At 48.9% G+C, this 72,089-nt stretch overlaps 2 protein-coding genes and 1 long non-coding RNA gene across 3 annotated transcripts; 2 read left to right on the forward strand and 1 right to left on the reverse strand.

The window, feature by feature from the left end:
* Positions 1 to 33,235: 33,235 nt before the first annotated feature.
* LOC144892578 (uncharacterized) lies at positions 33,236 to 36,958 on the reverse strand. Its single transcript, XM_078779734.1, has 6 exons — positions 36,851 to 36,958; positions 35,752 to 35,895; positions 35,223 to 35,323; positions 34,432 to 34,927; positions 33,717 to 34,132; positions 33,236 to 33,383 (listed from the first exon to the last, which is right to left on the reverse strand). Exons 1-5 carry the CDS (start codon positions 36,956 to 36,958, stop codon positions 33,758 to 33,760), a joined length of 1,224 nt encoding a protein of 407 aa, XP_078635860.1. The 3' UTR covers positions 33,236 to 33,383; positions 33,717 to 33,757.
* Positions 36,959 to 37,900: 942 nt separating this feature from the next.
* Positions 37,901 to 43,710, forward strand: LOC144889826 (uncharacterized). The gene is made up of 3 exons (XR_013622094.1): positions 37,901 to 37,988; positions 43,248 to 43,473; positions 43,654 to 43,710. It is a non-coding gene; the product is annotated as an uncharacterized LOC144889826 (long non-coding RNA).
* A 294-nt stretch (positions 43,711 to 44,004) lies between these two features.
* LOC144892579 (uncharacterized) lies at positions 44,005 to 53,845 on the forward strand. Its single transcript, XM_078779746.1, has 6 exons — positions 44,005 to 44,130; positions 44,459 to 44,527; positions 44,667 to 44,735; positions 45,083 to 45,157; positions 45,364 to 49,633; positions 49,868 to 53,845. The coding sequence occupies exons 1-6, from the start codon at positions 44,059 to 44,061 to the stop codon at positions 52,915 to 52,917; spliced, it is 7,605 nt and encodes a 2,534-aa protein (XP_078635872.1). The 5' UTR covers positions 44,005 to 44,058; the 3' UTR covers positions 52,918 to 53,845.
* The last annotated feature ends 18,244 nt before the right edge of the window (positions 53,846 to 72,089 follow it).

Genomic DNA, 72,089 nt, shown 5'->3' on the forward strand with positions numbered 1-72,089 from the left:
CGAGGGGGCGGGCTTTTGCTTCTGGGTGACTTCGTCACGATAACGTGATTATTTCTCCGCCCTTTACAACCAGAAGACACGACATTGACAACGTAGTATGAAATGTGTGTGTGTGGGCCCAGGAAAGGGCCTGAAATCACTCCTGGGGGGAGTCCTAATGGGGGCGACAGGCCCCGGGGGTGGGTGGCACAAAACACACTCGACGCGTGCCCACGTGTGCCCGTGCGTGTGGAAAACAGGGTGGGTGCCCACCGCACCGACGCGCGTCACAAAAAATCGAACCTAGGGCTTGGTCCTTGTGAGGGACGCTAAAGACGATTGTGCTTGGCTTGTGCTTGTGCTGTGTGTGTGCTGAAAATGGAAACGTTAAAAACGTAGTTAGATTTAGTGAACCCGAAATGCTGTTTTGTTATTTAAAAAAAATAAATTATCCACTCCACACGAAAGGCTAAAGTGCTTTTTAAAAGACCTATGGTATACGGTGTGGTATCGTGCGATACACCGTGGATGGAACGTCGTTACGTGTGCGTATACGTGCTTCCATTCCACAAAACGAACTTGCGACGGGTACGTATTTATGGATGCGGCGTACGATGCGATAAACAATAAAATGCCCCTGCCGGTGTTACGTGGTGTGGCGCGGTGTGTGTTGGTCCCTTCCTCGTTACACGTTATTTATGGCATGACGTACTTGCTGGTTTTTGTGCGGGATCACAAAAATCGATGTGCTTCCGTCGCGTACGTATGGACGTGTCGCTGAAAAACATTTCTTTTTTTTAAACTTGGAATCTCAAAAACGTTCGTTTCGACCGTCGATGATGGTAGGGACTCGACCTCGTGGTCACCGAGGGTGTCGTCAGCTTATCGTATTAGGGGACGAAAACACGTGGGGGCTCGAGGCCGCGCGTTCGCCGACGCCCGGACCGACGGTCCGTGCTCTTCTGCGCCGAGCCGGGGCGAGCGCGGGTCTCGTGGGGTGCGGCGCCGGAGAGGTCCGCCGGTGCGTGCTCGTGGTGCGAGGCGTGGTGCGGCGCGTGGTCGCCCCGCCGAAAACACGCGCGCCTTTGCTTTTCCCTGTGCCTGCCTTTACGCCCTCCGGTGAAACCTCCGGGCCGTAAAGGCAGGAGCGTGGCTTCGGACGGAGACCCGAAAGTGGAAAAGTCGGTTTTTTTTTCGAAGGGTTCGCTACGATATGATGTTTCGCTCACGAGGTTCAGACGTACGTGGCGGCGGCCGTCTTGGGTTTTGACGTGGCGACCCGATTTACGACGGCGTTCTTCCTTATGCCGAGATACACCCACGCACCGAATTAGAAGTCGGTACTTTGCTTATTTTTCCAGATATTCCGCTCACGAGGTTCAGACGTATATATGGTGGCGGCCATCTTGGAGTTGACGTGGCGACCCGATTTTCAACTGCGTTCTTCCTTATGCCTAGATACACCCACGCACCGGATTAGAAGTTGGTTCTTTGCTTATCTTTCGAGATATTCCGCTCACGAGGTTCAGACGTAGATAATGTGGCGGCCATCTTGGATTTTGACGTGGCGACCCAATTTACGATAACCTTCTTCCTTATGCCTCGGTACACCCACGCACCGAATTAGAAGTTGGTGCTTTGCCTATTTTTCAAGATATTCCGCTCACAATGTTCAGACGTATATATGGTGGCGGCCATCTTGGATTTGACGTGGCGACCCAATTTTCGACAGCGTTCTTCCTTATGCCTAGGTACACCCACGCACGTAATTAGAAGTTGGTGCTTTGCCTATTTTTCTAGATATTCCACTCACAATGTTCAGACATATATATGGTGGCGGCCATCTTGAATTTTGACGTGGCGACCCAATTTTCAATAGCATTCTTCCTTGTGCCTAGATACACGCACACACCAAATTAGAAGTTTCTACTTCGCTTATTTCTCAAGATATGCAGGTTGCAAGGTCAGACATATATATGGTGGCGGCCATCTTGGATTTTGACGTGGCGACCCAATTTTCGACAGCTTTCTTCCGTGTGCCTAGATACACCCACACACCAAGTTAGAAGTTTCTACTTCGCTTATTTCTCAAGATATGCAGGTTGCAAGGTCAGACATATATATGGTGGCGGCCATCTTGGATTTTGACGTGGCGACCCAATTTTCGAAGGCTTTCTTCCTTGTGCCTAGATACACGCACACACCAAGTTAGAAGATTCTACTTCGCTTATTTTTCAAGATATGCAGGTTGCAAGGTTCAGACATACATGTTGGCGGCCATCTTGGATTTTGCCGTGGCGACCCAATTTTCAATAGCTGGCGCATGCGCAGATGGGCTGCACTGCGATGCCACTGAAAAGCGGCTGAGAAAACCGCGCATGCGCAGATCGCGGACATGATTCATTTCGAATTTCCATCTTTATTTAATTTCCGAAAAGACGTCTGCATTCGACAATCGCGCGATGACGTCACGACGTAAATGAATTTCTTCATATAACTTCAGATCCGCTGGATGGATTTTGACGAAATAAACGGCATCGTGTAGGGCATTTAAATGCGCAAATTTCGAGACCACTTGTGACCATGACAGCCATTTCCTTCTCGCACAGCACCAAACATTCTTGTGCGTCAATCCCGTCAACCCTGCGCATGCGCAGGTGGTGCGACAGTCGTTTGCCGAAGCACTTGAACATTTAACGCTGAAAAATCGCGCATGCGCAAATGGTAGCGCTGGAGCGCAAGGTCACGTGTGCACGCGTACGTAATATGTGGATGGATATTTGCGCATGCGCAAATGGTCGCGCTGGAGCGCAAGGTCACGTGTGCACGCTTACGTAACTTACGTACGCGCTTTGATGGGCGGGGCGAACGGTGTTCACGAATGGTAAAATGCGGAAGCGCTGGAAGCGTATGCGAAGCTGTCGCACGATCTCCTGTCATGGTCCACAAGATTATCACAGAGAGGTGCAGCTTCCAGCGTTTCGAGATATGATCCAGACCTAACTTTTGAGACCGGTCCCAGCGTTCTAGGCCCCGTGGTTGGTTCAGACGGACCCGACAATGGACGTGTTGGATTTTACCGCGAGCCGATTCGAACGCCGACGTGCCGGCGAACAAAACCGGTCATATCTTTTGAACGCGTGGCTCGATTTTTACAAAATAAACTTTTTCTTGAAGGGCTGAACCGTGCGCTCAAAACGATACCGAGTTTGACCCTGAGAGAGCCGTTTTGCGCCGGCAAAGGCGCCTTGTGTGACGTGAGGACCATGTCGTGCTGCATAGATTATCATAAATGATCATATCATTACCGCCGGCGCGATCCGTGACGTCACGGCTCACTTAATTGCAATTATCTCCGCTATTCCTTGGCCGAATCGAACCGACAAACAAGTATGTTGTATAATATTCGGATGCGCACGTTTCAAGCCCGGTTTGAGCTTCCGCAGTTACGTGGTTCTCGAGATAGCCGTTTGGGCGCCCAAACCCTTAGTGTTTTCCTCTGTGAGTTCTATGAGCGGTTTCGGGCCTGGACTATGTTGGTGAAGATGCGAGGGGGCGGGCTTTTGCTTCTGGGTGACTTCGTCACGTTTCGTGATTATTTCTCCGCCCTTTACAACCAGAAAAAAACACGACCAACATTGACATGGAATATTGTGCTGTGTTTCGGCCCAGGAAAGGGCCTGAAATCACTCCTGGGGGGAGTCCTAATGGGGGCGACAGGCCCCGGGGGTGGGTGGCACAAAACACACTCGACGCGTGCCCACGTGTGCCCGTGCGTGTGGAAAACAGGGTGGGTGCCCACCGCACCGACGCGCGTCACAAATAATCGAACCTAGGGCTTGGTCCTTGTGAGGGACGCTAAAGACGATTGTGCTTGGCTTGTGCTTGTGCTGTGGGTGTGCTGAAAATGGAAACGTTAAAAAACGTAGTTAGATTTAGTGAACCCGAAATGCTGTTTTGTTATTTAAAAAAAAAAATTATCCACTCCACACGAAAGGCTAAAGTGCTTTTAAAAAGACCTATGGTATACGGTGTGGTATCGTGCGATACACCGTGGATGGAACGTCGTTACGTGTGCGTATACGTGCTTCCATTCCACAAAACGAACTTGCGACGGGTACGTATTTATGGATGCGGCGTACGATGCGATAAACAATAAAATGCCCCTGCCGGTGTTACGTGGTGTGGCACGGTGTGTGTTGGTCCCTTCCTCGTTATACGTTATTTATGGCATGACGTACGTGCTGGTTTTTGTGCGGGATCACAAAAATCGATGTGCTTCCGTCGCGTACGTATGGACGTGTCGCTGAAAAACATTTCTTTTTTTTAAACTTGGAATCTCAAAAACGTTCCTTTCGACCGTCGATGATGGTAGGGACTCGACCTCGTGGTCACCGAGGGTGTCGTCAGCTTATCGTCTTAGGGGACGAAAACACGTGGGGGCTCGAGGCCGCGCGTTCGCCGACGCCCGGACCGACGGTCCGTGCTCTTCTGCGCCGAGCCGGGGCGAGCGCGGGTCTCGTGGGGCGCGGCGCCGGAGAGGTCCGCCGGTGCGTGCTCGTGGTGCGAGGCGTGGTGCGGCGCGTGGTCGCCCCGCCGAAAACACGCGCGCCTTTGCTTTTCCCTGTGCCTGCCTTTACGCCCTCCGGTGAAACCTCCGGGCCGTAAAGGCAGGAGCGTGGCTTCGGACGGAGACCCGAAAGTGGAAAAGTCGGTTTTTTTTTCGAAGGGTTCGCTACGATATGATGTTTCGCTCACGAGGTTCAGACGTACGTGGCGGCGGCCGTCTTGGGTTTTGACGTGGCGACCCGATTTACGACGGCGTTCTTCCTTATGCCGAGATACACCCACGCACCGAATTAGAAGTCGGTACCTTGCTTATCTTTCGAGATATTCCGCTCACGAGGTTCAGACGTATATATGGTGGCGGCCATCTTGGAGTTGACGTGGCGACCCGATTTTCAACTGCGTTCTTCCTTATGCCTAGATACACCCACGCACCGGATTAGAAGTTGGTTCTTTGCTTATTTTTCCAGATATTCCGCTCACGAGGTTCAGACGTAGATATGGTGGCGGCCATCTTGGATTTTGACGTGGCGACCCAATTTACGACAACCTTCTTCCTTATGCCTCGGTACACCCACGCACCGAATTAGAAGTTGGTGCTTTGCCTATTTTTCAAGATATTCCGCTCACAATGTTCAGACGTATATATGGTGGCGGCCATCTTGGATTTGACGTGGCGACCCAATTTTCAACAGCGTTCTTCCTTATGCCTAGATACACCCACGCACCAAATTAGAAGTTGGTTCTTTGCTTATTTTTCAAGATATTCTGCTCATGAGGTTCAGACATATATATGGTGGCGGCCATCTTGGATTTTGACGTGGCGACCCAATTTACGATAGCCTTCTTCCTTATGCCTCGGTACACCCACGCACCAAATTAGAAGTTGGTGCTTTGCCTATTTTTCAAGATATTCCACTCACAATGTTCAGACATATATATGGTGGCGGCCATCTTGGATTTCGACGTGTAGACCCAATTTTCGACAGCGTTCTTCCTTGTGCCTCGATACACGGACACACCAAATTAGAAGTTTCTACTTCGCTTATTTTTCAAGATATGCAGGTTGCAAGGTTCAGACATACATGTTGGCGGCCATCTTGGATTTTGACGTGGCGACCCAATTTTCAATAGCTGGCGCATGCGCAGATGGGCTGCACTGCGATGCCACTGAAAAGCGGCTGAGAAAACCGCGCATGCGCAGATCGCGGACATGATTCATTTCGAATTTCCATCTTTATTTAATTTCCGAAAAGACGTCTGCATTCGACAATCGCGCGATGACGTCACGACGTAAATGAATTTCTTCATATAACTTCAGATCCGCTGGATAGATTTTGACGAAATAAACGGCATCGTGTAGGGCATTTAAATGCGCAAATTTCGAGACCACTTGTGACCATGACAGCCATTTCCTTCTCGCACAGCACCAAACATTCTACTACGTCAATCCCGTCAGCCCTGCGCATGCGCAGGTGGTGCGACAGTCGTTTGCCGAAGCACTTGAACATTTAACGCTGAAAAAATCGCGCATGCGCAAATGGTAGCGCTGGAGCGCAAGGTCACGTGTGCACGCGTACGTAATATGTGGATGGATATTTGCGCATGCGCAAATGGTCGCGCTGGAGCGCAAGGTCACGTGTGCACGCTTACGTAACTTACGTACGCGCTTTGATGGGCGGGGCGAACGGTGTTCACGAATGGTAAAATGCGGAAGCGCTGGTAGCGTATGCGAAGCTGTCGCACGATCTCCTGTCATGGTCCACAAGATTATCACAGAGAGGTGCAGCTTCCAGCGTTTCGAGATATGATCCAGACCTAACTTTTGAGACCGGTCCCAGCTTTCTAGGCCCCGTGGTTGGTTCAGACGGACCCGACGAAGGACGTGTTGGATTTTACCGCGAGCCGATTCGAGCACCGACGTGCCGGCGAACAAAACCGGTCATATCTTTTGAACGCGTGGCTCGATTTTTACAAAATAAACTTTTTCTTGAAGGGCTGAACCGTGCGCTCAAAACGATACCGAGTTTGACCCTGAGAGAGCCGTTTTGCGCCGGCAAAGGCGCCTTGCGTGACGTGAGGACCATGTCGTGCTGCATAGATTACCATATCATTACCGCCGGCGCGATCCGTGACGTCACGGCTCACTTAATTGCAATTATCTCTGCTATTCCTTGGCCGAATCGAACCGGGAAACAAGTATGTTGTATAATATTCGGATGCGCACGTTTCAAGCCCGGTTTGAGCTTCCGCAGTTACGTGGTTCTCGAGATAGCCGTTTGGGCGCCCAAACCCTTAGTGTTTTCCTCTGTGAGTTCTATGAGCGGTTTCGGGCCTGGACTATGTTGGTGAAGATGCGAGGGGGCGGGATTTTGCTTCTGGGTGACTTCGTCACGATTCGTGATTATTTCTCCGCCCTTTACAACCAGAAGACACGACACGAGTAACATACGGAATGTTGTGGTGTGTGTGGGCCCAGGAAAGGGCCTGAAATCACTCCTGGGGGGAGTCCTAATGGGGGCGACAGGCCCCGGGGGTGGGTGGCACAAACAAAAGACACTCGACGCGTGCCCACGTGTGCCCGTGGGTGTGGAAAACTGGGTGGGTGCCCACCGCACCGACGCGCGTCACAAAAAATCGAACGTAGGGCTTGGTCCTTGTGAGGGACGCTAAAGACGATTGTGCTTGGCTTGTGCTTGTGCTGTGGGTGTGCTGAAAATGGAAACGTTAAAATACGTAGTTAGATTTAGTGAACCCGAAATGCTGTTTTGTTATTTAAAAAAAATAAATTATCCACTCCACACGAAAGGCTAAAGTGCTTTTTAAAAGACCTATGGTATACGGTGTGGTATCGTGCGATACACCGTGGATGGAACGTCGTTACGTGTGCGTATACGTGCTTCGATTCCACAAAACGAACTTGCGACGGGTACGTATTTATGGATGCGGCGTACGATGCGATAAACAATAAAATGCCCCTGCCGGTGTTACGTGGTGTGGCGCGGTGTGTGTTGGTCCCTTCCTCGTTATACGTTATTTATGGCATGACGTATGTGCTGGTTTTTGTGCGGGATCACAAAAATCGATGTGCTTCCGTCGCGTACGTATGGACGCGTCGCTGAAAAACATTTCTTTTTTTTAAACTTGGAATCTCAAAAACATTCGTTTCGACCGTCGATGATGGTAGGGACTCGACCTCGTGGTCACTGAGGGTGTCGTCGGCTTATCGTGTTAGGGGACGAAAACACGTGGGGGCTCGAGGCCGCGCGTTCGCCGACGCCCGGACCGACGGTCCGTGCTCTTCTGCGCCGAGCCGGGGCGAGCGCGGGTCTCGTGGGGCGCGGCGCCGGAGAGGTCCGCCGGTGCGTGCTCGTGGTGCGAGGCGTAGTGCGGCGCGTGGTCGCCCCGCCGAAAACACGCGCGCCTTTGCTTTTCCCTGTGCCTGCCTTTACGCCCTCCGGTGAAACCTCCGGGCCGTAAAGGCAGGAGCCTGGCTTCGGACGGAGACCCGAAAGTGGAAAAGTCGGTTTTTTTTTCGAAGGGTTCGCTACGATATGATGTTTCGCTCACGAGGTTCAGACGTACGTGGCGGCGGCCGTCTTGGGTTTTGACGTGGCGACCCGATTTACGACGGCGTTCTTCCTTATGCCGAGATACACCCACGCACCGAATTAGAAGTCGGTACTTTGCTTATCTTTCGAGATATTCCGCTCACGAGGTTCAGACGTATATATGGTGGCGGCCATCTTGGAGTTGACGTGGCGACCCGATTTTCAACTGCGTTCTTCCTTATGCCTAGATACACCCACGCACCGGATTAGAAGTCGGTTCTTTGCTTATTTTTCGAGATATTCCGCTCACGAGGTTCAGACGTAGATAATGTGGCGGCCATCTTGGATTTTGACGTGGCGACCCAATTTACGATAACCTTCTTCCTTATGCCTCGGTACACCCACGCACCGAATTAGAAGTTGGTGCTTTGCCTATTTTTCAAGATATTCCGCTCACAATGTTCAGACGTATATATGGTGGCGGCCATCTTGGATTTGACGTGGCGACCCAATTTTCGACAGCGTTCTTCCTTATTCCTAGGTACACCCACGCACCTAATTAGAAGTTGGTGCTTTGCCTATTTTTCAAGATATTCCACTCACAATGTTCAGACATATATATGGTGGCGGCCATCTTGGATTTTGACGTGGCGACCCAATTTTCAATAGCATTCTTCCTTGTGCCTAGATACACGCACACACCAAATTAGAAGTTTCTACTTCGCTTATTTCTCAAGATATGCAGGTTGCAAGGTCAGACATATATATGGTGGCGGCCATCTTGGATTTTGACGTGGCGACCCAATTTTCGACAGCTTTCTTCCGTGTCCCTAGATACACCCACACACCAAGTTAGAAGTTTCTACTTCGCTTATATCTCAAGATATGCAGGTTGCAAGGTCAGACATTTCTATGGTGGCGGCCATCTTGGATTTTGACGTGGCGACCCAATTTTCGAAGGCTTTCTTCCTTGTGCCTAGATACACGCACACACCAAGTTAGAAGTTTCTACTTCGCTTATTTTTCAAGGTATGCAGGTTGCAAGGTTCAGACATACATGTTGGCGGCCATCTTGGATTTTGCCGTGGCGACCCAATTTTCAATAGCTGGCGCATGCGCAGATGGGCTGCACTGCGATGCCACTGAAAAGCGGCTGAGAAAACCGCGCATGCGCAGATCGCGGACATGATTCATTTCGAATTTCCATCTTTATTTAATTTCCGAAAAGACGTCTGCATTCGACAATCGCGCGATGACGTCACGACGTAAATGAATTTCTTCATATAACTTCAGATCCGCTGGATGGATTTTGACGAAATAAACGGCATCGTGTAGGGCATTTAAATGCGCAAATTTCGAGACCACTTGTGACCATGACAGCCATTTCCTTCTCGCACAGCACCAAACATTCTTGTGCGTCAATCCCGTCAACCCTGCGCATGCGCAGGTGGTGCGACAGTCGTTTGCCGAAGCACTTGAACATTTAACGCTGAAAAATCGCGCATGCGCAAATGGTAGCGCTGGAGCGCAAGGTCACGTGTGCACGCGTACGTAATATGTGGATGGATATTTGCGCATGCGCAAATGGTCGCGCTGGAGCGCAAGGTCACGTGTGCACGCTTACGTAACTTACGTACGCGCTTTGATGGGCGGGGCGAACGGTGTTCACGAATGGTAAAATGCGGAAGCGCTGGAAGCGTATGCGAAGCTGTCGCACGATCTCCTGTCATGGTCCACAAGATTATCACAGAGAGGTGCAGCTTCCAGCGTTTCGAGATATGATCCAGACCTAACTTTTGAGACCGGTCCCAGCGTTCTAGGCCCCGTGGTTGGTTCAGACGGACCCGACAATGGACGTGTTGGATTTTACCGCGAGCCGATTCGAACGCCGACGTGCCGGCGAACAAAACCGGTCATATCTTTTGAACGCGTGGCTCGATTTTTACAAAATAAACTTTTTCTTGAAGGGCTGAACCGTGCGCTCAAAACGATACCGAGTTTGACCCTGAGAGAGCCGTTTTGCGCCGGCAAAGGCGCCTTGTGTGACGTGAGGACCATGTCGTGCTGCATAGATTATCATAAATGATCATATCATTACCGCCGGCGCGATCCGTGACGTCACGGCTCACTTAATTGCAATTATCTCCGCTATTCCTTGGCCGAATCGAACCGACAAACAAGTATGTTGTATAATATTCGGATGCGCACGTTTCAAGCCCGGTTTGAGCTTCCGCAGTTACGTGGTTCTCGAGATAGCCGTTTGGGCGCCCAAACCCTTAGTGTTTTCCTCTGTGAGTTCTATGAGCGGTTTCGGGCCTGGACTATGTTGGTGAAGATGCGAGGGGGCGGGCTTTTGCTTCTGGGTGACTTCGTCACGTTTCGTGATTATTTCTCCGCCCTTTACAACCAGAAAAAAACACGACCAACATTGACATGGAATATTGTGCTGTGTTTCGGCCCAGGAAAGGGCCTGAAATCACTCCTGGGGGGAGTCCTAATGGGGGCGACAGGCCCCGGGGGTGGGTGGCACAAAACACACTCGACGCGTGCCCACGTGTGCCCGTGCGTGTGGAAAATATCGGGTGGGTGCCCACCGCACCGACGCGCGTCACAAAAAATCGAACGCATGGCAAGGTCCTTTTGAGGGACGCTAAAGACGATTGTGCTTGGCTTGTGCTTGTGCTGTGTGTGTGCTGAAAATGGAAACGTTAAAAAACGTAGTTAGATTTAGTGAACCCGAAATGCTGTTTTGTTATTTTTAAAAAAATAATTATCCACTCCACACGAAAGGCTAAAGTGCTTTTAAAAAGACCTATGGTATACGGTGTGGTATCGTGCGATAGACCGTGGATGGAACGTCGTTACGTGTGCGTATACGTGCTTCCATTCCACAAAACGAACTTGCGACGGGTACGTATTTATGGATGCGGCGTACGATGCGATAAACAATAAAATGCCCCTGCCGGTGTTACGTGGTGTGGCGCGGTGTGTGTTGGTCCCTTCCTCGTTATACGTTATTTGTGGCATGACGTACGTGCTGGTTTTTGTGCGGGATCACAAAAATCGATGTGCTTCCGTCGCGTATGTATGGATGTGTCGCTGAAAAACATTTCTTTTTTTTAAACTTGGAATCTCAAAAACATTCGTTTCGACCGTCGATGATGGTAGGGACTCGACCTCGTGGTCACCGACGGTGTCGTCAGCTTATCGTATTAGGGGACGAAAACACGTGGGGGCTCGAGGCCGCGCGTTCGCCGACGCCCGGACCGACGGTCCGTGCTCTTCTGCGCCGAGCCGGGGCGAGCGCGGGTCTCGTGGGGCGCGGCGCCGGAGAGGTCCGCCGGTGCGTGCTCGTGGTGCGAGGCGTGGTGCGGCGTGTGGTCGCCCCGCCGAAAACACGCGCGCCTTTGCTTTTCCCTGTGCCTGCCTTTACGCCCTCCGGTGAAACCTCCGGGCCGTAAAGGCAGGAGCGTGGCTTCGGACGGAGACCCGAAAGTGGAAAAGTCGGTTTTTTTTTCGAAGGGTTCGCCACGATATGATCTTCCGCTCACGAGGTTCTGACGTACGTGGCGGCGGCCGTCTTGGGTTTTGACGTGGCGACCCGATTTACGACGGCGTTCTTCCTTATGCCGAGATACACCCACGCTCCGAATTAGAAGTCGGTACTTTGCTTATTTTTCCAGATATTCCGCTCACGAGGTTCAGACGTATATATGGTGGCGGCCATCTTGGAGTTGACGTGGCGACCCGATTTTCAACGGCGTTCTTCCTTATGCCGAGATACACCCACGCACCGGATTAGAAGTCGGTACTTTGCTTATTTTTCGAGATATTCCGCTCACGAGGTTCAGACGTATATATGGTGGCGGCCATCTTGGATTTGACGTGGCGACCCAATTTACGATAACCTTCTTCCTTATGCCTCGGTACACCCACGCACCGAATTAGAAGTTGGTGCTTTGCCTATTTTTCAAGATATTCCGCTCACAATGTTCAGACGTATATATGGTGGCGGCCATCTTGGATTTGACGTGGCGACCCAATTTTCGACAGCGTTCTTCCTTATGCCTAGGTACACCCACGCACCTAATTAGAAGTTGGTGCTTTGCCTATTTTTCAAGATATTCCACTCACAATGTTCAGACATATATATGGTGGCGGCCATCTTGGATTTTGACGTGGCGACCCAATTTTCAATAGCGTTCTTCCTTGTGCCTAGATACACGCACACACCAAATTAGAAGTTTCTACTTCGCTTATTTCTCAAGATATGCAGGTTGCAAGGTCAGACATATATATGGTGGCGGCCATCTTGGATTTTGACGTGGCGACCCAATTTTCGACAGCTTTCTTCCGTGTGCCTAGGTACACCCACACACCAAGTTAGCAGTTTCTACTTCGCTTATTTCTCAAGATATGCAGGTTGCAAGGTCAGACATATATATGGTGGCGGCCATCTTGGATTTTGACGTGGCGACCCAATTTTCAATAGCGTTCTTCCTTGTGCCTAGATACACGCACACACCAAATTAGAAGTTTCTACTTCGCTTATTTCTCAAGATATGCAGGTTGCAAGGTCAGACATATATATGGTGGCGGCCATCTTGGATTTTGCCGTGGCGACCCAATTTTCAATAGCTGGCGCATGCGCAGATGGGCTGCACTGCGATGCCACTGAAAAGCGGCTGAGAAAACCGCGCATGCGCAGATCGCGGACATGATTCATTTCGAATTTCCATCTTTATTTAATTTCCGAAAAGACGTCTGCATTCGACAATCGCGCGATGACGTCACGACGTAAATGAATTTCTTCATCTAACTTCAGATCCGCTGGATGGATTTTGACGAAATAAACGGCATCGTGTAGGGCATTTAAATGCGCAAATTTCGAGACCACTTGTGACCATGACAGCCATTTCCTTCTCGCACAGCACCAAACATTCTAATACGTCAATCCCGTCAACCCTGCGCATGCGCAGGTGGTGCGACAGTCGTTTGCCGAAGCACTTGGACATTTAACGCTGAAAAAATCGCGCATGCGCAAATGGTAGCGCTGGAGCGCAAGGTCACTGTGCACGCGTACGTAATATGTGGATGGATATTTGCGCATGCGCAAATGGTCGCGCTGGAGCGCAAGGTCACGTGTGCACGCTTACGTAACTTACGTACGCGCTTTGATGGGCGGGGCGTACGGTGTTAACGAAATGCTAAAATGCGGAAGCGCTGGAAGCGTATGCGAAGCTGTCGCACGATCTCCTGTCATGGTCCACAAGATTATCACAGAGAGGTGCAGCTTCCAGCGTTTCGAGATATGATCCAGACCTAACTTTTGAGACCGGTCCCAGCGTTCTAGGCCCCGTGGTTGGTTCAGACGGACCCGACGAAGGACGTGTTGGATTTTACCGCGAGCCGATTCTAGCGCCGACGTGCCGGCGAACAAAACCGGTCATATCTTTTGAACGCGTGGCTCGATTTTTACAAAATAAACTTTTTCTTGAAGGGCTGAACCGTGCGCTCAAAACGATAGTAATGGCGACCGGGAAATGTTTTGTTTTGCGCCGCAAAGGCGTCTTGTGTGACGTGAGGACCATGTCGTGCTGCATAGATTATCATATCATTACCGCCGGCGCGATCCGTGACGTCACGGCTCACTTAATTGCAATTATCTGTGCTATTCCTTGGCCGAATCGAACCGACAAAGAGTTATGTTGTATAATATTCGGATGCGCACGTTTCAAGCCCGGTTTGAGCTTCCGCAGTTACGTGGTTCTCGAGATAGCCGTTTCACCGCCCAAACTCTATAGTGTTTTCCTCTGTAAGTTCTATGAGCGGTTTCGGGCCTGGACTATGTTGGTGAAGATGCGAGGGGGCGGGCTTTTGCTTCTGGGTGACTTCGTCACGATAACGTGATTATTTCTCCGCCCTTTACAACCAGAAGACACGACACGAGTAACATACGGAATGTTGTGGTGTGTGTGGGCCCAGGAAAGGGCCTGAAATCACTCCTGGGGGGAGTCCTAATGGGGGCGACAGGCCCCGGGGGTGGGTGGCACAAACAAAAGACACTCGACGCGTGCCCACGTGTGCCCGTGGGTGTGGAAAACTGGGTGGGTGCCCACCGCACCGACGCGCGTCACAAAAAATCGAACGTAGGGCTTGGTCCTTGTGAGGGACGCTAAAGACGATTGTGCTTGGCTTGTGCTTGTGCTGTGGGTGTGCTGAAAATGGAAACGTTAAAATACGTAGTTAGATTTAGTGAACCCGAAATGCTGTTTTGTTATTTAAAAAAAATAAATTATCCACTCCACACGAAAGGCTAAAGTGCTTTTTAAAAGACCTATGGTATACGGTGTGGTATCGTGCGATACACCGTGGATGGAACGTCGTTACGTGTGCGTATACGTGCTTCGATTCCACAAAACGAACTTGCGACGGGTACGTATTTATGGATGCGGCGTACGATGCGATAAACAATAAAATGCCCCTGCCGGTGTTACGTGGTGTGGCGCGGTGTGTGTTGGTCCCTTCCTCGTTATACGTTATTTATGGCATGACGTATGTGCTGGTTTTTGTGCGGGATCACAAAAATCGATGTGCTTCCGTCGCGTACGTATGGACGCGTCGCTGAAAAACATTTCTTTTTTTTAAACTTGGAATCTCAAAAACATTCGTTTCGACCGTCGATGATGGTAGGGACTCGACCTCGTGGTCACTGAGGGTGTCGTCGGCTTATCGTGTTAGGGGACGAAAACACGTGGGGGCTCGAGGCCGCGCGTTCGCCGACGCCCGGACCGACGGTCCGTGCTCTTCTGCGCCGAGCCGGGGCGAGCGCGGGTCTCGTGGGGCGCGGCGCCGGAGAGGTCCGCCGGTGCGTGCTCGTGGTGCGAGGCGTAGTGCGGCGCGTGGTCGCCCCGCCGAAAACACGCGCGCCTTTGCTTTTCCCTGTGCCTGCCTTTACGCCCTCCGGTGAAACCTCCGGGCCGTAAAGGCAGGAGCCTGGCTTCGGACGGAGACCCGAAAGTGGAAAAGTCGGTTTTTTTTTCGAAGGGTTCGCTACGATATGATGTTTCGCTCACGAGGTTCAGACGTACGTGGCGGCGGCCGTCTTGGGTTTTGACGTGGCGACCCGATTTACGACGGCGTTCTTCCTTATGCCGAGATACACCCACGCACCGAATTAGAAGTCGGTACTTTGCTTATCTTTCGAGATATTCCGCTCACGAGGTTCAGACGTATATATGGTGGCGGCCATCTTGGAGTTGACGTGGCGACCCGATTTTCAACTGCGTTCTTCCTTATGCCTAGATACACCCACGCACCGGATTAGAAGTCGGTTCTTTGCTTATTTTTCGAGATATTCCGCTCACGAGGTTCAGACGTAGATAATGTGGCGGCCATCTTGGATTTTGACGTGGCGACCCAATTTACGATAACCTTCTTCCTTATGCCTCGGTACACCCACGCACCGAATTAGAAGTTGGTGCTTTGCCTATTTTTCAAGATATTCCGCTCACAATGTTCAGACGTATATATGGTGGCGGCCATCTTGGATTTGACGTGGCGACCCAATTTTCGACAGCGTTCTTCCTTATTCCTAGGTACACCCACGCACCTAATTAGAAGTTGGTGCTTTGCCTATTTTTCAAGATATTCCACTCACAATGTTCAGACATATATATGGTGGCGGCCATCTTGGATTTTGACGTGGCGACCCAATTTTCAATAGCATTCTTCCTTGTGCCTAGATACACGCACACACCAAATTAGAAGTTTCTACTTCGCTTATTTCTCAAGATATGCAGGTTGCAAGGTCAGACATATATATGGTGGCGGCCATCTTGGATTTTGACGTGGCGACCCAATTTTCGACAGCTTTCTTCCGTGTCCCTAGATACACCCACACACCAAGTTAGAAGTTTCTACTTCGCTTATATCTCAAGATATGCAGGTTGCAAGGTCAGACATTTCTATGGTGGCGGCCATCTTGGATTTTGACGTGGCGACCCAATTTTCGAAGGCTTTCTTCCTTGTGCCTAGATACACGCACACACCAAGTTAGAAGTTTCTACTTCGCTTATTTTTCAAGGTATGCAGGTTGCAAGGTTCAGACATACATGTTGGCGGCCATCTTGGATTTTGCCGTGGCGACCCAATTTTCAATAGCTGGCGCATGCGCAGATGGGCTGCACTGCGATGCCACTGAAAAGCGGCTGAGAAAACCGCGCATGCGCAGATCGCGGACATGATTCATTTCGAATTTCCATCTTTATTTAATTTCCGAAAAGACGTCTGCATTCGACAATCGCGCGATGACGTCACGACGTAAATGAATTTCTTCATATAACTTCAGATCCGCTGGATGGATTTTGACGAAATAAACGGCATCGTGTAGGGCATTTAAATGCGCAAATTTCGAGACCACTTGTGACCATGACAGCCATTTCCTTCTCGCACAGCACCAAACATTCTTGTGCGTCAATCCCGTCAACCCTGCGCATGCGCAGGTGGTGCGACAGTCGTTTGCCGAAGCACTTGAACATTTAACGCTGAAAAATCGCGCATGCGCAAATGGTAGCGCTGGAGCGCAAGGTCACGTGTGCACGCGTACGTAATATGTGGATGGATATTTGCGCATGCGCAAATGGTCGCGCTGGAGCGCAAGGTCACGTGTGCACGCTTACGTAACTTACGTACGCGCTTTGATGGGCGGGGCGAACGGTGTTCACGAATGGTAAAATGCGGAAGCGCTGGAAGCGTATGCGAAGCTGTCGCACGATCTCCTGTCATGGTCCACAAGATTATCACAGAGAGGTGCAGCTTCCAGCGTTTCGAGATATGATCCAGACCTAACTTTTGAGACCGGTCCCAGCGTTCTAGGCCCCGTGGTTGGTTCAGACGGACCCGACAATGGACGTGTTGGATTTTACCGCGAGCCGATTCGAACGCCGACGTGCCGGCGAACAAAACCGGTCATATCTTTTGAACGCGTGGCTCGATTTTTACAAAATAAACTTTTTCTTGAAGGGCTGAACCGTGCGCTCAAAACGATACCGAGTTTGACCCTGAGAGAGCCGTTTTGCGCCGGCAAAGGCGCCTTGTGTGACGTGAGGACCATGTCGTGCTGCATAGATTATCATAAATGATCATATCATTACCGCCGGCGCGATCCGTGACGTCACGGCTCACTTAATTGCAATTATCTCCGCTATTCCTTGGCCGAATCGAACCGACAAACAAGTATGTTGTATAATATTCGGATGCGCACGTTTCAAGCCCGGTTTGAGCTTCCGCAGTTACGTGGTTCTCGAGATAGCCGTTTGGGCGCCCAAACCCTTAGTGTTTTCCTCTGTGAGTTCTATGAGCGGTTTCGGGCCTGGACTATGTTGGTGAAGATGCGAGGGGGCGGGCTTTTGCTTCTGGGTGACTTCGTCACGTTTCGTGATTATTTCTCCGCCCTTTACAACCAGAAGACACGACACGAGTAACATACGGAATGTTGTGGTGTGTGTGGGCCCAGGAAAGGGCCTGAAATCACTCCTGGGGGGAGTCCTAATGGGGGCGACAGGCCCCGGGGGTGGGTGGCACAAACAAAAGACACTCGACGCGTGCCCACGTGTGCCCGTGGGTGTGGAAAACTGGGTGGGTGCCCACCGCACCGACGCGCGTCACAAAAAATCGAACGTAGGGCTTGGTCCTTGTGAGGGACGCTAAAGACGATTGTGCTTGGCTTGTGCTTGTGCTGTGGGTGTGCTGAAAATGGAAACGTTAAAATACGTAGTTAGATTTAGTGAACCCGAAATGCTGTTTTGTTATTTAAAAAAAATAAATTATCCACTCCACACGAAAGGCTAAAGTGCTTTTTAAAAGACCTATGGTATACGGTGTGGTATCGTGCGATACACCGTGGATGGAACGTCGTTACGTGTGCGTATACGTGCTTCGATTCCACAAAACGAACTTGCGACGGGTACGTATTTATGGATGCGGCGTACGATGCGATAAACAATAAAATGCCCCTGCCGGTGTTACGTGGTGTGGCGCGGTGTGTGTTGGTCCCTTCCTCGTTATACGTTATTTATGGCATGACGTATGTGCTGGTTTTTGTGCGGGATCACAAAAATCGATGTGCTTCCGTCGCGTACGTATGGACGCGTCGCTGAAAAACATTTCTTTTTTTTAAACTTGGAATCTCAAAAACATTCGTTTCGACCGTCGATGATGGTAGGGACTCGACCTCGTGGTCACTGAGGGTGTCGTCGGCTTATCGTGTTAGGGGACGAAAACACGTGGGGGCTCGAGGCCGCGCGTTCGCCGACGCCCGGACCGACGGTCCGTGCTCTTCTGCGCCGAGCCGGGGCGAGCGCGGGTCTCGTGGGGCGCGGCGCCGGAGAGGTCCGCCGGTGCGTGCTCGTGGTGCGAGGCGTAGTGCGGCGCGTGGTCGCCCCGCCGAAAACACGCGCGCCTTTGCTTTTCCCTGTGCCTGCCTTTACGCCCTCCGGTGAAACCTCCGGGCCGTAAAGGCAGGAGCCTGGCTTCGGACGGAGACCCGAAAGTGGAAAAGTCGGTTTTTTTTTCGAAGGGTTCGCTACGATATGATGTTTCGCTCACGAGGTTCAGACGTACGTGGCGGCGGCCGTCTTGGGTTTTGACGTGGCGACCCGATTTACGACGGCGTTCTTCCTTATGCCGAGATACACCCACGCACCGAATTAGAAGTCGGTACTTTGCTTATCTTTCGAGATATTCCGCTCACGAGGTTCAGACGTATATATGGTGGCGGCCATCTTGGAGTTGACGTGGCGACCCGATTTTCAACTGCGTTCTTCCTTATGCCTAGATACACCCACGCACCGGATTAGAAGTCGGTTCTTTGCTTATTTTTCGAGATATTCCGCTCACGAGGTTCAGACGTAGATAATGTGGCGGCCATCTTGGATTTTGACGTGGCGACCCAATTTACGATAACCTTCTTCCTTATGCCTCGGTACACCCACGCACCGAATTAGAAGTTGGTGCTTTGCCTATTTTTCAAGATATTCCGCTCACAATGTTCAGACGTATATATGGTGGCGGCCATCTTGGATTTGACGTGGCGACCCAATTTTCGACAGCGTTCTTCCTTATTCCTAGGTACACCCACGCACCTAATTAGAAGTTGGTGCTTTGCCTATTTTTCAAGATATTCCACTCACAATGTTCAGACATATATATGGTGGCGGCCATCTTGGATTTTGACGTGGCGACCCAATTTTCAATAGCATTCTTCCTTGTGCCTAGATACACGCACACACCAAATTAGAAGTTTCTACTTCGCTTATTTCTCAAGATATGCAGGTTGCAAGGTCAGACATATATATGGTGGCGGCCATCTTGGATTTTGACGTGGCGACCCAATTTTCGACAGCTTTCTTCCGTGTCCCTAGATACACCCACACACCAAGTTAGAAGTTTCTACTTCGCTTATATCTCAAGATATGCAGGTTGCAAGGTCAGACATTTCTATGGTGGCGGCCATCTTGGATTTTGACGTGGCGACCCAATTTTCGAAGGCTTTCTTCCTTGTGCCTAGATACACGCACACACCAAGTTAGAAGTTTCTACTTCGCTTATTTTTCAAGGTATGCAGGTTGCAAGGTTCAGACATACATGTTGGCGGCCATCTTGGATTTTGCCGTGGCGACCCAATTTTCAATAGCTGGCGCATGCGCAGATGGGCTGCACTGCGATGCCACTGAAAAGCGGCTGAGAAAACCGCGCATGCGCAGATCGCGGACATGATTCATTTCGAATTTCCATCTTTATTTAATTTCCGAAAAGACGTCTGCATTCGACAATCGCGCGATGACGTCACGACGTAAATGAATTTCTTCATATAACTTCAGATCCGCTGGATGGATTTTGACGAAATAAACGGCATCGTGTAGGGCATTTAAATGCGCAAATTTCGAGACCACTTGTGACCATGACAGCCATTTCCTTCTCGCACAGCACCAAACATTCTTGTGCGTCAATCCCGTCAACCCTGCGCATGCGCAGGTGGTGCGACAGTCGTTTGCCGAAGCACTTGAACATTTAACGCTGAAAAATCGCGCATGCGCAAATGGTAGCGCTGGAGCGCAAGGTCACGTGTGCACGCGTACGTAATATGTGGATGGATATTTGCGCATGCGCAAATGGTCGCGCTGGAGCGCAAGGTCACGTGTGCACGCTTACGTAACTTACGTACGCGCTTTGATGGGCGGGGCGAACGGTGTTCACGAATGGTAAAATGCGGAAGCGCTGGAAGCGTATGCGAAGCTGTCGCACGATCTCCTGTCATGGTCCACAAGATTATCACAGAGAGGTGCAGCTTCCAGCGTTTCGAGATATGATCCAGACCTAACTTTTGAGACCGGTCCCAGCGTTCTAGGCCCCGTGGTTGGTTCAGACGGACCCGACAATGGACGTGTTGGATTTTACCGCGAGCCGATTCGAACGCCGACGTGCCGGCGAACAAAACCGGTCATATCTTTTGAACGCGTGGCTCGATTTTTACAAAATAAACTTTTTCTTGAAGGGCTGAACCGTGCGCTCAAAACGATACCGAGTTTGACCCTGAGAGAGCCGTTTTGCGCCGGCAAAGGCGCCTTGTGTGACGTGAGGACCATGTCGTGCTGCATAGATTATCATAAATGATCATATCATTACCGCCGGCGCGATCCGTGACGTCACGGCTCACTTAATTGCAATTATCTCCGCTATTCCTTGGCCGAATCGAACCGACAAACAAGTATGTTGTATAATATTCGGATGCGCACGTTTCAAGCCCGGTTTGAGCTTCCGCAGTTACGTGGTTCTCGAGATAGCCGTTTGGGCGCCCAAACCCTTAGTGTTTTCCTCTGTGAGTTCTATGAGCGGTTTCGGGCCTGGACTATGTTGGTGAAGATGCGAGGGGGCGGGCTTTTGCTTCTGGGTGACTTCGTCACGTTTCGTGATTATTTCTCCGCCCTTTACAACCAGAAGACACGACATTGACAACGTAGTATGAAATGTGTGTGTGTGGGCCCAGGAAAGGGCCTGAAATCACTCCTGGGGGGAGTCCTAATGGGGGCGACAGGCCCCGGGGGTGGGTGGCACAAAACACACTCGACGCGTGCCCACGTGTGCCCGTGCGTGTGGAAAACAGGGTGGGTGCCCACCGCACCGACGCGCGTCACAAAAAATCGAACCTAGGGCTTGGTCCTTGTGAGGGACGCTAAAGACGATTGTGCTTGGCTTGTGCTTGTGCTGTGTGTGTGCTGAAAATGGAAACGTTAAAAACGTAGTTAGATTTAGTGAACCCGAAATGCTGTTTTGTTATTTAAAAAAAATAAATTATCCACTCCACACGAAAGGCTAAAGTGCTTTTTAAAAGACCTATGGTATACGGTGTGGTATCGTGCGATACACCGTGGATGGAACGTCGTTACGTGTGCGTATACGTGCTTCCATTCCACAAAACGAACTTGCGACGGGTACGTATTTATGGATGCGGCGTACGATGCGATAAACAATAAAATGCCCCTGCCGGTGTTACGTGGTGTGGCGCGGTGTGTGTTGGTCCCTTCCTCGTTACACGTTATTTATGGCATGACGTACTTGCTGGTTTTTGTGCGGGATCACAAAAATCGATGTGCTTCCGTCGCGTACGTATGGACGTGTCGCTGAAAAACATTTCTTTTTTTTAAACTTGGAATCTCAAAAACGTTCGTTTCGACCGTCGATGATGGTAGGGACTCGACCTCGTGGTCACCGAGGGTGTCGTCAGCTTATCGTATTAGGGGACGAAAACACGTGGGGGCTCGAGGCCGCGCGTTCGCCGACGCCCGGACCGACGGTCCGTGCTCTTCTGCGCCGAGCCGGGGCGAGCGCGGGTCTCGTGGGGTGCGGCGCCGGAGAGGTCCGCCGGTGCGTGCTCGTGGTGCGAGGCGTGGTGCGGCGCGTGGTCGCCCCGCCGAAAACACGCGCGCCTTTGCTTTTCCCTGTGCCTGCCTTTACGCCCTCCGGTGAAACCTCCGGGCCGTAAAGGCAGGAGCGTGGCTTCGGACGGAGACCCGAAAGTGGAAAAGTCGGTTTTTTTTTCGAAGGGTTCGCTACGATATGATGTTTCGCTCACGAGGTTCAGACGTACGTGGCGGCGGCCGTCTTGGGTTTTGACGTGGCGACCCGATTTACGACGGCGTTCTTCCTTATGCCGAGATACACCCACGCACCGAATTAGAAGTCGGTACTTTGCTTATTTTTCCAGATATTCCGCTCACGAGGTTCAGACGTATATATGGTGGCGGCCATCTTGGAGTTGACGTGGCGACCCGATTTTCAACTGCGTTCTTCCTTATGCCTAGATACACCCACGCACCGGATTAGAAGTTGGTTCTTTGCTTATCTTTCGAGATATTCCGCTCACGAGGTTCAGACGTAGATAATGTGGCGGCCATCTTGGATTTTGACGTGGCGACCCAATTTACGATAACCTTCTTCCTTATGCCTCGGTACACCCACGCACCGAATTAGAAGTTGGTGCTTTGCCTATTTTTCAAGATATTCCGCTCACAATGTTCAGACGTATATATGGTGGCGGCCATCTTGGATTTGACGTGGCGACCCAATTTTCGACAGCGTTCTTCCTTATGCCTAGGTACACCCACGCACGTAATTAGAAGTTGGTGCTTTGCCTATTTTTCTAGATATTCCACTCACAATGTTCAGACATATATATGGTGGCGGCCATCTTGAATTTTGACGTGGCGACCCAATTTTCAATAGCATTCTTCCTTGTGCCTAGATACACGCACACACCAAATTAGAAGTTTCTACTTCGCTTATTTCTCAAGATATGCAGGTTGCAAGGTCAGACATATATATGGTGGCGGCCATCTTGGATTTTGACGTGGCGACCCAATTTTCGACAGCTTTCTTCCGTGTGCCTAGATACACCCACACACCAAGTTAGAAGTTTCTACTTCGCTTATTTCTCAAGATATGCAGGTTGCAAGGTCAGACATATATATGGTGGCGGCCATCTTGGATTTTGACGTGGCGACCCAATTTTCGAAGGCTTTCTTCCTTGTGCCTAGATACACGCACACACCAAGTTAGAAGATTCTACTTCGCTTATTTTTCAAGATATGCAGGTTGCAAGGTTCAGACATACATGTTGGCGGCCATCTTGGATTTTGCCGTGGCGACCCAATTTTCAATAGCTGGCGCATGCGCAGATGGGCTGCACTGCGATGCCACTGAAAAGCGGCTGAGAAAACCGCGCATGCGCAGATCGCGGACATGATTCATTTCGAATTTCCATCTTTATTTAATTTCCGAAAAGACGTCTGCATTCGACAATCGCGCGATGACGTCACGACGTAAATGAATTTCTTCATATAACTTCAGATCCGCTGGATGGATTTTGACGAAATAAACGGCATCGTGTAGGGCATTTAAATGCGCAAATTTCGAGACCACTTGTGACCATGACAGCCATTTCCTTCTCGCACAGCACCAAACATTCTTGTGCGTCAATCCCGTCAACCCTGCGCATGCGCAGGTGGTGCGACAGTCGTTTGCCGAAGCACTTGAACATTTAACGCTGAAAAATCGCGCATGCGCAAATGGTAGCGCTGGAGCGCAAGGTCACGTGTGCACGCGTACGTAATATGTGGATGGATATTTGCGCATGCGCAAATGGTCGCGCTGGAGCGCAAGGTCACGTGTGCACGCTTACGTAACTTACGTACGCGCTTTGATGGGCGGGGCGAACGGTGTTCACGAATGGTAAAATGCGGAAGCGCTGGAAGCGTATGCGAAGCTGTCGCACGATCTCCTGTCATGGTCCACAAGATTATCACAGAGAGGTGCAGCTTCCAGCGTTTCGAGATATGATCCAGACCTAACTTTTGAGACCGGTCCCAGCGTTCTAGGCCCCGTGGTTGGTTCAGACGGACCCGACAATGGACGTGTTGGATTTTACCGCGAGCCGATTCGAACGCCGACGTGCCGGCGAACAAAACCGGTCATATCTTTTGAACGCGTGGCTCGATTTTTACAAAATAAACTTTTTCTTGAAGGGCTGAACCGTGCGCTCAAAACGATACCGAGTTTGACCCTGAGAGAGCCGTTTTGCGCCGGCAAAGGCGCCTTGTGTGACGTGAGGACCATGTCGTGCTGCATAGATTATCATAAATGATCATATCATTACCGCCGGCGCGATCCGTGACGTCACGGCTCACTTAATTGCAATTATCTCCGCTATTCCTTGGCCGAATCGAACCGACAAACAAGTATGTTGTATAATATTCGGATGCGCACGTTTCAAGCCCGGTTTGAGCTTCCGCAGTTACGTGGTTCTCGAGATAGCCGTTTGGGCGCCCAAACCCTTAGTGTTTTCCTCTGTGAGTTCTATGAGCGGTTTCGGGCCTGGACTATGTTGGTGAAGATGCGAGGGGGCGGGCTTTTGCTTCTGGGTGACTTCGTCACGTTTCGTGATTATTTCTCCGCCCTTTACAACCAGAAGACACGACACGAGTAACATACGGAATGTTGTGGTGTGTGTGGGCCCAGGAAAGGGCCTGAAATCACTCCTGGGGGGAGTCCTAATGGGGGCGACAGGCCCCGGGGGTGGGTGGCACAAACAAAACACACTCGACGCGTGCCCACGTGTGCCCGTGCGTGTGGAAAACCGGGTGGGTGCCCACCGCACCGACGCGCGTCACAAAAAATCGAACGCATGGCAAGGTCCTTTTGAGGGACGTTAAAGACGATTGTGCTTGGCTTGTGCTTGTGCTGTGTGTGTGCTGAAAATGGAAACGTTAAAAAACGTAGTTAGATTTAGTGAACCCGAAATGCTGTTTTGTTATTTAAAAAAAATAAATTATCCACTCCACACGAAAGGCTAAAGTGCTTTTTAAAAGACCTATGGTATACGGTGTGGTATCGTGCGATAGACCGTGGATGGAACGTCGTTACGTGTGCGTATACGTGCTTCCATTCCACAAAACGAACTTGCGACGGGTACGTATTTATGGATGCGGCGTACGATGCGATAAACAATAAAATGCCCCTGCCGGTGTTACGTGGTGTGGCGCGGTGTGTGTTGGTCCCTTCCTCGTTATACGTTATTTATGGCATGACGTACGTGCTGGTTTTTGTGCGGGATCACAAAAATCGATGTGCTTCCGTCGCGTATGTATGGACGCGTCGCTGAAAAACATTTCTTTTTTTTAAACTTGGAATCTCAAAAACATTCGTTTCGACCGTCGATGATGGTAGGGACTCGACCTCGTGGTCACCGAGGGTGTCGTCAGCTTATCGTGTTAGGGGACTAAAACACGTGGGGGCTCGAGGCCGCGCGTTCGCCGACGCCCGGACCGACGGTCCGTGCTCTTCTGCGCCGAGCCGGGGCGGGCGCGGGTCTCGTGGGGCGCGGCGTCGGAGAGGTCCGCCGGTGCGTGCTCGTGGTGCGAGGCGTGGTGCGGCGCGTGGTCGCCCCGCCGAAAACACGCGCGCCTTTGCTTTTCCCTGTGCCTGCCTTTACGCCCTCCGGTGAAACCTCCGGGCCGTAAAGGCAGGAGCGTGGCTTCGGACGGAGACCCGAAAGTGGAAAAGTCGGTTTTTTTTTCGAAGGGTTCGCCACGATATGATCTTCCGCTCACGAGGTTCTGACGTACGTGGCGGCGGCCGTCTTGGGTTTTGACGTGGCGACCCGATTTACGACGGCGTTCTTCCTTATGCCGAGATACACCCACGCTCCGAATTAGAAGTCGGTACTTTGCTTATTTTTCCAGATATTCCGCTCACGAGGTTCAGACGTATATATGGTGGCGGCCATCTTGGAGTTGACGTGGCGACCCGATTTTCAACGGCGTTCTTCCTTATGCCGAGATACACCCACGCACCAGATTAGAAGTCGGTACTTTGCTTATTTTTCGAGATATTCCGCTCACGAGGTTCAGACGTATATATGGTGGCGGCCATCTTGGATTTGACGTGGCGACCCAATTTACGATAACCTTCTTCCTTATGCCGAGATACACCCACGCACCGAATTAGAAGTCGGTGCTTTGCCTATTTTTCAAGATATTCCGCTCACGAGGTTCAGACGTATATATGGTGGCGGCCATCTTGGATTTGACGTGGCGACCCAATTTTCGACAGCGTTCTTCCTTATGCCTAGGTACACCCACGCACCTAATTAGAAGTTGGTGCTTTGCCTATTTTTCAAGATATTCCACTCACAATGTTCAGACCTATATATGGTGGCGGCCATCTTGGATTTTGACGTGGCGACCCAATTTTCAATAGCTTTCTTCCTTGTGCCTAGATACACGCACACACCAAATTAGAAGTTTCTACTTCGCTTATTTCTCAAGATATGCAGGTTGCAAGGTCAGACATATATATGGTGGCGGCCATCTTGGATTTTGACGTGGCGACCCAATTTTCGACAGCTTTCTTCCGTGTGCCTAGATACACCCACACACCAAGTTAGAAGTTTCTACTTCGCTTATTTCTCAAGATATGCAGGTTGCAAGGTCAGACATATATATGGTGGCGGCCATCTTGGATTTTGACGTGGCGACCCAATTTTCGAAGGCTTTCTTCCTTGTGCCTAGATACACGCACACACCAAGTTAGAAGTTTCTACTTCGCTTATTTTTCAAGATATGCAGGTTGCAAGGTTCAGACATACATGTTGGCGGCCATCTTGGAGTTTGCCGTGGCGACCCAATTTTCAATAGCTGGCGCATGCGCAGATGGGCTGCACTGCGATGCCACTGAAAAGCGGCTGAGAAAACCGCGCATGCGCAGATCGCGGACATGATTCATTTCGAATTTCCATCTTTATTTAATTTCCGAAAAGACGTCTGCATTCGACAATCGCGTGATGACGTCACGACGTAAATGAATTTCTTCATATAACTTCAGATCCGCTGGATGGATTTTGACGAAATAAACGGCATCGTGTAGGGCATTTAAATGCGCAAATTTCGAGACCACTTGTGACCATGACAGCCATTTCCTTGTCGCACAGCACCAAACATTCTTGTGCGTCAATCCCGTCAACCCTGCGCATGCGCAGGTGGTGCGACAGTCGTTTGCCGAAGCACTTGAACATTTAACGCTGAAAAATCGCGCATGCGCAAATGGTAGCGCTGGAGCGCAAGGTCACGTGTGCACGCGTACGTAATATGTGGATGGATATTTGCGCATGCGCAAATGGTCGCGCTGGAGCGCAAGGTCACGTGTGCACGCTTACGTAACTTACGTACGCGCTTTGATGGGCGGGGCGAACGGTGTTCACGAATGGTAAAATGCGGAAGCGCTGGAAGCGTATGCGAAGCTGTCGCACGATCTCCTGTCATGGTCCACAAGATTATCACAGAGAGGTGCAGCTTCCAGCGTTTCGAGATATGACCCAGACCTAACTTTTGAGACCGGTCCCAGCGTTCTAGGCGCGGTGGTTGTCTCAGACGGACCCGACGAAGGACGTGTTGGATTTTACCGCGAGCCGATTCTAGCGCCGACGTGCCGGCGAACAAAACCGGTCATATCTTTTGAACGCGTGGCTCGATTTTTACAAAATAAACTTTTTCTTGAAGGGCTGAACCGTGCGCTCAAAACGATACCGAGTTTGACCCTGAGAGAGCCGTTTTGCGCCGGCAAAGGCGCCTTGCGTGACGTGAGGACCATGTCGTGCTGCATAAATTATCATATCATTACCGCCGGCGCGATCCGTGACGTCACGGCTCACTTAATTGCAATTATCTCCGCTATTCCTTGGCCGAATCGAACCGGGAAACAAGTATGTTGTATAATATTCGGATGCGCACGTTTCAAGCCCGGTTTGAGCTTCCGCAGTTACGTGGTTCTCGAGATAGCCGTTTCCGTGCACAAACTCTATAGTGTTTTCCTCTGTAAGTTCTATGAGCGGTTTCGGGCCTGGACTATGTTGGTGAAGATGCGAGGGGGCGGGCTTTTGCTTCTGGGTGACTTCGTCACGATAACGTGATTGTTTCTCCGCCCTTTACAACCAGAAGACACGACAACATTGACATGTGGATGAAATGTGTGTGTGTGTGGGCCCAGGAAAGGGCCTGAAATCACTCCTGGGGGGAGTCCTAATGGGGGCGACAGGCCCCGGGGGTGGGTGTCACAAAAGACACTCGACGCGTGCCCACGTGTGCCCGTGGGTGTGGAAAACAGGGTGGGTGCCCACCGCACCGACGCGCGTGACAAAAAATCGAACGCATGGCAAGGTCCTTTTGAGGGACGCTAAAGACGATTGTGCTTGGCTTGTGCTTGTGCTGTGGGTGTGCTGAAAATGGAAACGTTAAAAAACGTAGTTAGATTTAGTGAACCCGAAATGCTGTTTTGTTATTTAAAAAAAATAAATTATACACTCCACACGAAAGGCTAATGTGCTTTTTAAAAGACCTATGGTATACGGTGTGGTATCGTGCGATACACCGTGGATGGAACGTCGTTACGTGTGCGTATACGTGCTTCCATTCCACAAAACGAACTTGCGACGGGTACGTATTTATGGATGCGGCGTACGATGCGATAAACAATAAAATGCCCCTGCCGGTGTTACGTGGTGTGGCACGGTGTGTGTTGGTCCCTTCCTCGTTACACGTTATTTATGGCATGACGTACTTGCTGGTTTTCATGCGGGATCACAAAAATCGATGTGCTTCCGTCGCGTATGTATGGACGTGTCGCTGAAAAACATTTCTTTTTTTTAAACTTGGAATCTCAAAAACGTTCCTTTCGACCGTCGATGATGGTAGGGACTCGACCTCGTGGTCACCGAGGGTGTCGTCAGCTTATCGTATTAGGGGACGAAAACACGTGGGGGCTCGAGGCCGCGCGTTCGCCGACGCCCGGACCGACGGTCCGTGCTCTTCTGCGCCGAGCCGGGGCGAGCGCGGGTCTCGTGGGGTGCGGCGTCGGAGAGGTCCGCCGGTGCGTGCTCGTGGTGCGAGGCGTGGTGCGGCGCGTGGTCGCCCCGCCGAAAACACGCGCGCCTTTGCTTTTCCCTGTGCCTGCCTTTACGCCCTCCGGTGAAACCTCCGGGCCGTAAAGGCAGGAGCGTGGCTTCGGACGGAGACCCGAAAGTGGAAAAGTCGGTTTTTTTTCGAAGGGTTCGCCACGATATGATCTTCCGCTCACGAGGTTCTGACGTACGTGGCGGCGGCCGTCTTGGGTTTTGACGTGGCGACCCGATTTACGACGGCGTTCTTCCTTATGCCGAGATACACCCACGCTCCGAATTAGAAGTCGGTACTTTGCTTATTTTTCCAGATATTCCGCTCACGAGGTTCAGACGTATATATGGTGGCGGCCATCTTGGAGTTGACGTGGCGACCCGATTTTCAACGGCGTTCTTCCTTATGCCGAGATACACCCACGCACCGGATTAGAAGTCGGTACTTTGCTTATTTTTCGAGATATTCCGCTCACGAGGTTCAGACGTATATATGGTCGCGGCCATCTTGGATTTGACGTGGCGACCCAATTTACGATAGCCTTCTTCCTTATGCCTCGGTACACCCACGCACCGAATTAGAAGTTGGTGCTTTGCCTATTTTTCAAGATATTCCGCTCACAATGTTCAGACGTATATATGGTGGCGGCCATCTTGGATTTGACGTGGCGACCCAATTTTCGACAGCGTTCTTCCTTATGCCTAGGTACACCCACGCACCTAATTAGAAGTTGGTGCTTTGCCTATTTTTCAAGATATTCCACTCACCATGTTCAGACATATATATGGTGGCGGCCATCTTGGATTTTGACGTGGCGACCCAATTTTCAATAGCGTTCTTCCTTGTGCCTAGATACACGCACACACCAAATTAGAAGTTTCTACTTCGCTTATTTCTCAAGATATGCAGGTTGCAAGGTCAGACATATATATGGTGGCGGCCATCTTGGATTTTGACGTGGCGACCCAATTTTCGACAGCTTTCTTCCGTGTGCCTAGATACACCCACACACCAAGTTAGAAGTTTCTACTTCGCTTATTTCTCAAGATATGCAGGTTGCAAGGTCAGACATATATATGGTGGCGGCCATCTTGGATTTTGACGTGGCGACCCAATTTTCGATGGCTTTCTTCCTTGTGCCTAGATACACGCACACACCAAGTTAGAAGTTTCTACTTCGCTTATTTTTCAAGATATGCAGGTTGCAAGGTTCAGACATACATGTTGGCGGCCATCTTGGAGTTTGCCGTGGCGACCCAATTTTCAATAGCTGGCGCATGCGCAGATGGGCTGCACTGCGATGCCACTGAAAAGCGGCTGAGAAAACCGCGCATGCGCAGATCGCGGACATGATTCATTTCGAATTTCCATCTTTATTTAATTTCCGAAAAGACGTCTGCATTCGACAATCGCGCGATGACGTCACGACGTAAATGAATTTCTTCATATAACTTCAGATCCGCTGGATGGATTTTGACGAAATAAACGGCATCGTGTAGGGCATTTAAATGCGCAAATTTCGAGACCACTTGTGACCATGACAGCCATTTCCTTCTCGCACAGCACCAAACGTTCTAATACGTCAATCCCGTCAACCCTGCGCATGCGCAGGTGGTGCGACAGTCGTTTGCCGAAGCACTTGAACATTTAACGCTGAAAAAATCGCGCATGCGCAAATGGTAGCGCTGGAGCGCAAGGTCACGTGTGCGCGCGTACGTAATATGTGGATGGATATTTGCGCATGCGCAAATGGTCGCGCTGGAGCGCAAGGTCACGTGTGCACGCTTACGTAACTTACGTACGCGCTTTGATGGGCGGGGCGTACGGTGTTAACGAAATGCTAAAATGCGGAAGCGCTGGAAGCGTATGCGAAGCTGTCGCACGATCTCCTGTCATGGTCCACAAGATTATCACAGAGAGGTGCAGCTTCCAGCGTTTCGAGATATGATCCAGACCTAACTTTTGAGACCGGTCCCAGCGTTCTAGGCCCCGTGGTTGGTTCAGACGGACCCGACGAAGGACGTGTTGGATTTTACCGCGAGCCGATTCGAACGCCGACGTGCCGGCGAACAAAACCGGTCATATCTTTTGAACGCGTGGCTCGATTTTTACAAAATAAACTTTTTCTTGAAGGGCTGAACCGTGCGCTCAAAACGATAGTAATGGCGACCGGGAAATGTTTTGTTTTGCGCCGCAAAGGCGTCTTGTGTGACGTGAGGACCATGTCGTGCTGCATAAATTATCATATCATTACCGCCGGCGCGATCCGTGACGTCACGGCTCACTTAATTGCAATTATCTCCGCTATTCCTTGGCCGAATCGAACCGGGAAACAAGTATGTTGTATAATATTCGGATGCGCACGTTTCAAGCCCGGTTTGAGCTTCCGCAGTTACGTGGTTCTCGAGATAGCCGTTTCCGTGCACAAACTCTATAGTGTTTTCCTCTGTAAGTTCTATGAGCGGTTTCGGGCCTGGACTATGTTGGTGAAGATGCGAGGGGGCGGGCTTTTGCTTCTGGGTGACTTCGTCACGATAACGTGATTGTTTCTCCGCCCTTTACAACCAGAAGACACGACACGAGTAACATACGGAATGTTGTGGTGTGTGTGGGCCCAGGAAAGGGCCTGAAATCACTCCTGGGGGGAGTCCTAATGGGGGCGACAGGCCCCGGGGGTGGGTGGCACAAAAGGCACTCGACGCGTGCCCACGTGTGCCCGTGCGTGTGGAAAATATCGGGTGGGTGCCCGCCGCACCGACGCGCGTGACAAATAATCGAACGCATGGCAAGGTCCTTTTGAGGGACGCTAAAGACGATTGTGCTTGGCTTGTGCTTGTGCTGTGTGTGTGCTGAAAATGGAAACGTTAAAAAACGTAGTTAGATTTAGTGAACCCGAAATGCTGTTGTGTTATTTAAAAAAAAAAAATTATCCACTCCACACGAAAGGCTAATGTGCTTTTTAAAAGACCTATGGTATATGGTGTGGTATCGTGCGATAGACCGTGGATGGAACGTCGTTACGTGTGCGTATACGTGCTTCCATTCCACAAAACGAACTTGCGATGGGTACGTATTTATGGATGCGGCGTATGATGCGATAAACAATAAAATGCCCCTGCCAGGGTTACGTGGTGTGGCGCGGTGTGTGTTGGTCCCTTCCTCGTTATACGTTATTTATGGCATGACGTACGTGCTGGTTTTTGTGCGGGATCACAAAAATCGATGTGCTTCCGTCGCGTACGTATGGACGCGTCGCTGAAAAACATTTCTTTTTTTTAAACTTGGAATCTCAAAAACATTCCTTTCGACCATCAATGATAGTAGTCGTTTAAAAAGTAGTTATATTTAGTTACCCGAAATGCTGTTTTGTTCTTTTTAAAAAAAGTATCCCCACTGAACTAAAGGATAAAGAGGGGTGTATTCTGATAATGCCTAAGGTTTGTCTGGTGTAGTTGGCACACTAGGCAAAAATTGCAAATAACATGATGCATGGAGTGGGGTGGCATAGTTTTGTATGACGTATGACGTTGTTGTGTTTGACAAATCCTGGAATACAAAAACCATGAAATCCTGAAAACTAAACTGCACTTACTTGTAGTGACGATCGTGTAATTCAAGTTAAATGAACAAAAACAGAATTTACCAAGCTCCTCTTTCTTTCTTGAAAAAGGGGTTGTGTTGTGTTGTGTGCGACACGACACGTCAGGTCAAGTCACATTACATTGTGTGTTTATTCACATTCACAGCAAAAAATGGGTTGCTCTGTTGTCAAGCATGCATGGGTCATGGATGTGCATGTACCTCGTTGTCATGGTTGTCCTTGGGGGGGGGGGGGGGGGGGGAAATCAAGGCGATTGGGATGGCTCCAAAATGACGTTGTCACCTCGTCCAACAACAACAGGTGGCACAACATGCATCGCTAATTATTATGATTGTGCAAATTAATATTATTGTGATGGCACAAAATAATATTATTGTGCTTAAAGCAATGTTTAAAATATACATATCTATGTCAACGGCCATAGACAAGCAAACTCCAAATGGACCAAAACGTGTTTATTAAACAAAAAAAACAACACCATGTACGTATGCATGGAAAGGTATATGTAACAAAATGTGTATATTTATTAAGGAAAAACTTGCAAAATTGCAATAAAGGAAATGTCTTTCAATTGACATTCTTTTCAATGGGAAAGAAAAACCAGAAATGTCTTCAATGATCCACACGCTTGCTCCACTTGGACGGCAACCTCAACTTCACATGTTGCCCATGCATTTGCAAAGGCTGCAAAAAAAATGTTTGTAGTACCAGAAAATCAGTGAAGTATACAAAAGTTTTGTATGACATATGACATATGACGTATGACATTGTTGTGTTTGACAAATCCTGGAGTACAAAAACCATGAAATCCTGAAAACTAAACTACACTTACTTGTAGTGACGATCGTGTAATTCAAGTTAAGTGAACAAAAACAAAATTTACCAAGCTGCTCTCTTTCTTGAAAAAGGGGTTGTGTTGTGTTGTGTGCGACATTACATTGTGTGTTTATTCACATTCACAGCAAAAAATGGGTTGCTCTGTTGTCAGGCATGCATGGGTCATGGATGTGCACGTACCTCGTTGTCGTGGTTGGCCTTGGGGGGGGGGGGGGGGGAAATCAAGGTGATTGGGATGGCTCCAAAATGACGTTGTCACCTCGTCCAACAAGAGCAGGTGGCACAACATGGATCGATTCCCCGATGTCTTCTTGACTTTGACAAGGGTCCTCTGTGTCATCGATTGCATCAACTGTAGGATTTGGCAAGGCCTTTTTGGGGGGAAGCATTATCGGCGCGTCGGCCAATCGACGCTCCGGCTTGACCAGGGACAAGTGGAAAAGTCTGGAAACCGCAACCGTCTGTTCACTTTTTTGGGAAGGTTTGCTCCAGCCAGCAATAATCCATTTTATGCCAGCACTTGCATAATGATGCAGGACTAAACGCACGTGTTTGCGAATGTCGTCTTCGTCCCAGACTGTCACATTTTCTCCACTCTGCAAAAGGAGAACACGATTTGTTTGACATGCATGTTGCGTGTCGCAACGATCACTACTTTCATTGTCGTCTTTATCAATATCAAGGACCATATCACAGTAGTAGTGTAGTGTAGTGTAGTGTTAAACTTTAGTGAGTTTACTTACACAACTATTACATTACATTGCATTACTTACTGCACATGTTGCTGGCCCCTCATTACAATCATAATTTCAATTACAATATTACACTGACATGAAAGAAAAAATAAATTCTAAAGGGCCAATGTTGTTGAACGTTGATGTAAACAAAGTCTTACCATGAGGTAAGCTGGGTGCAAAAAGTAAGTCCCCAGATCTCGCGATGAATACTTCACGGCGACTATGTTCATCTCCCGAGACGAGATCCTGCAACTAAAAACAGACATAGCAGTCGACATTCCTCCATCCAGCGAAAAGCAAGGTTTTGTGTTGGAATGGACACCATCACATGCTGCATTGCCACATCCGAACTCGATGCTTTCATGACCCAGCATCATGTCATCGACAACTGAGTACAGCGCACTCATTTTGCCATCCACGACACGAGCCGCAGAATGGGTAACAATTTCTATGCCTTGCCAATCGGGTGTGATGGGGAGAAATGGACAATCCGTTTCTACCAATGGAATGCCGAACAACTCCGTGTCAAAGTAAACAGGTTCATTCACCAGGACAAATGTCCCGATCCATCGTTGGTTTTGCTTCAGGAAAAGCTTATTGCTGTCCTTGGCCGTTTTACACTTGATGTAAAACAGAGTGCCGTCACGGATTTCTCTGCAACAACAATGAAAATGCGAATGTATAGTCGGCTTTACGACAGGCTGAGCTACAGAAAATTGCTACCAATGTGCACAGCACAGCACAGCACATACGTTTCACATGAAACGATGTCAAATCAATCAATCAATCAATGGAGGTTTTCATTTCCTAAAGATCACAGACATGACAAGGTGCAAGCAATACAATACAATAGGTTACAACACCATTTATGTAAACATTCTGTAAAATACACAACACACACTCTACATATTTGTTAAACACCATACATACACAAACAAATGATACACACCTGAGGAGTATCAGATGCATGAATAGCATCTCCACTTTTCTGATTTTGCCGACAGTAGATGTCGGCATTCTGGTTGGTGAGCCAACCTTGATGTGAAGAAGCTGCAAGTCATAAACATTGGATAAATATAATTAGTTAGTTCGTTAGTGAGTTGATCAACATTATATATTATATTATATTATTTGGATAGATAGATATAGAATCATACATGGGGTGTTAATTTGTTGTGAACATTAAAACTTCATTACTAATGAACGTAGCTTTCAAAAATGCATAATAATTATTGATTTCCTTGAAAGTTGGAAAAAAAACAGCAAAACCGTTTGCTTTGCAATTGCAATGACAAATGGCGTGACGACGACGTCAAATAATGCATTATTTATCACTTACTATATAATGTTGACATGCCAACTAATATGGCACTGTTAATTGTAATCCCGTTTGAAATAAAAAACGGAAAAGTAAGTGTATAATTATGTAGTGTAAATAGTACACTTCACTTCACCTCACTTCACTTCACTTCACCTACCTGGGCCATCATATATGTCAAATTTTGACACTTAACGTTCCGCAATCGGGTGAACGAAATCATGCTGGTGCCTGGACGCATGGCACGCTGCACAGCCATCTCCAAGTCGTTGTCTTTCAAGTATTTCATTAGGATGTGTGACATCTGTAAAATCATTCATTAATTATTAGGTCAATTTGCACAGTCATTACAAATGCCATACGGAACAAAAGAACAAAGGACAGCGTACACGTACACACAGAGTCACATGTTGCATGTTACATATTACATATTACATGGAAGGGAAAATAATATTTTCATTATGACGTTGAAAGGACACCATGTGTACATTTGTAATTCACACAATGTATTGTAATTGTAATTTTAGTGCCTATTTATTGAGCACACAAAATGATATAATTTAATACAGCTCCAGCATTGTTGATTATATTTATATTGACATGCGAATTACATTCAATCTTTATGTTGCATCCAATTTTCATTTAGATCCACAGCACAATTTTTTTTTATACAACTTTGATATTCTTTATCAGCAGATTAGAGGACCAACCAAACAACCAAACATTTCCTATACACGCACACAAACACAAACACACACAAAATTATGGTATTCTCATGGACCAACCGAGCAACCAAACAAACAACCAAACACACACACACACACCTCGTTTTTTCATTTCTGTTCCTCACAATTCTGTCTCTTATTCACAGACACACACACACACACAACACGCATAATTATGGTATTCCCATGGACCACCGACATGTTACACACACACACACACACACACACACACACACACACACACACACACACACACACACACACACACACACACACACACACACACACACACACACACACACACACACACACACACACACACACACACACACACGGTATTCTCATTCGACTGTTCCTTGTAATTATAATGACGTTTTCAGCTAAACATTCTCATTTTCATTAATTTCTGAGCATTGTGTTCCTTTAAAATTACAGGCCAAATGAAATGAAAGTCTGATTGTTATATGTAATGTGGCTATAAAATTGACGATATCAAGTGACTATAAGTATAAAACGTTTTGAGATATATCTCACCTTCACAAAAATGCTTCCTTTACTCCGACTTCCTGATGACAAAGATCCGAGATGTGATGGCACCAAGAATACAAATATTCTATGAACCTGCTCTCCGATAATGTCCATCGTCAGGGGGGAAAAAAGCAATAACCAACTTCGATCGTCAACGCAATAACGAAACCAAAGCTTAAAACACAATTACTGTATTACTCATAACTGTATTGTAATGTAATTGCTTACTTGTAAAGCAAGACACATGTTGTAAAAAAAAAAAAAACGCGTTATGTACGCTCCGCCGCCGCTATGTACGGCGCCCCCGCTGTGTACGCCTCGCTATGTACGCTTCCGGACATTTCCGGACTGCATTTACCTATCCACAATAGCGGATAGGTAAATGCAGTGTCGTGTTTGAGTCGAAGAACATGCCAAATCATATTATATTTAATGATACATTTGTATAAAATGGCTGAAAGTGAAACCGGAAAATTCGGAAAATTCTTATTTATGAAAGACACAGTTATAGGTACCCACACCGGTAAAGATGAGAAAACGTACGTAACCTCGGAAGCGTGTCGAGATCACAACGTACTGGAACAAGTGTGGAGATCACAAACGTACTGCAACAAGTCTGGAAATCACAAACGTACTGGAACAGAACAAGCAAATCGAGAGCCTTAAATAGACATGACCTCCAAGACGTCACGTGACGTGTAAACGTCGGCGTCGGCGTGGAAAATTACAGAACCGCGTCATCAACGTGGATTTTGGATGATGCAACCTGTTGCAATATATTTTTTCGCGCCAAGAACGAATAAACGGTTTTTTTTTTTCAGTTGAGATTTTATTAGAATTCGAATTGTATTCGTTGGATACTGTTGGAAACAATAATTATTTCAACTGTTGGAAATATTTTTCTGGTTAACCAACGACGGTCGATTTAATCTCGATCTTCCCCTAGGAAACCACGGACCACGCCCACTTTTCCAACAGCATTACGGTGTAACGGTATATACCGCGACCCATCGCTCCTGAACTTCTCTTTGGCTTTGGCGTTTGTCTGCTGATCGGCGTTCATATTCGAGCTGTTTCGTTCTGCCTGTGGTGATTTTCCATCAAAAGTAGATCGTGGCCTGCAGCAAGGATCGTCTGCTGAAACGTAAATATTGTGATTGTATGATAACGTGGTAATGGCGGCTCGAGCTTTACTCGTCATCGGCTCGAGATGATTATTTAATGCTGTGATCATAACCATGTAAACGAAGGCTCATTATACCCTCATAGTCATAAGAAAGAAGAGGAAACTGGTGTGTTTTAATGCTGAGTGTGTGTGTGTGTGGGGGGGAATGGATGTGTGTGTATGTGTGTGTGTGTGGGGGGGAATGGATGTGTGTGTATGTGTGTGTGGGGGGGGGGGGCGGTTGTGGTGTGCGTATGGAAGGGGGGGCGAATGTGTGTGTGTGTGTGGAGGGGGGGTGTGGGGGATGGATGTGTGTGTGTGTGTGGGGGGGGGGGGTAGGTTGTGGTGTGCGTATGGAGGTGGGGGGTGTGGGTGGGGGGGGGGGGATATTACCCCACCAAAAACACGTGTGCCTTTGCTTTTCCCTGTGCCTGCCTTTACGCCCTACGGTGGAACCTCCGGGCTGTAAAGGCAGGAGCGTGGCTTCGGACGGAGACCCAAAAGTGGAAAAGTCTTCTTTTTTTTTTTTTCGAAGGGTTTGCCATGATATGATATTTCGCTCACGAGGTTCAGACGTACATGATGGCGGCCATCTTTGATTTTGACGTGGCGACCCAATTTTCAATAGCGTTCTTCCTTATGCTTAGATACACCCACACGCCAGATTAGAAGTTGGTACTTTGCTTATTTTTCAAGATATTCCGCTCACAAGGATGTGTGTGTGGGGGGGGGGGGGGGGGGAGGGGGTTGTGTTGTGCGTATGGAGAGGGGGGGGGGGATGTGTGTGTGTGTATGTGTGGAGGTGGGGGGTGTGTATGTGTGGTGGGGGGAGGGGTGTGGGGGTGTTTGTGTGTGGGGAGGGTGGATATGTGTGTATGTGGGGGGGAGGTAGGGGGAATGTGTGTGTGTGTGGGGGGAGGGGTGTGTGGAGGTGGGGGGTGTGTGTATGTGTGGAGGTGGGGGGTGTGTGTATGTGTGGTGGGGGGAGGGGTGTGGGGGTGTTTGTGTGTGGGGAGGGTGGATATGTGTGTATGTGGGGGGGGGGAGGTAGGGGGAATGTGTGTGTGTGGGGGGGAGGGGTGTGTGTATGTGTGGAGGTGGGGGGTGTGTGTATGTGTGGAGGTGGGGGATGTGTGTATGTGTGGTGGGGGGAGGGGTGTAGGGGTGTTTGTGTGTGGATGTGCATGTGTGTAGAGGTCTGTGTGTGTGGGTGGGGATATGTGTGCGTATGGAGGGGGTTCGGTTGTGTGTGTGTGTATGTTTGTGGGGGGTAGGGGGAATGTCTGTGTGTGGGGGTGGGGGTGTGTGTGTGGGGATGTGTGTTAGGGGTGGGGGGGATGTGTGCGTGTTTTCCCTGAGTATGTGTATCTCTGTGAGTGTGTGTGTATTTCTGTGAGTGTGTGTCTCTGTGAGTGTGTGTGTCTCTGTGTCTATCTCTGTGTCTCTCTTTGTGTATCTATGTGTCTCTGTCTCTATGTGTGTATGTATTACTGTGTGTCTGTGTGAACGAACATGTTTATAATGTCATGTGTTGAGGTCTTCCTGAATTCCTGTTGAGGTGTTAAATCCTTACTTTTATACCCGTGCGTGGTGTTGTAAACAGGGATTCTGGACGTATCCACAATAGCGAAGGAGTCTTTTTAAAAAACATGTGTGTGTGTGTTTGTCAGTGTGTTTCTCTGTCTGTGGTTTTCTGTGTATGTGTGTGTGTGTTTCTCTGTATGTGTGTGTGTTTCTCTGTATGTGTGTGTGTTTCTCTGTATGTGTGCACGTTTTTCTGTGTATGTGTGTGTGTTTCTCTGTATGTGTGTGTTTCTCTGTATATATGTGTGTGTGTTTCTCTGTATATGTGTGTGTTTCTCTGTATATGTGTGTGTTTCTCTATATATGTGTGTGTGTTTCTCTGTATATATGTGTGTGTGTTTCTCTGTATATATGTGTGTGTTTCTCTGTATATGTGTGTGTGTTTCTCTGTATATGTGTGTGTGTGTTTCTCTGTATATGTGTGTGTTTCTCTGTATATGTGTGTGTTTCTCTGTATATGTGTGTGTTTCTCTGTGTATGTGTGTGTGTTTCTCTGTATATGTGTGTGTGTTTCTCTGTATATGTGTGTGTTTCTCTGTATATGTGTGTATTTCTCTATATATGTGTGTGTTTCTCTGTATATGTGTGTGTGTTTCTCTGTATATGTGTGTGTGTTTCTCTGTATATATGTGTGTGTTTCTCTGTATATGTGTGTGTTTTTCTCTGTATATGTGTGTGTGGGTTTCTCTGTATATGTGTGTGTTTCTCTGTATATGTGTGTGTTTCTCTGTATATGTGTGTGTTTCTCTGTGTATGTGTGTGTGTTTCTCTGTATATGTGTGTGTGTTTCTCTGTATATGTGTGTGTTTCTCTGTATGTGTGTGTGTGTGTTTCTCTGTATATGTGTGTGTTTCTCTGTATATGTGTGTGTGTTTCTCTGTATATGTGTGTGTGTTTCTCTGTGTATGTGTGTGTGTTTCTCTGTATATATGTGTGTGTTTCTCTGTATATGTGTGTGTGTTTCTCTGTATATGTGTGTGTGTTTGTCTGTATATGTGTGTGTGTTTCTCTGTATATGTGTGTGTGTTTGTCTGTATATGTGTGTGTTTCTCTGTATATGTGTGTGTTTCTGTGTATGTGTGTGTGTGTTTCTGTGTATGTGTGTGTGTGTTTCTGTGTATGTGTGTGTGTGTTTCTGTGTATGTGTGTGTGTGTTTCTGTGTATGTGTGTGTGTGTTTCTCTGTATATGTGTGTGTGTTTCTCTGTATATGTGTGTGTGTTTCTCTGTATATGTGTGTGTGTTTCTCTGTATATGTGTGTGTTTCTCTGTATGTGTGTGTGTGTGTTTCTCTGTATATGTGTGTGTTTCTCTGTATATGTGTGTGTTTCTCTGTATATGTGTGTGTGTTTCTCTGTATATGTGTGTGTGTTTCTCTGTATATGTGTGTGTGTTTCTCTGTGTATGTGTGTGTGTTTCTCTGTATATATGTGTGTGTTTCTCTGTATATATGTGTGTGTGTTTCTCTGTATATGTGTGTGTGTTTGTCTGTATATGTGTGTGTGTTTCTCTGTATATGTGTGTGTTCCTCTGTGTATGTGTGTGTTTCTCTGTGTATGTGTGTGTGTTTCTCTGTATATGTGTGTGTGTTTCTCTGTATATGTGTGTGTTTCTCTGTATGTGTGTGTGTGTGTTTCTCTGTATATGTGTGTGTTTCTCTGTATATGTGTGTGTTTCTCTGTATATGTGTGTGTGTTTCTCTGTATATGTGTGTGTGTTTCTCTGTGTATGTGTGTGTGTTTCTCTGTATATGTGTGTGTGTTTCTCTGTATATATGTGTGTGTGTTTCTCTGTATATGTGTGTGTGTGTTTCTCTGTATATGTGTGTGTGTGTTTCTCTGTATATGTGTGTGTGTGTTTCTCTGTATATGTGTGTGTTTCTCTGTATATGTGTGTGTTTCTCTGTATATGTGTGTGTTTCTCTGTATATGTGTGTGTTTCTCTGTGTATGTGTGTGTGTTTCTCTGTATATGTGTGTGTGTTTCTCTGTATATGTGTGTGTTTCTCTGTATGTGTGTGTGTGTGTTTCTCTGTATATGTGTGTGTTTCTCTGTATATGTGTGTGTTTCTCTGTATATGTGTGTGTTTCTCTGTATATGTGTGTGTTTCTCTGTATATGTGTGTGTGTTTCTCTGTATATGTGTGTGTGTTTCTCTGTATATGTGTGTGTGTTTCTCTGTATATGTGTGTGTTTCTCTGTATATGTGTGTGTGTTTCTCTGTATATGTGTGTGTGTGTTTCTCTGTGTATGTGTGTGTGTGTGTGTGTGTGTGTGTGTGTGTGTGTTTCTCTGCGTATGTGTGTGTTTCTCTGTATATGTGTGTGTTTCTCTGTATATGTGTGTGTTTCTCTGTGTATGTGTGTGTGTTTCTCTGTATATGTGTGTGTGTTTCTCTGTATATGTGTGTGTGTTTCTCTGTATATGTGTGTGTTTCTCTGTATGTGTGTGTGTGTGTTTCTCTGTATATGTGTGTGTTTCTCTGTATATGTGTGTGTGTTTCTCTGTATATGTGTGTGTGTTTCTCTGTATATGTGTGTGTGTTTCTCTGTATATGTGTGTGTGTTTCTCTGTATATGTGTGTGTGTTTCTCTGTATATGTGTGTGTTTCTCTGTATATGTGTGTGTGTTTCTCTGTATATGTGTGTGTGTTTCTCTGTGTGTGTGTGTGTGTTTCTCTCTGTGTGTGTGTGTTTCTCTGTGTGTGTGTGTGTTTCTCTGTGTGTGTGTGTGTGTGTGTTTCTCTGTGTATGTGTGTTTCTCTGTGTGTGTGTGTGTTTCTCTGTGTGTGTGTGTGTGTGTGTGTGTGTGTGTGTTTCTCTGTGTGTGTGTGTGTGTGTATGTGTGTTTCTCTGTGTGTGTGTGTGTGTGTGTTTCTCTGTATGTGTGTGTGTGTGTGTGTGTGTGTGTGTGTGTGTGTGTGTTTCTCTGCGTATGTGTGTGTTTCTCTCTGTGTGTGTGTGTTTCTCTGTGTGTGTGTGTGTGTGTGTGTGTTTCTCTGTGTGTGTGTGTGTGTTTCTCTGTGTGTGTGTGTTTCTCTGTGTGTGTGTGAACGAACATGTTTATAATGTCGTGTTGAGGTCTTCCATCAGACTCCCAGTTGGCTTAGTGTGAGATGTGTTGGTGTCATTAGGATATTAAGGCGAGTTTTCGCTGATATCAATTAAATTCACCTCTCACACCGAATTAATTATGTCAATGTTCCTTTGTTAACGTTGTCATGTTACATGCCAGAACATATGGTTTAGAATTATTTTGATAACGACTCATGAACCTGCTTGGCTCCAAAATGATCATGAAAGATGGAATGAAAGATGTAATGTCACACAAGATCAGAATCATTTTTACCTGCTTAGCTTTTCTTTAGAGCCTGTGGTGAATACCTGCATTGTGTCCACACTTTGCAGGGTTCTGTTCTGTCCCCAATAACATTTCTTCTTTTTATCAATGACTTTTTCTTCAACAAATAACCAAATACACACGTATGCTTATGATTTGACATGACATTCGTCCATGTATTGACCAACAAAATTGACCAACGGACACAATAGTTTAGTTAGTTTCTTAAAGTGTGATTACAAAGTTAGAAAATGTGGTCCCTCGCAGGTTATAAATCCTTACTTTTCTACCCGTGCGTGGTGTCTTTGTTGTAAACAGGCATTCTGGACGTATCCACAATAGCCAAGGAGTCTTTTTAAAAAATACAACGAAATCCAAGGTAAGTATTGTTTTTGTGTGTGAAGTGTGTGAAGTGTGTGAAGTGTGTGTGTTAGTCCCCTAAAACAGGTCCTGGTTTTGGTGCAACGAGACGTGCCACAGGGTACGAGGACGGTGAAGACTGTCGGCAATCACTGGTGCGATCAAGCATAGGTGGCTGTTGAAGGTGAGAGGTCACAGGTTCACACTAATTGCAAATTCATCTTTGCGAGCAACTCGAAAGGAACTTGCTTTGCTTGTTGAATAACTTTTGCATAGTTAACTTTGGCCTATAGTTATGTTGTTATATGTTTGTTTACTCATACATGTACGTGGCCGATATCCATATCCTTCCATTACTTAACAGGAATATGGGGAAAGCCAAGCCAAGGAAAACCTGTTCCATATGTCATCAACGAGGCCATAACAGATTAACCTGCGCAAGGAGACAACATGTAAGTTCATCAGCTCACGCTCCATACCTTACTGTAACGTGAACGATGCCTGGGAATACAAATATATAGTAATTGACATTCCACGTAAACAATGGTATTGTATGGTATCTGTCCTTTTTTTGTGGCTAACAAAACAAATGCATCTTTTGATGAAACCCAATTTCGCATAATAATTATGTGACTATCTCTGGTATTATTTACATTTATTGCAGGGTATCCCTCACGTGGATCCAACACATCAAGAACCGCAAGCTGTGGACATCGAGGCATCAACATCTATACCTCACGTGCATCCAACACATGATGAACCACAAGCTATGGACATCGAGGCAACAACATCTATACCTAACGTGGATCCAGCATTTGGAATGCAAATAAATACATTGCAGGTGACCCGTCGTTGGCCTGTGTAAATGCAGAGCGGGGTCGGTCGGTCGGTCGATGATACAACCTGCAAATTATGTTATAAAAGTCAACATTTTCTTCTATCTGTTATTTCACCTACCTGAATGCTGCAGCCCCTATTAATGTATTTATTTATTTATTTACTATAAAGGTAAAACAACTAGCTCTGATTGCATTTCAGCAACATTTCATTCCCGTTACACGTTACATGTTACACGTGCATGATATGATGGACGTGTCAACCAAACATTGCTGCAAACGACATGAAACAAAGTACGTTCTATAATGGCGTTGTTTCACTTTGCTTTGCAGGTGCCGACAAATGGTGACCCGACGCACGTACTTACACATGTGCATGAAGTTGAGCAGCATATTGCTCAGGTATTTATTATTGATGTGTACTTATGTTCTTTCTATTGATATTTTTATATCACTGTTACGACTATTGATTACACGACCTGACTAATTTGCCCGTGTGTTAGTGTAACCTATCATGGCGTTGTTTCACTTTGCTTTGCAGGTGCCGACACATGGTGACCCGACGCACGTACTTACACATGTGCGTGAAGCTGAGCAGCATATTGCTCAGGTATTTAATATTGACGTATAATTATGTTGTTTCTATTGATATTTTTATATCACTGTTACGACTATTGATTACACGACCTGACTAACTTGCCCGTGTGTTAGTGTAAGTTATCATGGCGTTGTTTCACTTTGCTTTGCAGGTGCTGACACATGGTGACCCGATGCACGTACTTACTCATGTGCATGAGGCTCAGCAGCATATTGCTGAGGTATTTATTATTGACGTATAATTATGTAGTTTATATTGATATTTTTATATCACTGTTACGACTATTGATTGCACGACCTGACTAACTTGCCCGTGTGTTACTTATCATTATCATGGTGTTGTTTCACTTTGCTTTCCAGGTGCCTACACAACATAATGGTGACCCGACGCACTTACTTACTCATGTGCGTGAAGCTGAGCAGCAAGTTTCTCAGGTAATGAGTTTACGTCGTCATTATGTCTACTAAATGTCATAATGAAAAATAAAGATACTTTGAAAGAACACACAACACAAACACAACACAGATGTTGAATAAATAAATATATGTCCTATCAATGGCAATGGTAGTTAGTAATGCTTTGCTTTGTTTGATGTTGCCTATATATTAAACTAGGTTGCTCTTCCTTTCATTTGTTCCAGGTCAATGATGGAGGACATTCCAGCATTGCTGCTCGACCTGTACGTCGTCCAACATGTGCATTGTGTCACAGAAATGGAACAGAGCTGTTTGACTTTGTGGAACATCCAATTCCAGACAACATTGTTCGACGAAAGCACGGGGATATGCCGAACATCAATGCTGACGCTGTTGTATGCTGGCACTGTCATCAATATATCAACAGGGACACCGACATTCATGCGAAAAACGCCTGGCTTTTTGCATGGCCAGCTGTTCTGTGGACATACCTGTCGGGAAAGAAGCCAGTGGATCCATCAAAATTCTCTGCACTGCTATCGGACGAGCTACGTGAGATGTGGAAACAAATGCTGCTTGACAACGATGTGTCGCGGCCTGTTAAGCAATCGTTAGCCGCCAAGAAACCCATCTTCACTGATATCACGAAGCAACTGCGTGAATTTGATCACATGCTGCATGTCGATGGACCACGTCTTCTCCAGATGCAGACTCTGCTCAACAAAACGGCCTTTCCAACGGTCGTGTGCCCCATGGGGTGTAACCTGTTCGTGGACGACTTGTTGTGGGAGCGTGCCGAACTGTTGCCCTTGCACCACTACTTGAAAACCTTCATCCCATCGTTCAACGGCTTCAAAGCGGATGCCACCTACCTCACAGGTGCGAGACCCAACTGGCCATACAAGACAAAGGACCTAAAGTGGTACGTTTCACCCGCTTTGGTCATGGATACGACACGTGGCCTGTGTCTTGTGACGTGCTCAAAAAGTGTGCACGCAGGAGGTGACCATCAATACCTCCACGTTCCGACACATCCAATCCTCGGGCACATACCAACAACATATCCTGACCACATGGCACCGGCGGTGGTGACTCCAAACTTTGTGAGAGTTGGACATACGAGGCAGTACAACACATCGTACAACGTGGTGAAACAACAAGGCGATGGACGAGGACTGTCAACATTCTCGCTGAGAACAAAATCGCCACGAGGTACAATGCAGCAACACGAGTCGCAAGCTTGCTCTCTGACACTACACGAGCGATCCGATGTCCGACACTTCATGTGTCAATCGCAGACATACGGGCGCAAGTACGTGAGGAACGTGATGCAGCGATTCCCACCACCGGTGCAGCAACACGTCGCAAAGCATTCGAGATCCGGAACGTACATCCATGTCGGTGATGCTTATGAAATGGCAAAAGCGTTCCACTCCCGGCAAACTGTCATTGGGGAGGAGGCGGAGGACAACGATGCACGGCAGCAGCAAGTTGCCGCTGACGACGATGTCCGGAGCAAGACGGATGGAACCGCTGCCTGTCTCGTTGTGGTTCACAGCGTGCAACACAAAGGGCACCCCCCGTTCAATGTACCGTACGTGCAACGGCGAAGGCCTCACTGCGATTACTCAGCTGGACGGGCCCTTGTGTGTGCATTGCATTGCATAGTCCACTGTCGGCCACTACACAGACTACTGGTCCGAGCGACGTTGCAACTTCGAGCGGATCCAATCATCATCACGCTACAATCGCTGTGCGTTCGCTTGTGCAACTACATGCAAGGGACCTTCATAAATCAGTACCCTTCTCCAAAGTTGCTGGCAATAGATGCATCTGTTGAAAATGCATACCTTCAGCCGCACCATACACTGGTTGAAAGGAAGATTGCAACCCTGCTTTGTCACCATTGCTCAAGGGTTTCCCATCACCATTTGCATCGGAATGAAGATATCGATGTGTCCACCATCCTATCAGCTACTGACAACGATGTGGTGATACTGACGAGGCACGTGTACACAACAGAGGCTGAACACACGGGAGCAGCACGCCGCATAAGGGTCGCCGAACTACCATTACAATCTGCGGATACGAAATGGTCGTTGCTTCTGGCCCTTACTGTTCATTCTCCTGTTGAAACACCCTACACCGTGGACGTTGCATTCAGATGGACCAGTACCCATGGCTGGCAGAATCTGACAACAGCACAAACTGAAGCACCAGCACCAGTGCACGATGTCGGGAAAATGGCTCTCGTGATATATGCCAGAGACAACAGTGACAACTCCCTAGCTCGGAATGAAGCTATCAATTGGTGCGGTGGACAAACAAAACTGCGCTGTGCGAACCATCCCGACATACTCCTGATCAGAGAGCATGGAAAAACGGGTTATCGCTGCTGCTACGGACACTGCAAAACTCCTCTGCGTTGGCGCTGTCCTCACGGAATACCCAAATACCAATGTGACACTGGACTCTGCCTAAAACATGCGAAACAACTTTTGCGTGACGACGCTGCATGTGGTTTGATCCGACAGCGTGACGACGCCGACACCGATGATCTCCCCATCCAGGGCGAGGGTGGTGCCTCCATCAACGACGACAGGAACGTCCCCGGTGCCGCTGCTGATGACCTCAGAAACCCGGTGATGATGCCCGGTGATGTCATTGATCCTGAAGACGAGCCTCAAGATGCTGTTGAAGCAGCCGACATGTACGTCATTGCTGGAGACGACTTCCCGGATGACGCGCCAACATTGACCACATCATCTACACTCGTGCCGCTGTACATGTCGGAAACGTCACATGCCACACTCTCGACTCTGGGTCACTTCGTACTCAACGACTACCTGAGAGTGATGACACGAGCAAGCTACGCCAGAAAACCGGCTGTGGCAACGCAGCAAGTCCTTCAACACATCTGTGCGGTGACACCAGGAGACACGATCCCACTGCTGTATCCGGAGGGTGTGTTATTCCCAACAATTTTCTGGTCGTCGGTGGGACAGTCGATCATCGGAGCACTGCCCTCTGCTCTGTATACAAAACTGGAGAGACGTCATGGAGGACAAACGGCCACGTTGCAAGATCACATGTGCGTTCGTTTACGCGACAACTCTCTGCTTACGTCGCACGACTGTGAATACTTGCAATGGACCTTTGACGTTTTGCTGAACCATCAGCTCAACTACAACTCTGCTGTCGTCGCTGTGAAAAAAGGCCTGGAACACCTACGTCCTCCAAACATCGGATTCAGCAGCAACACAGAAACCTGCATGAAGTTTGATGAACTCGACGGCAGACAACAAGTCAACCGACTTGCTGCATTGATGAAAGACATGGGCGGATTTGATTACTTCATCACCGCGACCTGCAATGACAGCAAAACCTTTGGAGTGGCACCCATCACACGAGCTATCGAGGAGCTGTATCGTCGCAATTTCAAGAACCCACATCACGTGAACGTCGAGCACATCCATCAGTCCTACTGCGTCATCATGTGCAGAGCGTGGGAGAGAACCAGCCGCTACTTTCTACATTGGCTGGAGCACAGCCCAGAACAACCGTGTGGAGAGGTGCAGACGCTGTGGGCCCGCTACGAGTTTCAGTCGACCGGCAGTCCTGGTAATCGGCCCCATATCCATGGCTTTCTCAAGGTCAAGAACGAGGACGAAAAGACAAAACTCAGCCGGATACGATGTCAGATCTCGCACATCTTCAGCAAAAGTGCTCGTATGACCATGAGGTGTTTACTGGAAGACGGCTTCGTCGAAACCTTTGACGACTACTGTGACATGTACGCTCTGTGCATGAAAGTACAGGTGCATGACTGCAGCCACGCACAAAACCGGTGTCAGAGGAAAATGGCCAACGGTACCTGGAAGTGTCGTGTTCAACAACACCCACCTTCGTTCGAGTACGACTTTGATGAACGACCAAACCTGTACGATCCAGATGTCCTGAAATTGTTGGAAGAGCTCGGACTGGCAAAACGAGATGTTTTTGGGAGGTTGAAAGTGCCCAGAACGCTGGCTGGAGGAAAATACACTTACCCGGCTCAACCCAAGGAAACCTTCGTCCCCACGATACCACGATTCTGGCTCGCTCTGCAATCCTGCACCAACGTTCAGCTGTGTGACACACGATTCCAAGTGGCCTATGTGTGCAAGTATGCTGCCGGTGTGGATGAGAAGAGACAAGCTGATTTCAAAAGCACCAGCGGCAGCAGCAGCAGCAGCGAGGACACGCCACACGACACGGTTGACGTGCGGCTCGGTGACCTCAGCAATACAAAAACCTCTGGACAAACGATGAAGACCACCAAGCCTGGAGGAGAACATATGGCGAAGGAAATTGGTTTGCCCGAGATGATGTGGCACAGTCTCCGGCTGCCTTTCATCACGACCAATGTGGAATACACACACGTGTCGACACAAGCACCAGAGTATCGTTCGGCTGTGACAAAACGACGTGGGGGACAGCATGTGGACGACATAGGTATGCAGAATTGACGTGTGATGTACATAATTAATGATGTGCATGGAATAGGTGAACGTTTTTTGATGAAATGGTTTTTTTGTAACATTTTCAAATAAAACCTATATCATTTTATAAAGGACATTGATTTGTCATGAGTGCAGAAAAGTATTTTGTATTGAAATTATATTTAACTTGATGCAATGAGAGTTAAACAAACCATGCCGTTCATTTTGAAACACCCTTTTCTTGCAGCAGGAGGAGCGGGAGCAGCAGGAGGGACACCGGAAGCAGTGCAAGCACGACGAGGACTCCCAGCATGGCGACAGTTTACATACAACCAGACCATCGTCATTCAGCAACTGCTCGACGGGTACTACTACCTCGACAGCACCTGGAAGTTCTCCGTTCGCCCACCAGAGTTGATGCTGTTTGATGATCTGCACTCCTACAGCCGGTGGTTCTGCATGAAAACGTGCAAGCGGTACGACATCGACGCCGACCTCGCCTCATGTCCCTGGATCAGCGGGAACACGCAACGAATACGCCTGCGCCAAGCACATGTAAAGGACGCTGTGGCATTCGTGGAACAACAAAGGCAAAGTGACATCCCTTCACGTGCTGAACAGGCTGCTCAAATGTACCGGGCCATATTCGCTCCCCTACAAGCTGAACACGACGGCGCTGCTGGTGGTGAAAAGTCCAACTTTTACCACAAATTCGTCGACGTCACCAAAGTGCAGAACAACATCGTGGTCTTCACAGCCGTGACACCGTTTGTGTTGCCAAGTTTCCTCGTCCATCTCCTGCTCAGCATGGGCAAATTCAACACAGAGGTTGATCTGTACTCCTGCCCTGAACTGAAAAGTGCTTTTGTAAAAGCTGGCCTGATTCCTGACGGAGTAACTGACGTTGCGAGTATTCACCAACTGGCACGCAGATACATCGAAGAACAACTCATGTGGCTCCCAATCGGAACGAGACAGTTCCAAAGGATTTTGCGTGTGGTGGTGGCCGGATTGAAGCGTTTCTTCCTGGACGGCGACTTCATCTATGAAGCAATGCCTCTGGCAACAGACGCAGCCATCAGCGAAACGGCCAATGCACAACTACAGCAGCTGGAAACGAGTCGACGACACGCAGCGGTGGATGCCCTGAGTCTTCAGAACCTGCCCAACTTTCCTGACCCTGCAGCACTGAAGTCTGGCATACCTGTGCATTACTCACCTGTTCTCCAGCAAGCAGAAAACCAATCGGACGAGTCGTTGGAGGAGCAGCGAATCGCCCTCGGCAACGCAGTGGCAGCGATTGACGCGCTCCAACACACAGGCGATGCGTCCGTTCGGTTCCCTCTGTTCGTCGGTGGTCCTGGAGCAGGCAAAACCTTTCTGCTCCTGGTGTCGCAAGTGTACGCCATGTCGCTGGGATTCAACACACTTCTCGTGGCATATACATCTGAACGTGCTCGATGTCTCGGTGGTGAACACCTCCATCTAATTACTGGCATGCCGGTGGTGGATCTTGGAACACGCACGGTACGACGAATTGCAGAACAATGCCTGCACAACCTGGCCAGGTCCCCACTGAAAATGCAGGCTCTGCGACGCATCAAGATCATGTTCGTCGAAGAGATTGGCTTGATTCCCGGCGAATTGTTCGCCGTTCTGGACATGGTCATGCGGAAGCTCAACGCAAGCCCCGTGCCGTTCGGTGGAACTCTAATTGTGGCCACGGGTGACCACCATCAGCTGGCACCGATCAAAGGACAGGCCATATGGACCAGTTGCTACATGCTGACCACTTTTCGCATCCTCATCCTACAACATTACGTGCGCTGCAGCCGTGACCATCAGCTACGCCGTCTGATTGAAATGATGCGACGTAACAACCTGGGCGATGCAGACATCGACGAATTCTGCAACATCATGCGACGGCGTTGTGTTCCTCGGCAATTTGTTCAAACATGGACGGAAGTGCCGGCGGACGTATTGCGAGTGTTCGGGAAGAAGCAAGCCGTGGATGTGGCGGTGGAACAATTCCTGAAAAACAAACGCAGCGACAGAACACTACACTCTGCAACGTATGCTGCTGTCGATGAGGTCGAAACCACAAATGGGAACTGGCAACCAGCAAACCTCAACATCAGTCGGAAGCTGAACTACTCCTGCTCCGAACAGCATCAGCTACTCCTGTATGAAGGTGCAATTATGCGGCTGACATACAACAACACAGCAAACACTCAACATGTCCCACGGTTTTCACAAGGACAATTGTGCCTGGTGCGGCAGATACCCCTCATGGACAAGGGTGTCGTGCCAGCCGCGCAGCCCCAGCTGCAGCAACAACGTGTCAGGATCACCCTCATCCCGGTGGGACAGACACCTGCGAACCTTGCAAACATTCCTGCAGAATGGAGAACATTCAGCATTGCTCGGAGATACTCGGTGCCAAGCATCGTCGGCCGCAGAATGACGAAGGGTCGAAGATACCAGTGGCCACTGTGTTATTTTGTGGCCACGACCATCCACAAAGTCATCGGCCAAACGTGCGTTCGCATGGCCACACAGATCAGCCAGCGAGAAAGCATGTATCGACTGTGGTCTCCCGAAATGCTGTTGGTGGTTCTCAGTCGTGTGCGCAGCCTGGCGGACATTATCTTTGTCGGAGACGTGGAGGACACGATGACAGCCATACGAACGCTTCTGAGGCAACCCTCCGACCTCAGGGCACTCATAGATGGATTGCTGCAAAGCCTCAACGTTCTCCACAATCCCATCCGTGTGGTCAACAGGGTGTTCAAACAACAACTCGTGAACTTGAACACAGACGACGGATTCGTGTACCTGCTTGTGAGCACCAAGGACACCGAAGTCTTCTTTATCGGTGAAACGTGTCGTCTGAGGAGACAGCTCACTGACCACAATACAGGACAAGGATTCAAGTTCACAATGGACATGCACTACCGACCCTGGGGACTCTACGTCCTTGTCACCGGTTTCACCGCGGCTGGCAGCGACCAACAAAACCAGCAACAACGGCAAATCTTTGAGCGCAAATGGCGCAAAGCCATTGCACGACTTCGCCACAAGAACACCACGGCGATTCGACGTGTCGGCTACCAGCTCTTCATCAAATGCCAACGCACAAACAGCGAGTTGATGTGGATCAATTGTGGGACTGTAACGACACACCAAGAGGTGCAAGATCTTCACGAACATCTCATGGTAGCAGAACCTACAAGACCAAGTCTATTCCCCATCACGTCTGTGCTGCGAGTGAACGACCCACCCCCATTGCCTCAGTGACTGAGTTAATGGCCTCCGCAAATGACATTGTAAGGGTGAGCCTTGAGGGATTTGGTGTGATACTATGCGTGTGTGACTAAACCCTCTTGGCAAGCTCACAGCGGAGATGTCTTACCTTACTTATTTGAGCACATATAACGAACTGCCATAATCCACCAAAGGCATTTATTTTTTTTCCTTGTTACAATACACCAAGGTTTTTTTTTTTTTTTCCTTGGTACAAGAGAGAGAGTAATGGCCTCCGCAAATGACATTGTAAGGGTGAGCCTTGAGGGATTTGGTGTGATACTATGCGTGTGTGACTGAACCCTCTTGGCAAGCTCACAGCGGAGATGTCTTACCTTACTTATTTGAGAACATATAACGAACTGCCATAATCCACCAAAGGTTTTTTGATTTTTTTTCCTTGGTACAATACACCAAGGTTGTTTTTTATTTTTTCCTTTGGTACAAGAGGTTTTTCTTTTTTTTCCCTTGGTACAATACACCAAGGTTTTTATTTTTTTCCCTTGATACAAGAGAGAGAGTAATGGCCTCCGCAAATGACATTGTAAGGGTGAGCCTTGAGGGATTTGGTGTGATACTATGCATGTGTGACTGAACCCTCTTGGCAAGCTCACAGCGGAGATGTCTTACCTTACTTATTTGAGAACATATAACGAACTGCCATAATCCACCAAAGGTTTTTTGATTTTTTTCCCTTGGTACAATACACCAAGGTTGTTTTTTATTTTTTCCTTTGGTACAAGAGAGGTTTTTCTTTTTTTTCCCTTGGTACAATACACCAAGGTTTTTATTTTTTTCCCTTGATACAAGAGAGAGAGTAATGGCCTCCGCAAATGACATTGTAAGGGTGAGCCTTGAGGGATTTGATGTGATACTATGCGTGTGTGACTGAACCCTCTTGGCAAGCTCACAACGGAGATGTCTTACCTTACTTATTTGAGCACATATAACGAACTGCCATAATCCACCAAAGGTTTTTTGTTTTTTTCCTTGGTACAATACACCAAGGTTTTTTAATTTCTTTTTCCTTGGTACAAGAGAGAGTAATGGCCTCCACAACTGACATATGTAAGGGTGAGCCTTGAGGGAGTTGGGGTGATGCGACGCGTATGTGACTGAACCCCTCTGGGCAAGCTCACACCGGAATGTCTTACTTGTATGTGCACAAACAACGAACTTTGTGTTATCACAAAATCACTTTTATTGCATGTGTTTAGAATGCCAATGTCATGATCAGCAATGTCATTCTGATTCGTTCTGTTGTGCTCTGGAAATAAAACCATCTTTGAAAAATATTTGCATTGTCACTTCTATATCTTTCAATAAATAGTGTGTACAAAATCACTTTTATTGCATGTGTTTAAAATGCTAATGTCATGATCAACGTTTTGAACAACTCTCCCGAAAATTCTGCGCACCTTTTAATTCTCGTGATGTCGTCGACATGCCGTGAGACTTTGTTTTCAATGCTAGATAGGTACGCCGCTTGGTTTCAGTTGTTTCTTGAAGGAAACTTCTCTTTTCGAGAAGAGGAAGAAGTTGTTTCTTGGGTTTATTGATCTGGAGAAAGCATTCGATAGGGTTCCACGTGAAGTCGTGACATGGGCATTGAGGAGGTTAGGTGTGGAGGAAAGTGCACCTTGCTGTATGAGACGGTTATACTGGACAAGGTGAGTATATTGTCATGCGACTCCGGTTAATACCAGAAGGTCACGGATAGGCCTAAACGGTTTTATTGGAGGCGCCGACTGTAATGACATTGTGTCTAAGTTGAACCCAGGTGTTATGCTGTCTCCAACCACTGAGAGGCTTCTATAAGAACGTGGACGAACATCGCTCCGAGGACATTCCTGTGACAATTTGAGATGGTTTGTTCATGTGTGGAGGAAGAATGAAAGTAACTGGTTGAGAAGAGTGGTGGAAATGAATGTAGAGGGCGGGGAATGTTCTGTGTGTGTTCTGATGTGGTCCTTCAGAGGGACGGGTGTTGTCCAATCACAGTTGTGCTCCGACGGATGGTACTTTCCTTATTTTTTTCAAGATATTCCGCTCACAATGTTCAGACGTATATATGGTGGCGGCCATCTTGGATTTTGACGTGGCGACCCAATTTACGATAACCTTCTTGCTTATGCCTCGGTACACCCACGCACCGAATTAGAAGTTGGTGCTTTGCCTATTTTTCAAGATATTCCGCTCACAATGTTCAGACGTATATATGGTGGCGGCCATCTTGGATTTGACGTGGCGACCCAATTTACGATAGCCTTCTTCCTTATGCCTAGGTACACCCACGCACCGAATTAGGAGTTGGTGCTTTGCCTATTTTTCAAGATATTCTGCTCATGAGGTTCAGACCTATATATGGTGGCGGCCATCTTGGATTTTGACGTGGCGACCCAATTTACGATAGCCTTCTTCCTTATGCCTCGGTACACCCACGCACCAAATTAGAAGTTGGTGCTTTGCCTATTTTTCAAGATATTCCACTCACAATGTTCAGACATATATATGGTGGCGGCCATCTTGGATTTTGACGTGCAGACCCAATTTTCGACAGCGTTCTTCCTTGTGCCTAGATACACGCACACACCAAGTTAGAAGTTTCTACTTCGCTTATTTTTCAAGATATGCAGGTTGCAAGGTCAGACATATATATGGTGGCGGCCATCTTGGATTTTGACGTGGCGACCCAATTTTCGAAGGCTTTCTTCTTTGTGCCTAGATACACGCACACACCAAGTTAGAAGTTTCTACTTCGCTTATTTCTCAAGATATGCAGGTTGCAAGGTCAGACATATATATGGTGGCGGCCATCTTGGATTTTGACGTGGCGACCCAATTTTCGAAGGCTTTCTTCCTTGTGCCTAGATACACGCACACACCAAGTTAGAAGTTTCTACTTCGCTTATTTTTCAAGATATGCAGGTTGCAAGGTTCAGACATACATGTTGGCGGTCATCTTGGATTTTGCCGTGGCGACCCAATTTTCAATAGCTGGCGCATGCGCAGATGGGCTGCACTGCGATGCCACTGAAAAGCGGCCGAGAAAACCGCGCATGCGCAGATCGCGGACATGATTCATTTCGAATTTCCATCTTTATTTAATTTCCGAAAAGACGTCTGCATTCGACAATCGCGTGATGACGTCACGACGTAAATGAATTTCTTCATATAACTTCAGATCCGCTGGATGGATTTTGACGAAATAAAGGGCATCGTGTAGGCCATTTAAATGCGCAAATTTCGAGACCACTTGTGACCATGACAGCCATTTCCTTCTCGCACAGCACCAAACATTCTTGTGCGTCAATCCCGTCAACCCTGCGCATGCGCAGGTGGTGCGACAGTCGTTTGCCGAAGCACTTGAACATTTAACGCTGAAAAATCGCGCATGCGCAAATGGTAGCGCTGGAGCGCAAGGTCACGTGTGCACGCGTACGTAATATGTGGATGGATATTTGCGCATGCGCAAATGGTCGCGCTGGAGCGCAAGGTCACGTGTGCACGCTTACGTAACTTACGTACGCGCTTTGATGGGCGGGGCGAACGGTGTTCACGAATGGTAAAATGCGGAAGCGCTGGAAGCGTATGCGAAGCTGTCGCACGATCTCCTGTCATGGTCCACAAGATTATCACAGAGAGGTGCAGCTTCCAGCGTTTCGAGATATGATCCAGACCTAACTTTTGAGACCGGTCCCAGCGTTCTAGGCCCCGTGGTTGGTTCAGACGGACCCGACAATGGACGTGTTGGATTTTACCGCGAGCCGATTCGAACGCCGACGTGCCGGCGAACAAAACCGGTCATATCTTTTGAACGCGTGGCTCGATTTTTACAAAATAAACTTTTTCTTGAAGGGCTGAACCGTGCGCTCAAAACGATACCGAGTTTGACCCTGAGAGAGCCGTTTTGCGCCGGCAAAGGCGCCTTGTGTGACGTGAGGACCATGTCGTGCTGCATAGATTATCATAAATTATCATATCATTATCGGCGGCGCGATCCGTGACGTCACGGCTCACTTAATTGCAATTATCTCCGCTATTCCTTGGCCGAATCGAACCGGGAAACAAGTATGTTGTATAATATTCGGATGCGCACGTTTCAAGCCCGGTTTGAGCTTCCGCAGTTACGTGGTTCTCGAGATAGCCGTTTGGGCGCCCAAACCCTTAGTGTTTTCCTCTGTGAGTTCTATGAGCGGTTTCGGGCCTGGACTATGTTGGTGAAGATGCGAGGGGGCGGGATTTTGCTTCTGGGTGACTTCGTCACGATTCGTGATTATTTCTCCGCCCTTTACAACCAGAAGACACGACACCCAACGTACTATGAAATGTGTGTGTGTGGGCCCAGGAAAGGGCCTGAAATCACTCCTGGGGGGAGTCCTAATGGGGGCGACAGGCCCCGGGGGTGGGTGGCACAAAAGACACTCGACGCGTGCCCACGTGTGCCCGTGCGTGTGGAAAATATCGGGTGGGTGCCCACCGCACCGACGCGCGTCACAAAAAATCGAACGCATGGCAAGGTCCTTTTGAGGGACGCTAAAGACGATTGTGCTTGGCTTGTGCTTGTGCTGTGTGTGTGCTGAAAATGGAAACGTTAAAAAACGTAGTTAGATTTAGTGAACCCGAAATGCTGTTTTGTTATTTAAAAAAAATAAATTATCCACTCCACACGAAAGGCTAATGTGCTTTTTAAAAGACCTATGGTATATGGTGTGGTATCGTGCGATACACCGTGGATGGAACGTCGTTACGTGTGCGTATACGTGCTTCCATTCCACAAAACGAACTTGCGATGGGTACGTATTTATGGATGCGGCGTATGATGCGATAAACAATAAAATGCCCCTGCCTGGGTTACGTGGTGTGGCGCGGTGTGTGTTGGTCCCTTCCTCGTTATACGTTATTTATGGCATCACGTACGTGCTGGTTTTCGTGCGGGATCACAAAAATCGATGTGCTTCCGTCGCGTACGTATGGACGCGTCGCTGAAAAACATTTCTTTTTTTTTAAACTTGGAATCTCAAAAACATTCGTTTCGACCGTCGATGATGGTAGGGACTCGACCTCGTGGTCACCGACGGTGTCGTTAGCTTATCGTATTAGGGGACGAAAACACGTGGGGGCTCGAGGCCGCGCGTTCGCCGACGCCCGGACCGACGGTCCGTGCTCTTCTGTGCCGAGCCGGGGCGAGCGCGGGTCTCGTGGGGCGCGGCGCCGGAGAGGTCCGCCGGTGCGTGCTCGTGGTGCGAGGCGTGGTGCGGCGCGTGGTCGCCCCGCCGAAAACACGCGCGCCTTTGCTTTTCCCTGTGCCTGCCTTTACGCCCTCCGGTGAAACCTCCGGGCCGTAAAGGCAGGAGCGTGGCTTCGGACGGAGACCCGAAAGTGGAAAAGTCGGTTTTTTTTTCGAAGGGTTCGCCACGATATGATATTTCGCTCACGAGGTTCAGACGTACGTGGCGGCGGCCGTCTTGGGTTTTGACGTGGCGACCCGATTTACGACGGCGTTTTCCTTATGCCGAGATACACCCACGCACCGAATTAGAAGTCGGTACCTTGCTTATCTTTCGAGATATTCCGCTCACGAGGTTCAGACGTATATATGGTGGCGGCCATCTTGGAGTTGACGTGGCGACCCGATTTTCAACTGCGTTCTTCCTTATGCCTAGATACACCCACGCACCGGATTAGAAGTTGGTTCTTTGCTTATTTTTCGAGATATTCCGCTCACGAGGTTCAGACGTAGATATGGTGGCGGCCATCTTGGATTTTGACGTGGCGACCCAATTTACGATAGCCTTCTTCCTTATGCCTAGGTACACCCACGCACCGAATTAGAAGTTGGTGCTTTGCCTATTTTTCAAGATATTCCACTCACAATGTTCAGACGTATATATGGTGGCGGCCATCTTGGATTTTGACGTGGCGACCCAATTTTCAATCGCGTTCTTCCTTGTGCCTAGATACACGCACACACCAAATTAGAAGTTTCTACTTCGCTTATTTCTCAAGATATGCAGGTTGCAAAGTCAGACATATATATGGTGGTGGCCATCTTGGATTTTGACGTGGCGACCCAATTTTCGACAGCTTTCTTCCGTGTGCCTAGATACACGCACACACCAAGTTAGAAGTTTCTACTTTGCTTATTTCTCAAGATATGCAGGTTGCAAGGTCAGACATATATATGGTGGCGGCCATCTTGGATTTTGACGTGGCGACCCAATTTTCGAAAGCTTTCTTCCTTGTGCCTAGATACACGCACACACCAAGTTAGAAGTTTCTACTTCGCTTATTTTTCAAGATATGCAGGTTGCAAGGTTCAGACATACATGTTGGCGGCCATCTTGGATTTTGCCGTGGCGACCCAATTTTCAATAGCTGGCGCATGCGCAGATGGGCTGCACTGCGATGCCACTGAAAAGCGGCTGAGAAAACCGCGCATGCGCAGATCGCGGACATGATTCATTTCGAATTTCCATCTTTATTTAATTTCCGAAAAGACGTCTGCATTCGACAATCGCGTGATGACGTCACGACGTAAATGAATTTCTTCATATAACTTCAGATCCGCTGGATGGATTTTGACGAAATAAACGGCATCGTGTATGGCATTTAAATGCGCAAATTTCGAGACCACTTGTGACCATGACAGCCATTTCCTTCTCGCACAGCACCAAACATTCTAATGCGTCAATCCCGTCAACCCTGCGCATGCGCAGGTGGTGCGACAGTCGTTTGCCGAAGCACTTGAACATTTAACGCTGAAAAAAATCGCGCATGCGCAAATGGTAGCGCTGGAGCGCAAGGTCACGTGTGCACGCGTACATAATATGTGGATGGATATTTGCGCATGCGCAAATGGTCGCGCTGGAGCGCAAGGTCACGTGTGCACGCTTACGTAACTTACGTCCGCGCTTTGATGGGCGGGGCGAACGGTGTTCACGAATGGTAAAATGCGGAAGCGCTGGAAGCGTATGCGAAGCTGTCGCACGATCTCCTGTCATGGTCCACAAGATTATCACAGAGAGGTGCAGCTTCCAGCGTTTCGAGATATGATCCAGACCTAACTTTTGAGACCGGTCCCAGCGTTCTAGGCCCCGTGGTTGGTTCAGACGGACCCGACGAAGGACGTGTTGGATTTTACCGCGAGCCGATTCTAGCGCCGACGTGCCGGCGAACAAAACCGGTCATATCTTTTGAACGCGTGGCTCGATTTTTACAAAATAAACTTTTTCTTGAAGGCCTGAACCGTGCGCTCAAAACGATACCGAGTTTGACCCTGAGAGAGCCGTTTTGCGCCGGCAAAGGCGCCTTGTGTGACGTGAGGACCATGTCGTGCTGCATAAATTATCATATCATTACCGCCGGCGCGATCCGTGACGTCACGGCTCACTTAATTGCAATTATCTCCGCTATTCCTTGGCCGAATCGAACCGGGAAACAAGTATGTTGTATAATATTCGGATGCGCACGTTTCAAGCCCGGTTTGAGCTTCCGCAGTTACGTGGTTCTCGAGATAGCCGTTTGGGCGCCCAAACCCTTAGTGTTTTCCTCTGTGAGTTCTATGAGCGGTTTCGGGCCTGGACTATGTTGGTGAAGATGCGAGGGGGCGGGCTTTTGCTTCTGGGTGACTTCGTCACGATTCGTGATTATTTCTCCGCCCTTTACAACCAGAAAAAAACACGACCAACATTGACATGGAATATTGTGCTGTGTTTCGGCCCAGGAAAGGGCCTGAAATCACTCCTGGGGGGAGTCCTAATGGGGGCGACAGGCCCCGGGGGTGGGTGGCACAAAACACACTCGACGCGTGCCCACGTGTGCCCGTGCGTGTGGAAAACAGGGTGGGTGCCCACCGCACCGACGCGCGTCACAAATAATCGAACCTAGGGCTTGGTCCTTGTGAGGGACGCTAAAGACGATTGTGCTTGGCTTGTGCTTGTGCTGTGGGTGTGCTGAAAATGGAAACGTTAAAAAACGTAGTTAGATTTAGTGAACCCGAAATGCTGTTTTGTTATTTAAAAAAAAAAATTATCCACTCCACACGAAAGGCTAAAGTGCTTTTAAAAAGACCTATGGTATACGGTGTGGTATCGTGCGATACACCGTGGATGGAACGTCGTTACGTGTGCGTATACGTGCTTCCATTCCACAAAACGAACTTGCGACGGGTACGTATTTATGGATGCGGCGTACGATGCGATAAACAATAAAATGCCCCTGCCGGTGTTACGTGGTGTGGCACGGTGTGTGTTGGTCCCTTCCTCGTTATACGTTATTTATGGCATGACGTACGTGCTGGTTTTTGTGCGGGATCACAAAAATCGATGTGCTTCCGTCGCGTACGTATGGACGTGTCGCTGAAAAACATTTCTTTTTTTTAAACTTGGAATCTCAAAAACGTTCCTTTCGACCGTCGATGATGGTAGGGACTCGACCTCGTGGTCACCGAGGGTGTCGTCAGCTTATCGTCTTAGGGGACGAAAACACGTGGGGGCTCGAGGCCGCGCGTTCGCCGACGCCCGGACCGACGGTCCGTGCTCTTCTGCGCCGAGCCGGGGCGAGCGCGGGTCTCGTGGGGCGCGGCGCCGGAGAGGTCCGCCGGTGCGTGCTCGTGGTGCGAGGCGTGGTGCGGCGCGTGGTCGCCCCGCCGAAAACACGCGCGCCTTTGCTTTTCCCTGTGCCTGCCTTTACGCCCTCCGGTGAAACCTCCGGGCCGTAAAGGCAGGAGCGTGGCTTCGGACGGAGACCCGAAAGTGGAAAAGTCGGTTTTTTTTTCGAAGGGTTCGCTACGATATGATGTTTCGCTCACGAGGTTCAGACGTACGTGGCGGCGGCCGTCTTGGGTTTTGACGTGGCGACCCGATTTACGACGGCGTTCTTCCTTATGCCGAGATACACCCACGCACCGAATTAGAAGTCGGTACCTTGCTTATCTTTCGAGATATTCCGCTCACGAGGTTCAGACGTATATATGGTGGCGGCCATCTTGGAGTTGACGTGGCGACCCGATTTTCAACTGCGTTCTTCCTTATGCCTAGATACACCCACGCACCGGATTAGAAGTTGGTTCTTTGCTTATTTTTCCAGATATTCCGCTCACGAGGTTCAGACGTAGATATGGTGGCGGCCATCTTGGATTTTGACGTGGCAACCCAATTTACGACAACCTTCTTCCTTATGCCTCGGTACACCCACGCACCGAATTAGAAGTTGGTGCTTTGCCTATTTTTCAAGATATTCCGCTCACAATGTTCAGACGTATATATGGTGGCGGCCATCTTGGATTTGACGTGGCGACCCAATTTTCAACAGCGTTCTTCCTTATGCCTAGATACACCCACGCACCAAATTAGAAGTTGGTTCTTTGCTTATTTTTCAAGATATTCTGCTCATGAGGTTCAGACATATATATGGTGGCGGCCATCTTGGATTTTGACGTGGCGACCCAATTTACGATAGCCTTCTTCCTTATGCCTCGGTACACCCACGCACCAAATTAGAAGTTGGTGCTTTGCCTATTTTTCAAGATATTCCACTCACAATGTTCAGACATATATATGGTGGCGGCCATCTTGGATTTCGACGTGTAGACCCAATTTTCGACAGCGTTCTTCCTTGTGCCTCGATACACGGACACACCAAATTAGAAGTTTCTACTTCGCTTATTTTTCAAGATATGCAGGTTGCAAGGTTCAGACATACATGTTGGCGGCCATCTTGGATTTTGACGTGGCGACCCAATTTTCAATAGCTGGCGCATGCGCAGATGGGCTGCACTGCGATGCCACTGAAAAGCGGCTGAGAAAACCGCGCATGCGCAGATCGCGGACATGATTCATTTCGAATTTCCATCTTTATTTAATTTCCGAAAAGACGTCTGCATTCGACAATCGCGCGATGACGTCACGACGTAAATGAATTTCTTCATATAACTTCAGATCCGCTGGATAGATTTTGACGAAATAAACGGCATCGTGTAGGGCATTTAAATGCGCAAATTTCGAGACCACTTGTGACCATGACAGCCATTTCCTTCTCGCACAGCACCAAACATTCTACTACGTCAATCCCGTCAGCCCTGCGCATGCGCAGGTGGTGCGACAGTCGTTTGCCGAAGCACTTGAACATTTAACGCTGAAAAAATCGCGCATGCGCAAATGGTAGCGCTGGAGCGCAAGGTCACGTGTGCACGCGTACGTAATATGTGGATGGATATTTGCGCATGCGCAAATGGTCGCGCTGGAGCGCAAGGTCACGTGTGCACGCTTACGTAACTTACGTACGCGCTTTGATGGGCGGGGCGAACGGTGTTCACGAATGGTAAAATGCGGAAGCGCTGGTAGCGTATGCGAAGCTGTCGCACGATCTCCTGTCATGGTCCACAAGATTATCACAGAGAGGTGCAGCTTCCAGCGTTTCGAGATATGATCCAGACCTAACTTTTGAGACCGGTCCCAGCTTTCTAGGCCCCGTGGTTGGTTCAGACGGACCCGACGAAGGACGTGTTGGATTTTACCGCGAGCCGATTCGAGCACCGACGTGCCGGCGAACAAAACCGGTCATATCTTTTGAACGCGTGGCTCGATTTTTACAAAATAAACTTTTTCTTGAAGGGCTGAACCGTGCGCTCAAAACGATACCGAGTTTGACCCTGAGAGAGCCGTTTTGCGCCGGCAAAGGCGCCTTGCGTGACGTGAGGACCATGTCGTGCTGCATAGATTACCATATCATTACCGCCGGCGCGATCCGTGACGTCACGGCTCACTTAATTGCAATTATCTCTGCTATTCCTTGGCCGAATCGAACCGGGAAACAAGTATGTTGTATAATATTCGGATGCGCACGTTTCAAGCCCGGTTTGAGCTTCCGCAGTTACGTGGTTCTCGAGATAGCCGTTTGGGCGCCCAAACCCTTAGTGTTTTCCTCTGTGAGTTCTATGAGCGGTTTCGGGCCTGGACTATGTTGGTGAAGATGCGAGGGGGCGGGATTTTGCTTCTGGGTGACTTCGTCACGATTCGTGATTATTTCTCCGCCCTTTACAACCAGAAGACACGACACCCATACAACCGGAGGAATGTGCTGTGTGTGGGCCCAGGAAAGGGCCTGAAATCACTCCTGGGGGGAGTCCTAATGGGGGCGACAGGCCCCGGGGGTGGGTGTCACAAAAGACACTCGACGCGTGCCCACGTGTGCCCGTGGGTGTGGAAAACAGGGTGGGTGCCCACCGCACCGACGCGCGTCACAAAAAATCGAACCTAGGGCTTGGTCCTTGTGAGGGACGCTAAAGACGATTGTGCTTGGCTTGTGCTTGTGCTGGGTGTGTGCTGAAAATGGAAACGTTAAAAACGTAGTTAGATTTAGTGAACCCGAAATGCTGTTTTGTTATTTAAAAAAAATAAATTATCCACTCCACACGAAAGGCTAAAGTGCTTTTAAAAAGACCTATGGTATACGGTGTGGTATCGTGCGATACACCGTGGATGGAACGTCGTTACGTGTGCGTATACGTGCTTCCATTCCACAAAACGAACTTGCGACGGGTACGTATTTATGGATGCGGCGTACGATGCGATAAACAATAAAATGCCCCTGCCGGTGTTACGTGGTGTGGCACGGTGTGTGTTGGTCCCTTCCTCGTTACACGTTATTTATGGCATGACGTACTTGCTGGTTTTTGTGCGGGATCACAAAAATCGATGTGCTTCCGTCGCGTACGTATGGACGCGTCGCTGAAAAACATTTCTTTTTTTTAAACTTGGAATCTCAAAAACATTCCTTTCGACCGTCGATGATGGTAGGGACTCGACCTCGTGGTCACCGAGGGTGTCGTCAGCTTATCGTATTAGGGGACGAAAACACGTGGGGGCTCGAGGCCGCGCGTTCGCCGACGCCCGGACCGACGGTCCGTGCTCTTCTGCGCCGAGCCGGGGCGGGCGCGGGTCTCGTGGGGCGCGGCGCCGGAGAGGTCCGCCGGTGCGTGCTCGTGGTGCGAGGCGTGGTGCGGCGCGTGGTCGCCCCGCCGAAAACACGCGCGCCTTTGCTTTTCCCTGTGCCTGCCTTTACGCCCTCCGGTGAAACCTCCGGGCCGTAAAGGCAGGAGCGTGGCTTCGGACGGAGACCCGAAAGTGGAAAAGTCGGTTTTTTTTTCGAAGGGTTCGCCACGATATGATGTTTCGCTCACGAGGTTCAGACGTACGTGGCGGCGGCCGTCTTGGGTTTTGACGTGGCGACCCGATTTACGACGGCGTTCTTCCTTATGCCGAGATACACCCACGCACCGAATTAGAAGTCGGTACCTTGCTTATCTTTCGAGATATTCCGCTCACGAGGTTCGGACGTATATATGGTGGCGGCCATCTTGGAGTTGACGTGGCGACCCGATTTTCAACTGCGTTCTTCCTTATGCCTAGATACACCCACGCACCGGATTAGAAGTCGGTTCTCTGCTTATTTTTCGAGATATTCCGCTCACGAGGTTCAGACGTAGATAATGTGGCGGCCATCTTGGATTTTGACGTGGCGACCCAATTTACGATAACCTTCTTCCTTATGCCTCGGTACACCCACGCACCGAATTAGAAGTTGGTGCTTTGCCTATTTTTCAAGATATTCCGCTCACAATGTTCAGACGTATATATGGTGGCGGCCATCTTGGATTTGACGTGGCGACCCAATTTTCGACAGCGTTCTTCCTTATGCTTAGGTACACCCACGCACCTAATTAGAAGTTGGTGCTTTGCCTATTTTTCAAGATATTCCACTCACAATGTTCAGACATATATATGGTGGCGGCCATCTTGGATTTTGACGTGGCGACCCAATTTTCAATAGCATTCTTCCTTGTGCCTAGATACACGCACACACCAAATTAGAAGTTTCTACTTCGCTTATTTCTCAAGATATGCAGGTTGCAAGGTCAGACATATATATGGTGGCGGCCATCTTGGATTTTGACGTGGCGACCCAATTTTCGAAGGCTTTCTTCCTTGTGCCTAGATACACGCACACACCAAGTTAGAAGTTTCTACTTCGCTTATTTTTCAAGATATGCAGGTTGCAAGGTTCAGACATACATGTTGGCGGTCATCTTGGATTTTGCCGTGGCGACCCAATTTTCAATAGCTGGCGCATGCGCAGATGGGCTGCACTGCGATGCCACTGAAAAGCGGCTGAGAAAACCGCGCATGCGCAGATCGCGGACATGATTCATTTCGAATTTCCATCTTTATTTAATTTCCGAAAAGACGTCTGCATTCGACAATCGCGCGATGACGTCACGACGTAAATGAATTTCTTCATATAACTTCAGATCCGCTGGATGGATTTTGACGAAATAAACGGCATCGTGTAGGGCATTTAAATGCGCAAATTTCGAGACCACTTGTGACCATGACAGCCATTTCCTTCTCGCACAGCACCAAACGTTCTAATGCGTCAATCCCGTCAACCCTGCGCATGCGCAGGTGGTGCGACAGTCGTTTGCCGAAGCACTTGAACATTTAACGCTGAAAAAATCGCGCATGCGCAAATGGTAGCGCTGGAGCGCAAGGTCACGTGTGCGCGCGTACGTAATATGTGGATGGATATTTGCGCATGCGCAAATGGTCGCGCTGGAGCGCAAGGTCACGTGTGCACGCTTACGTAACTTACGTACGCGCTTTGATGGGCGGGGCGTACGGTGTTAACGAAATGCTAAAATGCGGAAGCGCTGGAAGCGTATGCGAAGCTGTCGCACGATCTCCTGTCATGGTCCACAAGATTATCACAGAGAGGTGCAGCTTCCAGCGTTTCGAGATATGATCCAGACCTAACTTTTGAGACCGGTCCCAGCGTTCTAGGCCCCGTGGTTGGTTCAGACGGACCCGACGAAGGACGTGTTGGATTTTACCGCGAGCCGATTCGAACGCCGACGTGCCGGCGAACAAAACCGGTCATATCTTTTGAACGCGTGGCTCGATTTTTACAAAATAAACTTTTTCTTGAAGGGCTGAACCGTGCGCTCAAAACGATAGTAATGGCGACCGGGAAATGTTTTGTTTTGCGCCGCAAAGGCGTCTTGTGTGACGTGAGGACTATGTCGTGCTGCATAAATTATCATATCATTACCGCCGGCGCGATCCGTGACGTCACGGCTCACTTAATTGCAATTATCTCCGCTATTCCTTGGCCGAATCGAACCGGGAAACAAGTATGTTGTATAATATTCGGATGCGCACGTTTCAAGCCCGGTTTGAGCTTCCGCAGTTACGTGGTTCTCGAGATAGCCGTTTGGGCGCCCAAACCCTTAGTGTTTTCCTCTGTGAGTTCTATGAGCGGTTTCGGGCCTGGACTATGTTGGTGAAGATGCGAGGGGGCGGGATTTTGCTTCTGGGTGACTTCGTCACGATAACGTGATTATTTCTCCGCCCTTTACAACCAGAAGACACGACACCCAACGTACTATGAAATGTGTGTGTGTGGGCCCAGGAAAGGGCCTGAAATCACTCCTGGGGGGAGTCCTAATGGGGGCGACAGGCCCCGGGGGTGGGTGGCACAAAAGACACTCGACGCGTGCCCACGTGTGCCCGTGGGTGTGGAAAACAGGGTGGGTGCCCACCGCACCGACGCGCGTGACAAAAAATCGAACCTCGGGCTTGGTCCTTGTGAGGGACGCTAAAGACGATTGTGCTTGGCTTGTGCTTGTGCTGTGGGTGTGCTGAAAATGGAAACGTTAAAAAACGTAGTTAGATTTAGTGAACCCGAAATGCTGTTTTGTTATTTAAAAAAAAAAAATTATCCACTCCACACGAAAGGCTAATGTGCTTTTAAAAAGACCTATGGTATATGGTGTGGTATCGTGCGATACACCGTGGATGGAACGTCGTTACGTGTGCGTATACGTGCTTCCATTCCACAAAACGAACTTGCGATGGGTACGTATTTATGGATGCGGCGTACGATGCGATAAACAATAAAATGCCCCTGCCGGTGTTACGTGGTGTGGCACGGTGTGTGTTGGTCCCTTCCTCGTTATACGTTATTTATGGCATGACGTACGTGCTGGTTTTCGTGCGGGATCACAAAAATCGATGTGCTTCCGTCGCGTACGTATGGACGCGTCGCTGAAAAACATTTCTTTTTTTTAAACTTGGAATCTCAAAAACATTCGTTTCGACCGTCGATGATGGTAGGGACTCGACCTCGTGGTCACCGAGGGTGTCGTCAGCTTATCGTATTAGGGGACGAAAACACGGGGGGGCTCGAGGCCGCGCGTTCGCCGACGCCCGGACCGACGGTCCGTGCTCTTCTGCGCCGAGCCGGGGCGAGCGCGGGTCTCGTGGGGCGCGGCGCCGAAGAGGTCCGCCGGTGCGTGCTCGTGGTGCGAGGCGTGGTGCGGCGCGTGGTCGCCCCGCCGAAAACACGCGCGCCTTTGCTTTTCCCTGTGCCTGCCTTTACGCCCTCCGGTGAAACCTCCGGGCCGTAAAGGCAGGAGCGTGGCTTCGGACGGAGACCCGAAAGTGGAAAAGTCGGTTTTTTTTTCGAAGGGTTCGCCACGATATGATGTTTCGCTCACGAGGTTCAGACGTACGTGGCGGCGGCCGTCTTGGGTTTTGACGTGGCGACCCGATTTACGACGGCGTTCTTCCTTATGCCGAGATACACCCACGCACCGAATTAGAAGTCGGTACTTTGCTTATTTTTCCAGATATTCCGCTCACGAGGTTCAGACGTATATATGGTGGCGGCCATCTTGGAGTTGACGTGGCGACCCGATTTTCAACTGCGTTCTTCCTTATGCCTAGATACACCCACGCACCGGATTAGAAGTCGGTTCTTTGCTTATCTTTCGAGATATTCCGCTCACGAGGTTCAGACGTAGATAATGTGGCGGCCATCTTGGATTTTGACGTGGCGACCCAATTTACGATAACCTTCTTCCTTATGCCTCGGTACACCCACGCACCGAATTAGAAGTTGGTGCTTTGCCTATTTTTCAAGATATTCCGCTCACAATGTTCAGACGTATATATGGTGGCGGCCATCTTGGATTTGACGTGGCGACCCAATTTTCGACAGCGTTCTTCCTTATGCCTAGGTACACCCACGCACCTAATTAGAAGTTGGTGCTTTGCCTATTTTTCAAGATATTCCACTCACAATGTTCAGACATATATATGGTGGCGGCCATCTTGGATTTTGACGTGGCGACCCAATTTTCAATAGCATTCTTCCTTGTGCCTAGATACACGCACACACCAAATTAGAAGTTTCTACTTCGCTTATTTCTCAAGATATGCAGGTTGCAAGGTCAGACATATATATGGTGTCGGCCATCTTGGATTTTGACGTGGCGACCCAATTTTCGACAGCTTTCTTCCGTGTCCCTAGATACACCCACACACCAAGTTAGAAGTTTCTACTTCGCTTATATCTCAAGATATGCAGGTTGCAAGGTCAGACATATATATGGTGGCGGCCATCTTGGATTTTGACGTGGCGACCCAATTTTCGAAGGCTTTCTTCCTTGTGCCTAGATACACGCACACACCAAGTTAGAAGTTTCTACTTCGCTTATTTTTCAAGATATGCAGGTTGCAAGGTTCAGACATACATGTTGGCGGCCATCTTGGATTTTGCCGTGGCGACCCAATTTTCAATAGCTGGCGCATGCGCAGATGGGCTGCACTGCGATGCCACTGAAAAGCGGCTGAGAAAACCGCGCATGCGCAGATCGCGGACATGATTCATTTCGAATTTCCATCTTTATTTAATTTCCGAAAAGACGTCTGCATTCGACAATCGCGCGATGACGTCACGACGTAAATGAATTTCTTCATATAACTTCAGATCCGCTGGATGGATTTTGACGAAATAAAGGGCATCGTGTAGGGCATTTAAATGCGCAAATTTCGAGACCACTTGTGACCATGACAGCCATTTCCTTCTCGCACAGCACCAAACGTTCTAATGCGTCAATCCCGTCAACCCTGCGCATGCGCAGGTGGTGCGACAGTCGTTTGCCGAAGCACTTGACCATTTAACGCTGAAAATATCGCGCATGCGCAAATGGTAGCGCTGGAGCGCAAGGTCACGTGTGCACGCGTACGTAATATGTGGATGGATATTTGCGCATGCGCAAATGGTCGCGCTGGAGCGCAAGGTCACGTGTGCACGCTTACGTAACTTACGTACGCGCTTTGATGGGCGGGGCGAACGGTGTTCACGAATGGTAAAATGCGGAAGCGCTGGAAGCGTATGCGAAGCTGTCGCACGATCTCCTGTCATGGTCCACAAGATTATCACAGAGAGGTGCAGCTTCCAGCGTTTCGAGATATGATCCAGACCTAACTTTTGAGACCGGTCCCAGCGTTCTAGGCGCGGTGGTTGTCTCAGACGGACCCGACGAAGGACGTGTTGGATTTTACCGCGAGCCGATTCGAGCACCGACGTGCCGGCGAACAAAACCGGTCATATCTTTTGAACGCGTGGCTCGATTTTTACAAAATAAACTTTTTCTTGAAGGGCTGAACCGTGCGCTCAAAACGATAGTAATGGCGACCGGGAAATGTTTTGTTTTGCGCCGCAAAGGCGTCTTGTGTGACGTGAGGACCATGTCGTGCTGCATAGATTACCATATCATTACCGCCGGCGCGATCCGTGACGTCACGGCTCACTTAATTGCAATTATCTCTGCTATTCCTTGGCCGAATCGAACCGGGAAACAAGTATGTTGTATAATATTCGGATGCGCACGTTTCAAGCCCGGTTTGAGCTTCCGCAGTTACGTGGTTCTCGAGATAGCCGTTTGGGCGCCCAAACCCTTAGTGTTTTCCTCTGTGAGTTCTATGAGCGGTTTCGGGCCTGGACTATGTTGGTGAAGATGCGAGGGGGCGGGATTTTGCTTCTGGGTGACTTCGTCACGATTCGTGATTATTTCTCCGCCCTTTACAACCAGAAAAAAACACGACCAACAGGAATATTGTGCTGTGTTTCGGCCCAGGAAAGGGCCTGAAATCACTCCTGGGGGGAGTCCTAATGGGGGCGACAGGCCCCGGGGGTGGGTGGCACAAACAAAACACACTCGACGCGTGCCCACGTGTGCCCGTGCGTGTGGAAAACAGGGTGGGTGCCCACCGCACCGACGCGCGTGACAAATAATCGAACGCATGGCAAGGTCCTTTTGAGGGACGCTAAAGACGATTGTGCTTGGCTTGTGCTTGTGGTGTGTGTGTGCTGAAAATGGAAACGTTAAAAAACGTAGTTAGATTTAGTGAACCCGAAATGCTGTTGTGTTATTTAAAAAACAATAATTATCCACTCCACACGAAAGGCTAATGTGCTTTTTAAAAGACCTATGGTATACGGTGTGGTATCGTGCGATACACCGTGGATGGAACGTCGTTACGTGTGCGTATACGTGCTTCCATTCCACAAAACGAACTTGCGACGGGTACGTATTTATGGATGCGGCGTACGATGCGATAAACAATAAAATGCCCCTGCCGGTGTTACGTGGTGTGGCGCGGTGTGTGTTGGTCCCTTCCTCGTTATACGTTATTTGTGGCATGACGTACGTGCTGGTTTTCGTGCGGGACCACAAAAATCGATGTGCTTCCGTCGCGTAAGTATGGACGTGTCGCTGAAAAACATTTCTTTTTTTTAAACTTGGAATCTCAAAAACATTCGTTTCGACCGTCGATGATGGTAGGGACTCGACCTCGTGGTCACCGAGGGTGTCGTCAGCTTATCGTATTAGGGGACGAAAACACGTGGGGGCTCGAGGCCGCGCGTTCGCCGACGCCCGGACCGACGGTCCGTGCTCTTCTGCGCCGAGCCGGGGCGAGCGCGGGTCTCGTGGGGCGCGGCGCCGGAGAGGTCCGCCGGTGCGTGCTCGTGGTGCGAGGCGTGGTGCGGCGCGTGGTCGCCCCGCCGAAAACACGCGCGCCTTTGCTTTTCCCTGTGCCTGCCTTTACGCCCTCCGGTGAAACCTCCGGGCCGTAAAGGCAGGAGCGTGGCTTCGGACGGAGACCCGAAAGTGGAAAAGTCGGTTTTTTTTTCGAAGGGTTCGCCACGATATGATGTTTCGCTCACGAGGTTCAGACGTACGTGGCGGCGGCCGTCTTGGGTTTTGACGTGGCGACCCGATTTACGACGGCGTTCTTCCTTATGCCGAGATACACCCA

The sequence above is a fragment of the Myxine glutinosa genome, chromosome 1 (assembly GCF_964187855.1).
Source record: "Myxine glutinosa chromosome 1, kmMyxGlut1.1, whole genome shotgun sequence".
NCBI lineage: Eukaryota > Metazoa > Chordata > Myxini > Myxiniformes > Myxinidae > Myxine > Myxine glutinosa.

What these genes read in the sequence shown, in the direction of transcription:
- LOC144892579 (XM_078779746.1), top strand. Translation starts at nt 44,059, where the DNA reads ATGGACATCGAGGCAACAACATCTATACCTAACGTGGATCCAGCATTT. An exon ending in CTGAGCAGCATATTGCTCAG is followed by an intron (nt 44,736 to 45,082) that starts GTATTTAATATT and finishes TTTGCTTTCCAG; the next exon opens with GTGCCTACACAACATAATGG. An exon ending in CTGAGCAGCAAGTTTCTCAG is followed by an intron (nt 45,158 to 45,363) that starts GTAATGAGTTTA and finishes CATTTGTTCCAG; the next exon opens with GTCAATGATGGAGGACATTC.
- LOC144892578 (XM_078779734.1), bottom strand. Translation starts at nt 36,958, where the DNA reads ATGGACATTATCGGAGAGCAGGTTCATAGAATATTTGTATTCTTGGTG. An exon ending in TGACATATATGATGGCCCAG is followed by an intron (nt 35,324 to 35,751) that starts GTAGGTGAAGTG and finishes TATGACTTGCAG; the next exon opens with CTTCTTCACATCAAGGTTGG. An exon ending in ATGCATCTGATACTCCTCAG is followed by an intron (nt 34,928 to 35,222) that starts GTGTGTATCATT and finishes TTGTTGTTGCAG; the next exon opens with AGAAATCCGTGACGGCACTC.